The sequence below is a fragment of the Thalassophryne amazonica genome, chromosome 1 (assembly GCF_902500255.1).
Source record: "Thalassophryne amazonica chromosome 1, fThaAma1.1, whole genome shotgun sequence".
Lineage (NCBI taxonomy): Eukaryota > Metazoa > Chordata > Actinopteri > Batrachoidiformes > Batrachoididae > Thalassophryne > Thalassophryne amazonica.
In genome coordinates, this window is record NC_047103.1 from 152,290,515 (window position 1) to 152,362,603 (window position 72,089).

Consider the following 72,089-nt stretch of genomic DNA (forward strand, 5'->3'; position numbering starts at 1 on the left):
TGTATCTCCGACACCACGGGGGTGTCTGACTGCAAGGACTACCCGTCCATGATGGCTCTGCCGGGTAAGAGATGACTGTTGTTGGACGCCTTTGGATATTTTCCAATATGTTTAAACATCTATGAAACCAAAAGTGATGCCTTCTGAGATCTATTTTGTATGAACAACACTAGAAAATCCCCCCAAAATATTCAATTAACACTGAACAAAAATCAGTGTAAAACATGGAATCAGATAATGATTATAATCAGAACAGTTGGTGTTCATTTCAGTCACTTAAATGATTCAAGTTTGGCTCCATATTTAACAGTGATGAAGCTTGAAAACAGCCGTAGATGGTTTATTGTTTTCAATTGAAAATGTCTGTCTGTCTTTTAATGAAATATTTCATGAACCACTGGACTGATTCCAACCAAATTTTAATGTTCCACCCAAGGATGTTCCCATTGTCTTTCAAAGTTTGGGTTCAAAGGGCAAGGTCACAGTGCAAGGTCAAAATTTTGGTCCAACACAAATAACTAGGAGGAAACCTTTCAAAGGCTTGTAACGTCTGAATCACTGCCTATAGATCCATAGTTACTATGCGAAATTAGGAAGTCAGATGTTGGCTTTCAAAATATGCCATCAGTTTTGACCTTGAGTGAACTTGAAGGTCAAAATCAATGCCACTCAAACTTTGCTTGCTCACTGTGACTAAAAATCCCAGATACACAGGAAGTCATATGTTGGCTTTCAGAATATACTACCATGTTTACCTTGCATGACCTTAAGGGTTAAAAAGTATGTGGGTTTATAATCTGCAACTTCTGGTTGGATCTTGAGTGACGGTGAATATGTTCAAGGTCAGACCCAGGTTTCTGTAATAAATCACAGCATACTTTCCACACTGATGCAGTATTCCTGTGGCAGTGAGCTTTGTACTTGTTGCAGCATCACTTTGTAGCTGTTTGAAATGCTGAGTTTAAACACCTTTTTTTTCCTCATTAAATGTCCCAGTGTTCCTGCACGTTTGCAGAGCGTTGGCTGTGTGTGCCGTCATCATGGGCTTTTTTGGTGGTGTCCTCACACTAATAGGGATGAAATGCACAAAAATAGGCGGATCTGAAATCATCAATGCCAGGGTGACATTTGCAGGTGGTATAACCTACCTAACCTCAGGTAAAAACACATTATTCAGCAGTTTTTTTGGTCTTTGTCTTAATGTTCAGGATGCACAGGATGTCATGTTTAGTATCTTTTTGTCTTTTAGGATTCTGTGGTATGATCACCTACTCATGGTGGGCCAACAAAGTCATAACCGAGTTCTTGGATCCAACCTTTAGGCAACAGAAGTGAGATGTTTTGTTGTTGAAGCACTACAGATCATATTACGAAGGCCTTTTTAATTATATTTAAAGTAGTTTGACACAATCCCCAAATACTTTATTTTCAGGTTTGAACAGGGAGCTGCTCTTTTTGTTGGCTGGGGAGGTTCAGTCCTCCTTCTCTGTGGAGGAACCGTACAGACATATTTCTCTGGAAAAGAAGGACTTCCCTCAAGGCAAGTCGCATCAAACCTTCGGTCTTCACTCAAATGTTTGCAATTTTGTGGTCACACAAGGAAGTGGCCATGTGAATCCATCAGAGTGCCTTATATCATCCAGATTTATTCTTTGTGAGTCAGTGAAACCATTATTTGTGGTTCTGTGTGATCTTTGATCAGTTCTGTCAAAAATTGAAATACTTTATTGTGTACACAACGCTTCCAAGTTTAATCCAGAGTGGCTCGACAATGTTTGCGTTAAAATATTATGACCTCGAGTTTGGCTTTTCTGGGTCACACAAGATCAAACATCAAGTGATCATTTAAAAAAGTGTAAAATTACTTCATATTGATGTATCACAGTAAACACAAGTGTATCTTTAAAGCCCCCTTTACACAGGATGGTGTCCTTCAAGTGTCTCTTGTGTGTCCTAAAAATGGCCAGGATGCAGAAGGGGTGAAAAACACATTACTGTGTATACGGTCCAGCGTCCTTTGGGGGTTGTTGCTGCATTCTAAAAGGTCTTTTTTTTTTACTGTTCTATGAGTGACCCACATGTGTACTGAGCTTCCTCTGTGTGACCATCACCAGCTTCCAGCTATCTTGGCGATCCTTCTTCTGCCTCTGTACATCCATCAGCAAACAGCCCTGGTTGACATCCATGTGCCTCTCTTGTGCCTCCTCTGTGCCTTCTTTGAATGTCCTTCACACTTCACATCTGCTGAACATTTGTTTTGAACATGCTCAACAATTCATTGCCTTCACAGCATTCTCTGTGCTTCCACTGAGCTTCCCCTGAACAACCTGGGCAACCCTTGTGCCTCCTTTGAGCTTCCAACAACATCCTCGCACATTTGGTGGATGCACAGTGGAAGCACAATGAACCTCATCAAAGGCTAAAAGTCAAGTGACCAATAGAAGTGCAATACATGATTTCATATTAGAAGTCATACAGTAGGTGTATCTCAAATCACTTCCCCCAAATAAATATTCTTGGTGAGGTTGACCTTTCGAGGTCACCCAAGGGCAAAGTTCATGTGTAAAAAAATGTAATGTTTGACTTCATATTTATTTTAAATAGTAACCATTCGGAAAGGCCGCACAGACCTGCAACATACGCCACCGCCTGGACCAGACGCACCTACATGCTGCCGGCGACATCCTCCAGAGTGACTCTAGTGCCACCTCTGTTTTATGAAGGCAGGAAGAGTTGGACAACCAGAGGAACGTCCAAAACCAGCAGGACCTTCAGCAGGGACGACTTCGTCTAAGCTGAGCGCAAACACCCCAAAACCAAGTTCTGCTCAGCTGAAAGTGCAACGAAAGCGTGGTCGAGTGGAGCAAAATCCTGGAACCCCCCCCCCCCCCCCAAAAAAAACCCCAAAAACAAAACATTGCTGTTATTTGTGTTGGCAGTTGAGACTGAATTGTGTTTGCATGCAAATTTTAACAAGAATTATAATAAAAGTGAATTGCAGTGTTGTTAATTACAACATGCCTCACCGTCTCTTAAAAAATGACATATTCTTAAGAAAAAAGTCAAATAGTTATTTCTATTTCTAATACCTCATGTGACAGGATGGGATGTGGTGTGACAGGACTGACAGTGTTGTAACAGAGCTGACTTATTGGGTTTTTTGTTACAGGAATTACTATTATTATTTTCAAGTGATATTGTCCAAACATGTCTTTAATTTGTGAAACGTGTAATGAAATCATTTTTGGGTGGAAGGCAACCAAAATTTGATTGCAGTCCATAAATTGGTTCTTGAGGTATTTTGTTGACAGGCACACATACAGAAAGACACACAGGTGAAGACAATAAGCCCTAAATGAATGTCAGCAGGTTCAATTAATCCATGGAAAAAATGTTAATCCACAAGTATTTGACCAATTTTAATGGCTATTGTATCAAATAACATCCATACTTTGTGAGGAAATTCAGCTTGAGTGAACATCAAAGACATGAGAAGACCTCCACTGTAAGGCAGTGTGGCCTAGGTAGACTGTAGTGTAGGGAGGCGTGGCCTTCGCAGGTTTGTGAGAGTGTACCTTTGGTTCACTTCCCAGATCGGACAGGAAATCATCACCAAGGTGTCAGCACCCTGACATTGATGTGTGAATGTGAGGCATCAGTGAAAAACGCTTGAGCGTATGTATGAGATGGAAATATTGTTTACTGCAAACATCCTTTATCAGCACCAGCTGGCAAAGTATACAATGTACATCAGCAAGAGCATCTGTTTATGTCCTTGAGACTGGCCACATTGACGGAAAAAGAAGAAAATTAAGTAAGTCCTACACAGGCCCTGAGGCCCGTTGGTGCTGAGCTCGATTCTGTAGGGTCAAGCAGATCAAAGTCTACGAGTCCAGCACACATTTATAGTTGGGTGGCCTGACACAATATAGATTAAATGTCTTGTCAAAGACATTTAATCTATCTCGGGGTCTTGTTCACGAGTGAGGGATGGATGGAGCGTGAGATCAATAGACGGATCGGTGCAGCATCTGCAGTGATGCGGTCGCTGTATCGGACCGTCGTGGTGAAGAGAGAGCTGAGTAGGGGGGCAAAGCTCTCGATTTACCGATCGATCTACGTTCCGATCCTCACCTATGGTCATGAGATTTGGCTCATGACAGAAAGAACGAGATTGCGAGTACAAGCGGCCGAGATGAGTTTCCTCCGCAGGGTGGCTGGGCGCTCCCTTAGAGATAGGGTGAGGAGCTCGGTCAGTCACTCGGGAGAAGCTCGGAGTCGAGCTGCTGCTCCTCCACGTCGAAAGGAGTCAGTTGAGGTGGCTCGGGCATCTTTTCCGGATGCCCCCTGGACGCCTCACTGGAGAGGTGTTCCGGGCACGTCCCATTGGGAGGAGGCCCCGGGAAGACCCAGGACACGCTGGAGGGACTACATCTCTCGGCTGGCTTGGGAACGCCTTGGGGTTCCCCCGGAGGAGCTGGGGGAGGTGTGTGTGCATCGGGAGGTCTGGGCGGCTTTGCTTGAGCTGCTGCCCCCGCGACCCGACTCCGGATAAAGCGGAAGAAAATGGAAAATGGATGGTCTTGTCAAAGGACACTGACAGGCAACATGAGCAGGATTAGAACCCAAGTCTATACATATTGGTAGACCAGTTCCTTATCCACTCAGCTTCACATCAGTGGCAATGCATTTGAAAAAAGAGTGGGTCTTAGACCACACGATCTGTCAGGTGTGGATGGGGACACTCAGAGGTCAGGGTCATAAGTGTATTTTTGACAGAAACCATACTGGTTTTCTCTCTCACACAATGGTTCCAATTGTGCTTGGGTCAGCAGGTTTCAAGGGTTTTTTGTTGAAGTATTTAAAATGCTGAAAGATTACCTCACGGAATTTACTGAACCTGATGTACCCTGTGGTGTCCGCGTCAGGGTAATTGTACATTCCCAAGGTCAAAAAGAAGTCAACAGGTTGCAGAGCTTCAACCAGCTTCCAGCAAATAACACTGTACAATAACACTGTGAAATAACCACATGCAATAATATGTCCACAAATCACGTGCAATATTAATATGTCCACAATCATGTGCAATAACAACTCATTTACAAATCCCTGCACTAATGTCACCTTACCACAGCTAAACTCTATTTCACATATTGGAAAGAAGATGCTCCTATCTCCTATCAATCCTAATCATGTTTATATATATGCATATGTATATCTGTATGTGTATAGGTATGTATGTGCATATACGTATGTGTGTATGGGTGTATATATATATATATATATATATATATATATATATATATATATATATATACACATGGGTGATTCTTTAACTACGGGCACTATTGGCCTTGTAAATGTAATTTCCACCACACCATTGCCTTACAATATAAAGCGCCTTGGGGCAACTGTTTGTTGTGATTTGGCACTATATACATGTGCTCTGATGTCACTGTTTATCTACATAGAAACTATCCAAACAATCTTGCATACAAACTGTTTAGGGACATTACAGTGTTGTGATGGAAATTACAGCAATAGTGTGGGACAACTACATTTTGTTTAAAAAAAATCACAACAGTTGAATGACATTGAATACCCCAATTATGTTTTGATTATTTTACTGATATTTTATTCAGAGATATTTTAAAACATTAGAAAAAACGTTTCTTTACCATTCATTTTTATCATTGAAGATCAAAAGTCTGGGTGTGGGACAAGCACAAAACGGCAATATTTGCATATAATGATGCTGAAAAAAGGTGAAAAAGTCATCATAGACTACTACAACAAATTTCTCAACACACTTTCATTGTAAAGATAACTATAAAAGTGTGAAATTTCCCCTTTTTTCTGTTTTTCATACAATATGATCAAAGGACATAAGTGCCCGTAGTCTAAGAATCACCCACATATATACGCACATGTGTGTGTATATACATACATATATATTCTATTTCTACCTCATTTCTTATGTCTTGTACTGTTACAAGTATTATTATCATTGCTTATCTTGCACACGAAGTTTGATGAACATTTTCCTCTACTTGCACCCACCTTGTGTGTTTTCTTAAGAACTGACGTAACGTGAATTTCTCCTCTGTGAGATCAATAAAGTTTATCTTATCTTATCTTAAATGTAGCTTAAAGTCATTTAGATCTCAGTAAGTTATTAAGGATCAGGTTATTATTCATCAATTATATCTTGATATTCTAGATAATACCAAAGGTAAGAGAGTATCAATAATCTGATGAGGAATGAGCCACTCGTCTCTCAAGATATTCAAATGAAAATTGATGGAATTTTGACAGATGACAAGTCTACTATTGCTACAATTTCTAATTGTTATTTTATTGATCCAGTTAGTGAGCTTGGGAGAAATGTTACTGAAAGGGAATTGGCTTTTGCACCCATTACTTCTCCAGATGAAGCCTTTGTTTTGGCTCACACAGATGTCACAGAAGTGAATAAAATTATTGGCTCCTTAAAGAAGTCAAAATACAGGGATGACTTTTAACTCAATACCATGTTTATTAGAAACACCAAAACATGTTAGCAGCACCAATCACTCAATCAATTTATCAATAAAAAACATTTTTCCTAGTGCCTGGAAGCGAGCCATCGTTAGTCCTATCTTTAAGTCTGATGGCCATCATGAAGCCAGTAATTTTAGATCCATAAGCATTCTTCCTGTGTTTTCAAAAGTTGCAGACAAGGTTGTAATTGAACAACTGACTAGTGACTACATGTCTCGCAGATAGCAAACTGTGTTTACATCCATTGCAGTTTGGCTTTAGGCACAATCACTCCACTGAAACAGCTCTTTTACATCTGATCGAGCAGGTAAAATCTAAACTAGACAAAGGAGGGGTAGCTGGTGCCGTATTTTTAGATTTGAGAAAAGCATTTGACACTGTAAATCATAATGTTCTTTCTCAAAACTTTCAAATTCAGTTTTTCATCAGAAACACTGCAATGGATGTCTTCTTACGTATTTATCTGATAGGATGCAATGTGTTAAAGTTATTGATGTATTTTCTAATAAGTGTACAATGGGTGTGCCACAAGGTTCTGTTTTAGGCCCCCTCCTATTTAGTCTTGATATCAATGATCTGCCACAGGTGTTAAGGCATGGCTCTGCAACTCTGATTCTATTGGAAGCTTCAAGAACAAACTAAAAAAATTACTGAAAGACACTCAACTCTGTAACCATTGATTTTATTAGAACATCATCATCATGTTAAATATGACTGTGTGAATCAATGTGTTTGTGTGTATGTGAGTGTATATGTCTGTGTGGGTGATCTACTGCCTTTTGTGAAGTTTTATTACATATGTTTTAACTGTGACATGCCAAGGGACTACAGATGTAAATTACCTTCAAGCCAACTCCGGTACAATACATCAAATGAAAACATATATTGTTTTTATTGTACATGGTCCCTCTACAAATAAATGAATGAATGAATGCAAACATTTAAATTATACAACAATTAAAGGAGGAATTTCTTTTTTTTTACATACACACTGTAGCTTTTCTTGTGCAAAGTGTAAATTTCATACCTGCACCATCTCAGATTTCCAAATAAACTCTTGGCCTGTGCGAAGCACTTTTCCTATAAAGTGCTGAGTGCAAGCAACAAACGGTATCAGCATTATATCACCCATATATAACAGACATGCAGATGAACTGATAACATTGGGAGAGCCCATGTGGATGTACGTACTGATTATTAATGATGCAAGAAGAGAACATGGGCCATCCTTTAAATCCGAAGATCTCAATGGGATTGTCTGTTGTAGAGCTAAGCTGTTGCACCTGGTTTCTATAATCGAGTTTGACGGAGGAACCAGGCTAAACAGCGGTATGTTTTCTTGGAAAGTGGTGATGTACGTGGAGATTTTCAGCTGCGTGTACTGTGTTTCAGGCTGGTTCCTGGTGTGTTCCACACTTCCCACAGACTACTGGACTTTCGGTGAGATGAGCAGCGTAGTGTTGACAACGCTAGTCTTCTACTCCAACCTGTGGAAGGACTGTGTCATGGACTTCACACGGGTAAGTGACTGTAAGAACTACCCCTCCATGCTTGGACTAACCGGTAGGATATACATATTTTTTTCCGGTGCTGTAACATGACTTATGAAAATAAAAAAAATAAACAAAAAACAATGTCTGATACTTGTTTTTTCTGTATAAATTGTCTTGTTTCTTCCAGGATTTCTGCACGGCTGCAGGGCATTAGCAGTTTGTGCTGTTACCATCGATTTCTTTGCAACTGCTCTCACACTTATTGGGATGAAATGCACAAAAACGGGTGGATCAAAGATTGCCAAAGCGAGGGTCGCCTTTGCCGGTGGTGTAGCTTACATGATTTCAGGTAAAAATCATTTCTGTACTTTTACTAAGATGCACATTTCATGTCCATACATGGCGTGTGTATTTTCCTCTTAGGATTCTGTGGTATGATTACCTACTCATGGTGGGCCAACAAATTAATAACAGATTTTTTTGATCCAACTGTCGTGCAAATTAAGTAAGTAATCCTCCTTTGGACATAAATACTAACACAGCAATCCAGCTTGTAATCCTGTGTGTGTTTGAGTAACTGATGAGACATATTTTGTGTGTTTTTTGGATCAGATTTGAACTGGGAGCTGCAGTTTTTATCGGTTGGGGAGGCTCCATCCTTCTCATTGGTGGAGGGGAGGCACTTACTTCTCTGCAGTTGAAAGTTTTTGCTCACTGTAAATATAAAAACAACTTTCACTCAAATAGGAAAAAAGTCTATTGAAAGAATGTTTCTCAGATTAACTTTTATTCTTAACATAATTCACTGGCCACTTTATCGGGTACACCTTGCTAGTACCAGGTTGGACCCCTTTTGCCTTCAGAACTGCCTTAATTCTTTGTGACATAGATTCAGCAAGGTGTCAGAAACACTGAGATGTTGGTCCATATTGACATGATTGCATCACGTAGTCGCCCATTCTCTTCTGACATCAACAAGCCATTTCTGTCCACACAGGTGCCGCTCACTTGATATCTTTCCTTTTTTAGACCATTTTTTGTAAACCCTAGAGATGGATGTGTGTGAAAATCCCAGCAGATCAGCAGTTTCTGAAATACTCAGACCAGCTCATCTGGTACCAACAACCACGCCATGTTCAAAGTCACTTAAATCCCCTTTCTTCCTCATTCTGGAAGTCGTAAAAACCACATCTAGATGCCGCCTGATTCGCTATTTGTGTTAACAAGCAATTGAACAGGTGTACCTAATAAAGTGGGCAGTGAGTGTATATGTGTGTGTGTGTGTGAATAGACTGAGTTATTTTCTGAGTGCAGTGCACTTTGGGGTGAATGTTATTCTCTGTGTAATTTCATGAGTTTCTATTGTTTCTGTCTCAGTTCCAGGAAAAGGCCACGGCGGCCAGAGGCATACGTCACTGTTTGGGTCAGTTAGACGTACGGACGACAAATTCTGAACACTGGATTGTTATTAACTGAGTTATATATGAAAGACCCTCGCCCGTCCAAAAAAAAAAAACCAAAACAACATAAAAGGAATAAAAGAAGCTCCACCTGCTGCATTAAAATGTTCTGTTCCACAAATGCAGACAAAATTATCATGTCACTTCAGTAAACCACTTGGAGGAAAGTTTTCATTGCAGTCATCTAAGACCTTACTGTCCAAATGTTGTTACTGTAAATACAGCCAGAGGTCGAAAAGTCATGTGTTCACAGATAGGAAACCGCTAATGTGCTCATCTGAAGATGGTTGTGTAGATACACTGCAGTGGTTTATTCTTCCTGTACTGGATATAATATGGAGCATTGTTTTTTATAAAACTGTTTTGTGTGTTTTGTTTTCAATGTACAGTAAAACTTGTATAGAATGAATTCAGGTGGATCAGTGAATTTTGTCTGTTATAATCGAAATGACTGTTATGTAATGGATTAGTTACAGCCAGGAGGTGCCAAACGATCTACGGGGAATCCCCAGCACCAATCAGGCTTACGTATTTCCTTGATTAAATGCCTGATCTTGAATCGGGACCTGTGCCATTTAATGATCGGGTCAAAACTTCATCTGAAAAAAATAAATGCCTGCCTTAAATAAGTGCCGGACATTATGCGCTTTCAAAAGATTACATTTCCTCGAGTCACTCTTTTTTCTAAGTCCACTGCAGAATGGTACCTTAAAATCCTAAAGCCTGATTTATGCTTCTGTAACTCCGTGGCCATGCAATGACAGTGACGTGTGCGTGACCCTTTTAAAGTTCTCCGTTGCACCTTAATGCAATTTGTCACAGGAACAGCATTTTGCTCTGGATTAATCTGTCCCTCAATGAGCTCCACTTCTTCATACAATCATCAACCTCCAAACCAACAATACGGTACGTACAATTCCTCTCCATAAATTGCGGGTCATTTAAGCGTCTTTTTCCGACTCCATGTTGTGAAGTTGGTCATATTTGTGGATCATGGATCAAATACGTTTGGCAGAAAAGTCTGCCAAACGTATTTGATCCATGACTGAATTGTAATTGGCAGGCGCACTGCAAAAACTTTTAAAATACGACAGATGAGGATGGAGTGAAACTAGAAAAGTGAGAGATTACAACCTCTCACTGTCACTATTTAAAAAAAATATATTCAAAGACATTATCTATGAGTAATTATGTATTTTGACTTAATGCTATGAGTCCTGTCACTTCAGCTATGAAGCTCAAAGTAGTGGTCTAAACCCAGGCTTCTATTTTCATGAATTATCAAACTGTACTGTGCACACATCTACAAAATTAAGTACGCCATTAAGACATTGCAGCGGAGCCACAAAGTGACCTTGACCCTGCATTAGAACAGACTCATCACAAATTGTCATGATGTCAACGTGAATCGTCACACATACATTGCGATGATAGTCTGACATGGTGCATAAATACATCAAAAACGTGATGCCGCGTTATGCATTTTTATTTATACAATATATGTCGGAGAGTGAATATGAATGATGGATCCTACTACAGGCTGCAGCTGAAGAATGTCTGCCACCATGTAGTCTGGCGGTTTCTGGTGGGCTTTGTGTTGCGTTGCTGACAGAATCTTGCTGGTTCATGGGGATTTAATGTCCTTATGTATCACCAAGAATACCTGAGACTCACCTAGACATTGTCATGCAACCCAGACATCGACAGGATGCATAATTACATCGTTGTTGCATGACGCATCATTTTGATGGCGTGCATTAAAATGTGTCCGATGTCAATCATGTCAGTAATAAATCAACAGGACTCATCAAGTCTTAGGCTGGCCTACAGCCTTGAACATGTTAAGGGCCCCTTCACATACAGTGCGAAGTTTGGACGAAGTGCACACTTGACGCAGGAATCGTGTGCAAACCGTGTAATGTCGTTCCTGCCTCCAACCCACCTGTTGCTACAACTATTTGCGCACACGAGTACTTGAAAGACAAAATGTGCGCTGTGCGAACCCATCACATCCTCTTGCGGCAGGTGCCGGCCAAATTCCAGGTGATGTGCACGATCATCTAGCACCGCTTGCATGGCACTAAGAAAATGTGAGGCCAGTCGCACTCTTGGCACGACAAGAGACTGCAGACAACCACTGTTGTACTGCTGTGAAATCTAAGTTCCCCACGAGTGTGACTTTGCAAACACACACACTGACAGGTAGGTGTGGGCGCTCCACTCACGGGAGGTGGGCTTCCGCAGAAGCAGCTGTGGTGATCTCTCATTTTGGACATCCCAGCTGGACAACACCTACTGTGTTTGGACAGTCATGGACTAACAACTGTCCACTGTGAGGTGCGTGTGTCTGATTGCTGTATTTACGTGGACATAAATAAAAACATGTATCACCGTGGTGGCGACAAGCTGCAGCAAGCGAGCACGCGCACGGAGCGTACACTGACAGCCCCCCAGGTTGAAATGGACCGTCAGATCAGAACATGCAGCGGGCGATCTGACTGTCATGTCACCCACATGAGCTCTGTTCAACATGACGCAGTGTCTGTGCTGCGGCATGCCGTCCACAAGAAACATGTCGGGCAGAACACGCACGCGGCTGACTGGATGCAGCTGACCAGTAGATGGTCGACATGATCAGAGCACACTGCTTCTCATTCATGTCATTTCAAGACTATGTCTGTGACCATGGGTCATCACCAGAGGAACAGACGGATCATATTTGTGTTGCTCACTTGATAAATGTGGTGTTTTTATATGGTATGGGATTTTACATTTTTTTTTGTAATACTTCTATGTCCTTCTTGATATGAGGCAGATTACCACAGCTTTCAAAGAACAGCTCCATAGCTCAGTGGTAAAGTCTCTGACTGGAGATCAGCTGTTTTGAAAGGTGCATGTTTGTGTCCCAAGTGGTGTGTTTTTTTTCTTTTTGTAATTATTCCACATAAGTGGAGTGATGTGGTCCCACAGGTACCGGCTGGCTTTTATTATTTATTCCACATAAGCGGTGCGATGTGGTTCCACATGTACCAGCTGGTTTTCATTTCTTCCACATAAGCGGCGCCATGTGCTGCACCTGGCACTGTTCCTGCTCGGCGGACACCGATGCGTGCACAAAGTCTCGCACCGGGTTCGTGCACGCCTAACCGTTGGCGCGATGTTTCGTCCACTAATTTCGAACTGTTTTGCGCCATTTCCCCGTTTTCGTCCAAACGCCATCCAAACTTTGTGTGAAGGGGCCATAAACAATATCAAGATGGAAGTCCACCTCAAATGTTCACGTTTGTGGTCCTCTGGGACCTTGTTAAGGGCTTTCCAAATAGTCTAAAGTGTTGTTGGTGGTTGGTACTCATCAAATACTCAGTACTTTCAGGTGCTGCTTCAGTAATGTCATAGGGATGAGAACCAGCACCCGCCCCGGTACCCTGCCAGAAACATGTAGACAGCATTGATTGGATTGTGAGGTTACTGCCTCAAGTCTAAGAGCTGAAGAATCATGATATTTAAATAATAATAATAATAATAATAATGATAATGATGATAACCAAAAAGAGTTCAACAGGTGAACTAGACCAGCATCAGCAGACATGCATCAGACCATCACCGCAAAGACAAATTGAGTTCACAAATGACGCTTTCAATTCTTTCCAACTGCTTTGGAGCAAAAAAGTTCTTTTCAACAGCAAAAGAAAAAAAATAATTTCATCTTTCCCCCATGAACACAAAAGCCATCAATCTCTCAAATGCAAAATGACTCCTGCTTCATAGTTTGAAATCCACAGGTTTTAAAATGTCTCTATGAATAAGTATGGATAATGCAGCCAGTTTATTAAAAATTATTGTGCTTTAGCTGAACAAGGTGGTTTTAGTATGCTGCTATAGTACTAGACTGCTGGGGGTTCCCATAATGCATTGAGTGTTTCTTTCTCTTTTGGCTCTGTATGCACCACTCTGCATTTAATCATTAGTGACTGATCTCTACTCCCCTCCACAGCATGTCTTTTTCCCGGTTCTCTCCCTCAGCCCCAACCAGTCCCAGCAGAAGACTGCCCCTCCCTGAGCCTGGTTCTGCTGGAGGTTTCTTCCTGTTAAAAGGGAGTTTTTTCCTTCCCACTGTTGCCAAGTGCTTGCTCACAGGGGGTCGTTTTGACCGTTGGGGTTTTTCCGTAATTATTGTATGGCTTTGCCTTACAATATAAAGCGCCTTGGGGCAACTGTTTGTTGTGATTTGGCGCTATATAAATAAAATTGATTTGATTTAAAATATGCTTCAAACAGACTGTGCTTCAAGTTAAAAAATGCTGTAACTGCAATATGTAAGACACATATAAGTGTTTAATTGTTTGAATAAATATTTTACGTCTAAAAAAAATTACGTCATTGCTGCATTTATAGCAGCATAAAATCTGATATACAAATTTATACACAACCTACAACTGGTACTTTAGGTAGGTCAAATTTAACTGAATGTATGGGACAAAGAAAAATCCATAAGAGATATTATACATTTTACAAAACAAACAACTAAATGGAAAGAAAAATGTTGGCACAAGGTGGGACTTCATATGAGAAACAAACACAGATCTCAGAATTTAAAAAGTCCTGTCATTTAATGTATCTCTAAATATGTTTTAGATATACAAAAGGTTTTTATTGCAAAAAGAGTGAATCCCTTTGTCAAGTACTGCTCATTTCTACACAGTAAGTTCCACATAATGACTATATAAAATATGGCTATTTGGTGTGCGCCGTGGAGGCGGTGATGTAACTTGAGGTTTTGGTGTGGTGCTACATCACGTGCTCAGCCGCAGGCTGTTTATTGCTAGATACCGTCAGAGTCGCTGAAGTCACTGAACGAGTGCAGGGTGGCCTTCAGTGTGCTTCCTGTTCCCGCATCAGTCAGACCTACAGGAAAAAAAAAAAAGACTGAGAAACAGATCAGCTATATTTACATTTGTAACAGCTACCTCACAGACGTGACAGTTCTAAATACAGCAACATCATAACTATTTTTCAGCAAGATCACATTACGATTCCTGTTAATCTCTCGTCTTGTTCCATATCTCCTCCTTCACTTTTACGCCTACAATAACCATTTTTTTCCTTGTAACCAGACCTGCTGGCTGCTAATGTTAGACCCCACCCCTTTGAAGTGATTTGGGGAGACTTATGTTGTGATTTGGTGCTATATAAATAAATTAAAATCAGAAAAAAGTCCTGATTTATAAAAAAATTACATGGCAAAATGTTAGCAAATGCCAACCTGTGACACATGCATAACAATATTTTGGAGAGGGTTAGATTGTGTGTCTACTGGTGTGATGAGGTCTTGTTCCATGATATCTTGAAATATTAAACGTGACAATATTTATTGTACAAGTAAAAAGCCGTCTTGTGGAGTTGTTGTTCAGAGTGCTTCGGGTCTTTTGTGTATTTTTGGTGGCCATTCCAAACACTTTATTTTGAAAATGCATTGTTTTGCATTTTGTGACTTTCAGTCCAGTATGTTTTTGTTGGACATGACTGGATTCTTCCCATCATTTGGACAAGGTCCAGCCTGTTATACTGGCATGAAACAAATACAAATCATGTCCTTAGTGCAATTTTATATTAAAAATGGGCCCATGTTATTTTCGCTACTCAAATTTTACTAGGACAGATTTTACCTTAATAAAGACAGCAGTGCAATTATGTCACAGCCACACAATGAATTCTGGGACAAGTGTAAAGATAATTTTGTAGTTATTCTGTGATTTGGAGCATTTCATTCTGGTCATTGTAATGATTAATGCAATGAAGTTATGGCCATACGTTATTGTGAGCCAAAATTAAGAAACATGCAAGACCATACAGTGCCCTCCAAAAGTATTGGAACACTTGGTATTTTGCACTTTTTAATTTCTTTATGCCATTTCAAATACAAAACATAAAAATTTCTAAAATGATCTTCCTTAAACTCAAAAAAAAAAAAAAGCAAAGATGATGGGTTGCATAAGTCATGGAACACTTTGTTATAATACCTGTAAATAACCAATTTTATTGCCAGTTTTCTTCAGGCAAGTCAGGGGATGGATACATGAACATTTCCAAGTCACTGTATATGTCCTGGACTTTATTACATCAATTATGAAGAAACACAAACAGTATGGTACGAGCTGCAAAGCTCGCTCTATGGTAGACAATGGCACAAACCAGACATTGTCGTAAAAAGCCACAAACCGATGGTAGGCGAAGAGCTTCGCTCCTTCATGTCCGTGACGCATACGAGGTCTGTTAGAAAAGTATCGGACCTTTTTATTTTTTTCAAAAACCTGATGGATTTGAATCATGTGTGCTTGCATGAGTAAACCTTGAACCTTCGTGCGCATGCGTGGACTTTTTCATGCCTGTCGATTGCATCATTTACTGGTAAGCAGCCTTTGTGTGAGGTGTGTGTCGTGCGCTCAGCGTTTTTTCATTCCAAGGAAAAAGACGGAACGACTGGAGCAGCGCGGCATCAAATTTTGCCAGAAACTGGGCGACAGCCAGGTGGAAACCATTCGGAAGATTCAGACGGCTTTCGGTGACGATCCTGTGGGCATCACACAGATTAAGGAGCGGTACAACCGGTTTAAAGACATCCGCACAACGGTGGAGAGCGAGCCACGCTCCGGTCAGCCATCAACATGATGAAATGACCAGATCATTTCCAAAGTGAACGCTGTGGTGATGCGGGGCCGTCGTGTGACTGTCTGAGAAATTGCGGAAGAGGTGGACATCAGCACTTTTTCGGTACATTCCACTGTGACAGAAGATTTGGCCACGAAAAGAGTGGCGGTGAAAATCATGCCGATGGCTTCGGCACGAAGCTGCCGATGGTGGAGCAAAAGCGCCTTTGTGTTGAAGTCTCACAGGACATGCTGTGACATGCCCACCTCTTCCACAATTTCTCAGATAGTCACACGACTGAAAAGCCGTCTGAATCATCCGAATGGTTTCCACCTGGCTGTCGCCCAGTTTCTGGCAAAATTTGATGCGGCGCTGCTTTTTCCTTGAAATGAAAATCCGCCGAGCGCACAACACACGTCCCATACAAAGGCTGCTTACCAGAAAATGATGCAATCGACAGGCGTGAAAAAGTTCACGCATGAAGGTTCAAGGCTTGCTCATGCAAGCACACGTGATTCAAATCCATCAGGTTTTTGAAAAAAATAAAACGGTTCGATACTTTTCTAACAGACCTCGTACATATTAAATCTGCATGAGGTAGACAGTTTCAAAAACTAACAGTGCAAGAAGGAAAAGGGTGAAGAAAGCCACCAAGACAACCCAGAGGAAGTTATAGGCTTCTCTGACTGTGACTGCAGAAATTGTGCATAGTGCATGTTTTGCATTTTATACAAACATTTTTTATACATGTTATACAGCTTCATGATGAAGAGGTATAGAGGAGGATTTTCTTAAAAAGAAGACCTGAAAGTTCAGCTACAATTTGCTAGAAGGTACATCTTGAGATGCAAGCCTAGATTTGATATTTTGGTGAAAGAATATGGTGGTTTCACCCATTTCTTGGTTTGTTTGTGAACAGCCTGAAACCCACAATTTTTCATATATCGCTATAAATTTTTTACTGAATATTCAAATCCTGATAGGCAAGAACTGATTCAATTTTCAAGGTCACAGGTCAAATGTTAGTCAAGAAAAATCTCATAAAATTGGAAAAATCTTTATCCTTTAACAGTGAACAAATTTTCAAAAATTAGGGTTAGGGTTAGGGTCAGAAAAGATCTCATGTCTTTCATATTTGAGAGTGTTATGTAGGATGCTATCCTTTATTTACTGAAGTTTCATCCAGATCTGACCCAGATTACAGATTTTGTGGCCATTTAAATTTAACACTGAAAACCCCATTTAATGTATATTTTACATAATATCTTAACCAAACATGTCTCAATCACTCTCATATTTGAAGGTGAGGTGTAGACTGACACTCACTATCACCTGAAAAAAATTTGATCCAGATTTGATCTGGACTGTGGATACTGTGGACGTTTGAATTTAATATTGAAAAGCCCATCTGGTGCACATTTTGCACTATATATCAATCAAAAGTGCCTCAGTCACTCTCATTTGTGACAATGAGGTGCAAACTGGCACTTTCAATGAACAGACTAAGTTTGATCTGTATCTAATCCGGACTGCGAATTTAGCAGATATTTGATTTTAACATTGAAAAGCCTTTTTGATCTATATTTTGTATTATATTTTAGCTTATGAAAAGTCACTTCTAACTGGACTTTGACCTTGAAATTTTTTCCACGGTAAAAAATTTTGGAGTTGGAAACTAGTGTTGGCGGAGGTTTGCGCTCTATAAGCGTGGTGCTCTAGTTTTAAACAGGTTTGGGAGGGTTACTTTAAAAATGTATTCCGATACAGTTACTAGTTACCTGTTGAAAAATGTAGTCAGTAAAGTAATCCAAGTACCATAATATTAAAGTAATGTAATTTGATTACTTTCAATTACTTCTGGATTACTCCGTATCAAATATGCTAATACAGACAAAAGAAACTAAATAGAAATAGTTTTGACCATATAGTACAGTTTATTAATCAAAAATAAAACTGTTTCTTTTACATGGCATGTTCTGTTTTACTTCACATTATGAATTAATTGCACCCACAATATTGTTTTAAACACACTGTGTTCACCTGCTAAATTTTCAACAAAAAATGCTAAACAAATAAAGGACAATGAAAACTCAGGCAGTGTGCGGATGAATTTGTTCAGTAAACATAAAATGATCTTACTTTAGTCTTTCACATAGCATTCGCACCATGTTTAACATATCAGTCCACTTATTGAACTTTCAAAATAAGAACAAAAGCAAAAGCATTGATTAATGAAAACCATTAAGTAAATCCTGTCAGTAAGGAGGTGTGATCGCCATTTTAATTCCGGGCAAGTTGCGTGCATAGAAGTTCCAAGAAACAGGTGGAATATGCCGGAAAGCTGCGCATGTTGGCAAAGCCACAAATGGAGGAACAAAGCAGACAATATTTCCTTCCATAAGTAAGTGATATTTGGATGATAAACAGCTGTATGTCTCCTGCCGTACCTGTGTCGCCCGATGACACGGACCATTAACTCTTCACTTATGTGTAGTTGTTATTTTCCACTGCTAGACCAATGTCTAGTTAAAATACTTGTCGTTAGTGATTAAAATTGTTCACAAGACTGGGGATTTTTTTGAATTTGCACCTTAAAGTGGATATGACACTTAAAGACAACATAGTCTTATTACATGTCACAAAGGTTATATAATTCAGTCAACCTAAACGTTTTAGGAAAGTGTACGCGGTTCTCCCGTTATATATAACATTTGAACGTCCCACAAACTGAAAAATGTGCACGCCCCATGACTAGCTTCCCCCTGAGCACCAAGCCTAAAATACGTCACTACATGTAGACCATATTGGCTTGCGCGCCTGGCGGCCGTTTACACTTTGTTTAGCGGCAGAAACTTTGATTAAACACAGCTCTCAGGGACTTGTTTGTTGATATGCCTGACCAGTGTGTCGCAGCATATTGCACAAACACAAGGGCAAAAGGTTTTAGCCTTTTCAAGTCCAGGCAGATTGATCAAAAGCCGCGGTGTTGTGTGATGCACGAAATGTCCGGCGTAGTAAACACGGCGGCAGCACTTAAACACGGCGCCGGCACGTAAACACAGCGCCGGCACGTTCACTGTTGTTTTCGGCGATCTTTTTTGAAACTGTCAGAGTTTATTTCCTATTCTTTCATGAAAATAACGTAACTAAACACGGATGAATGCAATGCCAGGCACTCGAAAACGGCAAAAACCCGAAGGTTATGACGGTAGTCCGCAAGTAATAGCTACACTATCACGGCTCCGGAACAATAACAAAGGCGGTAAACAGATGCTCGAATCAAAAATGCTATACAGTAATTAGAGTGTTATAAACAGCAGCAACAAAAATCAAAGTCTCCCTTACCATTCCATATTCTGCAGCCTTTCAAAATCCATCGGAATTGGCATGTCTCTTGCCTCTGCTTCGGCTCCGACATAAACACTGTCAACATTATTTTCGTTGCCAGAATGCTCCTGGTTTGAATGTTCATCTGAAAAATACGGCTCCAATCTGTAGGGTCTAATCACTGCTGCTGTTGTGAAAGTGTAGTGACACAGACCCACAACAGGGGGCGCAAAGGAACGGACAATAGAAGAAGTCAAATCTGAACACTTTACTGTTGTGAATGCCACAACTACACACAGCAGATTTCAGAATGAATACAAAGTCAATCAATCAAGGTGTCGTGTGGGCAGGCTCAACGATAGGAGACGTCCGTCTGGAGAAGAACCGGAACCACACGATTTCCTCCGCCACCGAACCAGGAGAATACTGGAGCCGCCAAGTCCCGAGTTCCCCCAGGTGGCCACCGTCTCCGCGTGTCGGATCTGGTACTGCTGGCGAAGAGCAAAAACAGTCAGCAAGTCAGGTGGGAAAACACCTCCACCTTAACACCAGAAAGCTGGCACGTGCAGTAGTAAGTGTACTTATCAAAGGTTTGGAGTGAAGATGTCAGTCCAAACCCAGCCTCCAGCTGCAAGCACTCACAAAACCTACTGCAAAAATAACACAAGCAAATACTGTCTGTGCTAGACAAAACAATGGCTGAGAACAAATTACCTCCTTGATAGGACGATATCTCGGCGACGTGGTGGAGGTGTCGTCCTGCTTTTATCAGGGGTGAGGCGTAGATGATTGGTGACAGCTGTCATAGCCGATGAGTAACAGCTGTCACCTCAGCCGCTCTTGTGGGGCGGCACCGCCCTCTCGTGCCTGAAGCCCGCACTTCAGGCAGGGCGCCCTCTGGTGGTGGGCCAGCAGTACCTCCTCTTCTGGCGGCCCACACAACAGCTGCGACAATCTCAGGATCCGAGTCAGAAATAATCCACACTTGAAGAGTCAGAAAAGTTCTTGATCTCGTCACTGTCCATGCTGAGGTCCATCTGTTCCTGTTGTCGATCGAACAGACAAAGGCGGGACTCTCCATTCTGTGATGTCACGGCATCACGTGACCGCTGAAGGAGCGCTGCAAGTGCGCTTTCCAATAAACACACTTTTGAGAAGCTGTACAACTTATTTTTCAGTGATAATGAATAAAAACACTTTCAACTTACTATACTGTATGTATATTTGCTATTTATATCAGTTTTCCCCTCATTTTGAAGTGTCATCTCCACTTTAAATGAGATTATAATGACTGCGCTGTGCCGCTCACAGTCACACCCACACATAGAGATGTGTACACACACCACTGACTTCATGAATGAAACTCGGTGAAAAAAGGATAATTGTGTAAAAATATAATATGTATATAAATGTATTGTAATGGTTTTAGGAGCTGCACTGCGTTGAACACAGCAGCTACAGCAGGACGCCTCAGCTCAGCAGCTTGAACAGCGCAGCACCGTGTAACTTTCAACACTAATATTTGGGAATGTGTGTGTCAGAGTAAGTTTAACACTTTCCTGACATAATTTAATGTCATTTAATTTTACTGGCTCGATATCCAGGTCAAAATGGCATTTTAACACATATTTTGTGAGCATTTTTCTGAGTGTGTTCAGTCGCGGATCTCCATTGAAAATGCATTAACATCTGGGAACTTCATCAATATTTTGCCCGGTTAGGAGACGTCATGTCACTGTCCATGAAGGGACGTTTTCGTTTCTAAGAAAAAATATATTATATACAGATAATATCATAAAATGCATTAAAATGTAATCCTGCAACTAATCCCCGTTTTTACTAAATATACCTGTAATCTGAATACGTCTTTTTTTTCTGTAACTGTAGCGGAATACAGTTACCTTTTTTTTGTATCCTAATATGTAACTCCATTACATGTATTCTGTTACTTCCCCAAGCCTGGTTTTAAATATAATAATAGTATGTTGGCATTTTTCAGAAAACACAAAGAAAGGTTGAACAATTCTCATTAATTGTTATATTCCATTAGTTGTGTGAATGGGGTGAAGTCTGCTATCTCTGATGGCCTTGTTACTTTTGGTTTAATACCACTGCACAGGAGCTGTTTCACGGGTGAGATTTCCAGCGACTACACTCACATACTGAGCAGGGTGTGATGACATTGTGCAATTCTCCCCTCAGTGGAGGACTATGTCTGATGCTGACCTGATTTGGGACTCTTTCCTGTGGAGGTTCCCCAGGCGCTTGTACTGGGTGAGTCCAGGCTCTTCCTCAGTGGCCCTGAGCTGTAGGTTGGTTTTGAGACTTCTTGTCCGGTGCCGTCCTCTAAGGAGGAGACCACCCAGTCGCTGCTCTCCTCCAGGTCTGTGTACTGTCACCGTGCACAAAAGGTCAGACATTTTGCTTTGATCAGGCCCTAAAAACATTGAAGCTGTGCGCTGTGAATCTCACCGTGATTTCTTGGACCTCATCTTTCATTTGTGGTAAGATGCTCACGGCCCCTGCTGGTTTCTTACCACTCTGTCTGAAAACTGCTTCTCAATTTTCCTGCCCAGGTCTTTGATTTTGCTCTCTGAATGGAACATACGCTTGATAAATTCATCCAAGCGACTAAGGATACTTTGATGCGAGTTGAGAACAAACTGTGAGCCCAACCCACCTTGACCAAATGTCTTCTTTTCCACGTTGCCATTCTGGTCTTTAAAACTCTGGAGTTGTCCTGGGCTGATCTCCTGCAGTTCGCTGACATCAGACCACTCGTCATCACTTTCTATTTTTGTGACTGTTGTCTTGGTCACACCCATCACTGACCCCCCCGAGTGCTGAGAGTTAGATGGGGGTGGCTGCTTGGTTGAACCTTGCCTCGACTGTACCAGACTGGGTTTGTTTGTTCTGACCTGGACTGGGGTGGCCTGGTACGGTCTGGATTGGGGTGATTTGCCCCTTTGTTCCGGATGCTGCTTTTGGGGCTCTTCATCCTCATCCTCTGTGTCTGTGTCTTTTTCTTGAGACTCCTCATCAGAGCTGAAGGGGGGAGTCCTGAACATCACAGTTCCTCATCAGTCAACACTTTCAGCTTTGATACAGTTAACACATAAAATATAGCTGTCAAAATTCATTACAGTACTTACGAGGTCTGTCAATAAAGTAACGGTCCATTTTATTTTTTAAAAAAATTATATGGATTTGAATCACGTGCGATTGCATCACACAAGGTTGAACCCTCATGCGCATGCGTGAGTTTTTCCATGCCTGTCGGTGACGTCATTCGCCTGTGAGCACGGCTTGTGGGAGGAGCGCTCCACCCCCCTCATCGGATTTTTTCCTGAGAGAAAATGGCCGAACGCTTGGAGCAGCGCTACTGCATTAAGTTCTGCCAGAAACTTGGCGACAGCCAGGCAGAAACTATTCGGAAAATCCACACGGCTTTTGGAGATGAAGCCATGAGCATCACACGGATTAAGGAGTGGTACAACCGGTTTAAAGACGGGCGCGTAACGGTGGAGGACGAGCCGCGCTCCGGTCGGCCATCAACGAGCCGAAATGACGAGATCGTTTCTAAAGTGCACGCTGTGGTTATGCGGGATCGTCGTGTGACCGTCCGAGAAATTGCACAGGAAGTGGACATTAACAGGACTTCGGCACATTCCATCGTGACGGAAGATCTGGGCATGAAACGAGTGGCGGCGAAGTTCGTGCCAAAGTTGCTGACGGCGGAGCAAAAGCAACATCGTGTTGAAGTCTCACAGGACATGCTGGACTCCATTCACACTGATCCCAGCTTTATGGACACTATAATCACCGGAGATGAGTCCTGGGTGTATGGGTACGATCCGGAAACGAAATTCCAGTCGTCACAGTGGAAGCATTCCACGTCGCCAAGACCGAAGAAGGCGCGCCAAGTGCGCAGCAAGACAAAGGTAATGCTGACTGTTTTTTTTTACTCCCGTGGTGTGGTACACACGAGTACGCTCCACAGGGTCAACAATAACAAAAGAGTATTATAGGGATGTCCTCCGTCGTCTACGTGATGGTGTGCGGCGCAAGAGACCGGAGTTGTGGGTCAGAGGAAATTGGCGCCTCCACCACGACAATGCGCCAGCTCATTCCTCTCATTTAATTCAGACTTATTTGACCAAAAACCAGACTCCGGTGGTTCAACAGGCACCTTACTCACCTGACATGGCCCCTTGCGACTTCTGGCTCTTCCCAAAACTTAAAATACCATTAAAAGGAACCCGATTTGAGACAAGAGAGGACATCATGGCTGCGACGACGGCGGAGCTGCGCGCCATCCCGAAAAAGGCGTTTTTGGAAAGCTTCCAACAGTGGCGACACCGCTGGGAGAAGTGTGTGGAGTCCCAAGGAGAGTACTTCGAGGGTGATTAGGTTTCCAACCCTCCAGGTAAGCCAGTTTTTTTTTCCCAGCCAATGGTCCGTTACTTTATTGACAGACCTCGTATAACGCATTACTGATCCTTTCTGTGTTGATGTCACAGACGTGGTCTGTAAATAAGGAGTGTTTCTGAGAGCAACAACTGGTTTGGATGTGCGTGTCTTTGAACATTTTTTTTTTTACAGTTCAAACAACAGCACCAGACCAGAAATACAAAAAAATACAAAATTACACCAAGGACAAAGTAATGCGATCAGCATATCTACAGAACACAAATTATTTTATGTAGTTCTCTGATGTCAGGAATAAAAGACCCTCATTAAGGGCCCCTTCACACATAGTACAAATTTGGTCGAATTGCGCATGAAGCAGGAATCGTATGCAAAACGCGTAAAATCGTAGCTGCCTCCAACGCCTCGTACACCTGTTGCTACAACTATTTGTGCACACCAGCGGCTGAAAGACAGAGTGTGCACTGTGTGAGCCCATCGAAACCTCTCGCAGCAGGTGTTGGCCAAATTCCAGCTGGCACACACAAACATCTAACACCGCTTACATGGCACTTAGAAAATGTGTGGCCATTCATACTATTAACACGACATCAGTCAGCAGACAATCACTGTTGAGCTGGATGTGAAATTTGTTTAAGTGCCCCGAGTGTGGCTTTGCAAACAGACACAGTGACACGTTGGTGTGTGCGCTGAACTGACGGGGTGTGTTCTGCCCACAGGAGCGGCTGTGGAGATCTGTGGATCTGGACGTCACGGCTTGGGAACATGCACTGTGTTTGGATGGACATGAGTGTTTGGACACTAACAATTGCCCACTGTGACGCATGTGTATCTGTTCGCTGTCATCACGTGGACATACAAAAAAAAAACATGTATCGCTGTTGCAATGGGCTGCAGCGAGCGCGCGCATATTGACAGGCTACCCCAGGTGAAACGGACTGTCAAATTATAACACGCAGCGGCAATCTGTCACGTGACCCATGTAAGTTCTGTTCCACATGACACAGTGTCAGTCCTGTGGCACGCCATCCACAAGACATGCGTGTCAGGTAGGACACGCTCGCAGGGCCGCCTGGACACACTGCCAGTAGATGTGGACATGATAAGAGCGCCCTGCTTCTCATTCATGTCACTTCATGACTGTACATCTGTGACCATGGGTCATCTACAGAGGAACCGACGGTTCATACTTGTATTGTCCACTTGATAAGAGGGATTCAATAAAATGCGGTATTTTTATATGGTGTGTGGTTTTATGTTTTTTTAATACGTCAATGTCCTTCTTGATATCAGGTATTTTCCTGCACTTTTTCCAGGACAGTGATGGTAGCTCAGTGGTAAAGTTTCTGGCTGGAAACCAGAGCTTTTGGAAAGCGCATGTTCGAATCCCATGGGTAACATGTATTTTATAATTTTTTTATTTTCACAGCAGCTGTGCGATGTAGTTACACATGCTACAGCTGCTTGCAGTGTGTTCCCATGTGCATGAACCGTTGCAGTAGCATCGTGCACGCCTGCCCATTGGCTCGATGTTTTCGTGGTTCACTGATACGAGCTGTTTCGCTGTGAGTTGCCCATACTATGTGTGAAGGGGTCCTAATGTTTGCACCTGCACAGCAACACACAGGTGAAATGCTGTTTAATACTTTTCAGACCCAAGTAAATTGCTTTAATAACTGTCATTGTGATATCTGATATGTGGCCGTTTTGTGTGTGAACTGATGTTGGTTCGTCTTAAACAATCATTAATTAACAGGTACACAGAGCCCCGATAGCTTGAAATCATGTTAAAAATCTTTGATTGATGTTGTTTGTTATCCAGATTTGAATGTTCAATGGGCAGATTTAAAAATGAAAATGGGCTTGGATCCAAGAAGACAGTTATTAAGGGGTCCTATTGTGCAAAATCACTTTTACTTTATCTTTTATTTTTTTATGTGTTTGATATTTAATGTTCAACATCTTCAAAATTCCCACAATTCTATGAGTGTTTTCACAGATATTCTCCTGATTTTCTCCACATGTAATGAAGATGTTCAGGAAAGCATAAAGCGAAAGAAGACAAAGAATTGGGATAATCAGAGAGATGAAGAAATTAGACAGAAATACAAGGAGACGCAGCGTAAGGTGAAAAAAGAAGTGGCAAAAACTAAGGAAAAGGCATATCGAGTTGTACAAGCTCGATATGCCTTTCCTCCCTGGATTAACACGTTTCATGTTATAGCCCTGAAGAATTTTTCCTAAATGGAAATCTGTTTCACAACTCAAAACTTTCACCAAAGTTCAACGGCAGGACACCCAACACCATTCTAATACTGTTTAATTTATTGGGACGCAACATAATAACAACCAGAGACCGAATCAGAACAAGAAGACCCAAAAGTGTTTTTCTTACTTGGTTATTAAGGACCTCATTGTGGTCACTGTGTTGGGCGTGGATGTCTTAAGCTGCACTGTAGTCTTGGTTCTTGGAACTGGCTGGGGGGTCTTAGACTGTTTTGCTGGAGGTCTGGACACTACGTGGGTCACCCTGGAAGGTAAACTACTGGATCGAAGCCGGATCCCTGCTACATACAGATACAAACAAACAACAACAACAAACAGACAACAGAAATCTAATTAGAAGATCAGCCACTGACAGTGTGTAAGAGTTAGTGGAGGAACACAAGAATGTCAAGAAATATCACAACAGGGACATCTCAAACATTACTGTGGTCAAAGAACATGCAGTTGTGGGAAAGGTGTGTTTTGCAGAAGAAATTAAACATGTGATATAGGGTTGTGATGGTTGCATTAATGCAGAAATATACACTGATATTTTAGACAAACACATGCTGCCATTAAGATGACATCTCTCCCAAGGAATGTTTATGCATTTTTCCAGTAAAACAATTCAAACCACATTTTGCACATATCACCAAAGCATGGCTGCGTTACATGCGGATACCGGTACTGGACTGTTTGCCTGCAGTCCTGACCAGTCCCAAAAGTGAATGTGTGGAGAATTTTGAAATTAAAAAATTAAACACTGGTGACCTCGTACTGCTGTACATCTTAAGACATGTTTGTAGGAAGACGGGACAAAATAACACCTGAAACACTTCATCTTGGTTATCCTCAATGTCAAAGTGTCTTTTAAGCATTGTCAAAAGGAATGGCAACACGAAACTGGTAAATGCTTTGAGTCCTAGTGGTATTTGAAATGTGTTGCAGGCCTTAAATGCAGGAATAGATGAATGAAGCTAACCAGAAATATTAAATATTTTGGGCTCATACTGTCTGCAATGAAACAGAAGTCAAGTAATGTAAGGATCACTGTATTCTTTGATTTTTTTTTGCCTTTTTAATTTGCATTTCTACATTTTCCCCTCTTTTTCTGATTTGGGGTTGTAAATCTGGCTCCAAATCTTCTTGCCTGGTAATGAACATGACTCATGCAGCACATGCTACTGTGCTTACAGCTAAATCTTCATCCAGATTAGACCAAATGTACTGGATGAGCCGAGCCATAATCAATTAGTACAGATTAAAAGATCTCAAACGATTCTTTCAGGAATCTGCACACCATTCATTCATTTTCTATACCTGCTTATTCCTTTTAAGGGTCATGGAGGACCCATTCAAACATGGGGAGAACATGTAAACTCCACAAAGAAAGGCCCCAGGTGGGTAGCAATCCCATGACCTTCTGCCCAACATAAAACCAAAATATCCACCAATAACATCTGATGGGATTCTTCATGGATTAGAATTGCATTATCACTCTCCAAATCTCTTCTGTGGAGTGACAGGCTTTTGCTGTGGGGAGTGACACCAAACATTATCTGTTGCACTTACAACCAAACCACAGATGTCCATAAATGATGTGTAATAATGTGGAAAAAGTATTGAACACACTTACTGAAATTTATTTAACACTTTGTACAAACGTCTTTGTTGGTAACGACAGCTTCAAGACAGCTCCTCTATGGGGAAACTAGTCTCATGCACTGCTCAGGTGTGATTTTAGTCCATTTTTTCCACACAAACAGTCTTCAAATCTTGAAGGAACAGTGAACATCTTCTATGAACGCTGATCTCTCATTCTTTCCATCACTTTTGTAATGGAGTCGACAGATGATTGGCTGGGCCATTCTAGCATCTTAATTTTCATTCTCTGAAACCAGTTGAGAGTTTCCTTGGCTGTGTGTTTGGGATTACGGTGCTGCTGAATGTCCACTCTTGTTTCATCTTCATCTCCTGTTGATGGCAGCAAATTTTATCAAGAATGTCTCAATACATTTTTGCATTCATCCTTCCTTCAATATGAAGTTTGCCAGTGCTGGATGCTGAAAAACAGCCCTACACCATGATGTTCCCACCACCAAACTTCACTGTTGGGATGATGTGCTGTCCCATTTGACCTCCAAACATGGCGTGTATTATGACATCCAAAGAGTTTAGTTTTCGTCTCATCTGACCAGATATATTCTCCCAGTATTTCACAGGCTTGTCTAAACGTTGTGCACAAAACTATAAACAAGCTTCAACATGCTTTTTCTTCAGTATAGGGGTCGTGTAGCGAGCGTGCATACAGGCCATGGTGGTTGAGTGCATTACTTATTGTTTTCTTTGAAAAATTGTCTTTCTCAAGCTCTCCACAAGTGATCATTGGCTCTTGCACAGCTCAGCACCTGGTCGTGGCCATCTTATGGTGAAATTATGTTGTTTCGTCTTTGGGATTATTCCTCCAACAGTGCTCATTGGAACATTCAGAAGTTTAGGAATCCTTCTGTAACCAGTGCCATCAGTATGTTTTGCAATAATAAGGTTGCAAAGATCTTGAGAGCTCTTTACTTTTACACATCATGAGATGTTTCTTGTGTGACACCTTGGTAATGAGACACCTTTTAAAAGGCCATCAGTTGGGACTTAACTACCTGATGTTAATTTGCACTAACAAGGGGCAGGATTGCTTCCTAATTACTGATAGATTTCAGCTGGTGTATTGGCTTTCAATGCCTTTTTGCACCTCCCTTTCTTCAGGTGTTTAATCCCCCCGTGTCATTTCACATTGTAACACATAATTTATGGAAATTTGTGGTTTGGTTTCTTTGCATGTGTGGATTACTTGGGTTATTACTGACATCTGGAAATTTCGTGTCAATAGCACCTTTAGAAATATATTTACTGAGAAAAAATGGTGGTGTGTTCAATACTTATTTTACTTGCTGTATATACACTCAACAAAAATATAAACACAACACTTTTGGTTTTGCTCCCATTTTGTATGAGATGAACTCAAAGATCTAAAACTTTTTCCACATACACAATATCACTATTTCCCTCAAATATTGTTCACAAACCAGTCTAAATCTGTGACAGTGAGCACTTCTCCTTTGCTGAGATAATCCATCCCACCTCACAGGTGTGCCATATCAAGATGCTGATTAGACACCATGATTAGTGCACAGGTGTGCCTTAGACTGCCCACAATAAAAGGCCACTCTGAAAGGTGCAGTTTTATCACACAGCACAATGCCACAGATATCGCAAGATTTGAGGGAGCGTGCAATTGGCATGCTGACAGCAGGAATGTCATCCAGAGCTGTTGCTCGCGTACTGAATGTTCATTTCTCTACCATAAGCCGTCTCCAAAGGCGTTTCAGAGAATTTGGCAGTACATCCAACCAGCCTCACAACTGCAGACCATGTGTAACCACACCAGCCCAGGACCTCCACATCCAGCATGTTCACCTCCAAGATCGTCTGAGACCAGCCACTCGGGCAGCTGCTGGAACAATCGGTTTGCATAACCAAAGAATTTCTGCACAAACTGTCAGAAACCATCTCAGGGAAGCTCATCTGCATGCTCGTCGTCCTCATCGGGGTCTCGATCTGACTCCAGTTCATCGTCGTAACCGACTTGAGTGGGCAAATGCTCACATTCGCTGGTGTTTGGCACGTTGGACAGGTGTTCTCGTCACGGATGATGCGAAGGAGATGTGTTGCACTGCATGAGGCAAATGGTGGTCACACCAGATACTGACTGGTATCCCCCCCCCAATAAAACAAAACTGCACTTTTCAGAGTGGCCTTTTATTGTGGGCAGTCTAAGGCACACCTGTGCACTAATCATGGTGTCTAATCAGCATCTTGATATGGCACACCTGTGAGGTGGGATGGATTATCTCAGCAAAGGAGAAGTGCTCACTATCACAGATTTAGACTGGTTTGTGAACAATATTTGAGGGAAATGGTGATATTGTGTATGTGGAAAAAGTTTTAGATCTTTGAGTTCATCTCATACAAAATGGGAGCAAAACCAAAAGTGTTGCGTTTATATTTTTGTTGAGTATAATAAAAGACCCTACAAGTTTGTTGACTGGAACATGGCTAGTTACACTGGCTCTGTCAAATGAGACAACACCAGCTCTATACTGGAGCAGTCACAGCTTTACACTTTTTCTGATTGCTCAGTCATGCTGCATATTATCAAAAAAACAAACAAACAACAAACAAACAAAAAAAAACCCTCTCAGCTATTAAAAAAGAAAAAAAAAAGAAAAGAAAAAATCACTGCAGCTGAAACTATTAACTGTTAAATTTAAAACAACTGGCAATAATAATGCAGAGTAATTTTTGTGATATTCAACATGAGGTTGCTGAATTTCACCTCAAGTAACAAAAAGTACATCAAGGTTACAAGTGGTTTTGGGTACAGTAAGAATTTCAAAACTTTTACTCATGAGCTAAGAAGTTTTTTTTTTAAGGTTTGAGTCTTAAAAAGCACCTTGACCAGAGGATCTGGTTTGCAGCCCTGTAGCAGGACTACTGCTTCTCCTCTGATGTGTCAGCCTCTTGCTCGACAATTTTGCGAGTTCTTCCCATTGGTTCCAGTAGTCCGGCATCGCCCTTGCAATACTGTCACGCTTAGAACGCATCTTAGCCAAGACAGAACTGAGGTCTTTGTTTGTTAGTCCTCTTTGATCCTGACAAGATAAAAGGAAAGTAAAATCAGTCTAAGTGTGAAGGTTTAGCATTAAGGTTGAAATTGGCTAAGAAAAAAAATGTATAAAATGTTTAAGAAAAATAAACACGAGTCATCAGGAGATGACATATCCCCAAAGTCCCCAGAAATCAGTAATACAAAGTGTCGGGGGATCACTCAAGTACACCCATATGCTAAATATGAATGCAATTGGTAAACTGGTTCTTGCAATACACTAAGAAGGGTGGCAATGACAATATCTTGAATATCTCGCTGTGACCTTAAAATTGACTTCAAGGTCACTACAATCTACTGGTATCATGGGATCACCCAAGTACTACACCCTTATGTTAAATATAAACAAAATTGGTCAACTGGTTCTTGAGCTATCAATCTAACAAGTGTAAATGGACGGACATGCAGACGGATGGATGGATAGGTGGACATGCTGATCATGATATACCCCCGTATTTCGTATCAGGGGGATAAAAAGGATCAAACAGGCTGGTGAGACAAACCCTTGAAAACTGTGTCCTTCTTACACTCTTTATTAACAACCACCCACAGCAGCTAATAACCCGCAAAAGTCATGCTTTGATGTACAACATAATCAGCTTGTATCTTCATTGCAAAAATCACACCATGTCAGTTTACTCTGCTGCAGACGTCATTTATGTTAACAACAAATTTTTAGGGACCAAGCACCCACCAATAGGGTTCGGAGGACGTTATCAAATTTGTTTACATATTTCTGCTTGTGCCTGGCCATAAAAATAGTTGAAGATTTTCCAAAACTTTAATAATCTTATTTTCAAATAAACACGTTTTTTATAACCACATTTAGTCTTCAGAGTGTTTTTACAAATACACGTCTTGAGAAGGGGGTGGGGCTGTCTTGTAATTAAGAGTAATCTTATATTTGGGTCAAGGTGTTACAATCATTTAGATTTAATGCACCCAATTTGTACACCTAAAAATGGAATTAAGGAGGATTTTACTGCATGTGTGTCACGTACAGGTTTCACCCCCAGCTTCACCAGTTTCTCTGTAATTTGTTGCTCCAGCGTCGAGCGCAAGTCTTTCTTGAGATAAAGGTTTTTTCTTATCCCACTGGCGCTCGCCTTCTCTTTCTTCTCAACTGAAGGTTCAGACTTCTTCTCCACTGGCCTCTTCTCAGAGATGCTACTAGAATCTGCGAAAAATAAATACATAATAGTAATAATCACATTAAAAATCAAATTTAATTAATTGGGAGTTATTTTAAGATTTCAGTCACATGTAATGGTGCTGGAAAAATAAAAGGAGAAAATGGAAATTAACATGCATATGCTCTTAAAAAAACTGAACAAACAAGCAAAAAAAAACAAAAAAAAAACACCATGGCGTAGCTTGAGTCAGCCTGATGGAGGTTAGACAGAAGTGACTGGTATAACAGGAGACATTTGTACAAATAGATTTGCCAAAAAGAAGGTAACACCAAAATTTAAGTGGAAGCAATGGCGCAACAGGCATCACAGACCATGAGCTGGCTTTCCAAAAAGATTCTTCATGCTAAGCTCATCTTCATGAGCTTCATTTAGCATCAGCGAGGGTTAAGGTGATCTCAGGCCAACATGCTTCAGGAAAAGGCTGCCAAGAACAGACGGATGCATCCATTCAGGCAGCATGCAGTTGATCGTTCGCTTGATTTTACAATCCATTTTACCTTTGTCCTCTTCTGACAGCTCCTGTATAGGATCCAGCTTTAGAGGAGTGTTGGGTTCCTCTAATTGGAAGTCAATGAGTCAAGGGGGGAAAAAAATTCAGTAAATAAATAAATAAAAATTAATGAAAAAAAAAAAATCAGTGTGAAAAGACGTGTGGACAAAAAAGAAAAAACTTTGGTAGTTTGCTACATATCTGTCAAACCCATCAACAACTTTTGGCATTTGGAGCTGAAATTACAGTCATTTTAAATGTGCCCAAAACAAACAACAAAAACCAAACAACCAAAACCCATTTGATTTGATTGTCAGCCTTTTATGAACTTTGGGTCTGTTTAGGGAAATTCCATGTAAATTATATCATTTAATTTGTCCTTATCTGCCCCTTGTCTGTTTGTGATGTTGATGGACAGGATTTCAAGGCCCAGTCAGGGCCCAGAAAGTGTCCAGTTTAGTGACATTGGTGTTCCATGTTAGATGATGTGGTTATTTTGGCTTCATTGGGTGGTGATCTCTGATGTGCACTGAGCAGGTTTTGATGCAGAATGTGAAGTGGCTGGGATGAGAATCGGCACCTCCAAATCTGAGACCATGGTCCTCTGATGGAAAATAGTGGATTGTCCCCTCTGGGTCAGGGGAGAGTTATTGCCCAAGTGGAGGAGTTTAAGTATCTTGGGGTCTGGTTTACGAGTGGGGTAAGCTTGAGCGTGAGATCGAGAGACAGATTGGGGTGGGTGTCTGATGTTTTACGTAACGCTGTACTGGACCATCGTGGTGAAGAAGAAGCTGAGCCTGAAGGAGAGGCTCTGAACTTACCAGTTGATTTATGCTCCTATCCTCACCTATGGTCATGAACTTTGGCTAATGACTGAAAGAATAAGAACTCAGATACAGCAGTGGAAATGAGAATCCTTTGACAGTTATCTGTGCTTACAATCCTGGACAAAGTGAAAACCTTGACTATCTAGGAGGGACTCAGAGTAGAGCTGCTGCTTCTTTGCATCAAAAGCAACCAGCTGAAGTCTTTCGGGCATTTGTTGAGGATGCCTCCATGGTCGTCTCTCTAGGGAGGTCTTCCAGGCACGTCTAACTGGGAGGAGGTGCAGGGGAAGACCCAGGACACACTGGGGGATGATAGTTTACAGGTGGCTTGCGAATGCCTTGGGATCCCATGGGAAGAGTTACACGACTTTTCTGAGGATAATGAAGACTGGGAGGAGCTGTTTAGTGTGCTGCCACCTCGAACAGGACCCGGATAAGCGGCAGAAAATGAACGAATGAATGATACGCCCAAAAGGCATCATTAATCTTGAACATGTGATAAAAGTCATTTACTTGAAAGCTGGGCAGCCTTTCAAATTTTTAAGATTTAAGCCATAAAAACAATTTTCTTCAGCACCATTATAATTTTATTAGCCTTTAAATAGGGATTCATAACACCTGTTGTCATGGCTAAAGCAAAGCTGACAGGCCATCACCCATCAATCAAAACCTCTGTCTACTGCCGAATTACAGTGAAGGACTTTCAAATTAAATCCTCTTACAGATGACATCATCAAGAAGTGACAAGATGCACTTTAACCTGGAGGCCATCTTGTGATTTTGTTGGTGTGATCTCGGGACTGCAGGATCATAAAATGCACAGGCTTATTACACTCGCAGACCTGTGCACAGTGGTAGCATACATATGGGTAGTGTTTTTGGGCCTGTGTGTCTGCTCGTCCATTGATCCAGGTGTGAACAAAATAATTTGAAGAGTTGTAATCCAATTTGGACTTGACTTGGAGGAATGTTTGATGGTCAGCCAAGGATTTGATTTTTTAGCAAAAACAGAAGTCAAAGTCACAGGCTGAGGCTAAATTCTGGGCTCAATGTGTATATAAATGAGCTATTTAGAGCAACTGTTTCAAAGAACTGGCTACAGATACACTTGTGAACGCTAATCTGAAGTAAAACTGAATCACAAATTATTAATTTTCATGAATCAGTGATGGCATTTAAAGGTGTGGTTGTTAGATTCTCCTAGTGTCCATTCTCATTTTGTTCCTGAGAAGGTACGATTACTGCAAATGTATAATTGCCATTTTGCTAACTTACCAAGTACAACTCTCTTTGGTTTTGGCTCTGGTTTAGGCTCCAGTGCTGGTGAACTGACAATCACTGAAAAAGGTTGACAAGGTGTAGATCATATATGCGAGAAAAATATATCAATACATACATGAGAGATACTCCCTACCTTGTCTTTCAATTACTCTGGTGGGTGGATTTGAAGAAATATTCCTGATCTGAGAATGGACAGAAAAACATTTAATGCAGTTACTGTACATCAATCTTTAAACCAAGATTGCCCATCTCACTAAGACTTTAAAGAGGACAGTCATTATATGAACTCCACTTAAGTTATAAAGTAACTTTTTAGTGTATTCTAACTTAATCTATCTATCTATACATACATATAGAGCTCATACAAAGAGACTGAAAATACTAAAACTCATAGATTCAAATAATGGGCCAAGTCAGACATCCAGGTCAGCTATGTGACTGAGCAACACGGTCACAACATATTTGTTTCAGGCCAAAATTCCAGACCTTTCAATGCTGATGATTCTCAAATTTGAAATTTGTAGCAAAATTTTAATTTGGGGTCTACCTATTGTACTCCATCCATCCATCCATCCATTTTCTTCCACTTTATCCGGAGTTGGGTCGTGGGGGCAGCAGCTCAAGCAAATGTTTGACATGATTTCAACATGTTTCTTTTCAACCCTACCCCCACCACACACACACACGTGCGCGCGCACACACACGCACACACAAATGCTGAATCAGGCTAAGTGCAATGTCCATACTACACACAAAGTCACTGCCAGAAGAAAACATCTTTTGTGTGTGTGTGTGTATATATATATATATATATATATATATATATATATATATATATAAATAAAACTTATTTGAAAATTTTATTTACAGACGTGTAACAGAAGCATCAAATTAACATTTGATACCAAAGGTTTCCCACTGTCTCTTGTTTTCCGCACAGTTCAATAATTGATGAAATGTTTAATCCACGCTCTTCTTTGGATTACAGCTGCAACATGCACATTGAAGTTTGTGATGACATTGCCACACATCTGAAGAGGGATTCTCTGAATTTCCTGATGGATGTTGGTCTTCAGGGCCTCAATGGTCTGTGGGCTGTTGTAGTACATTCTCTAATTGCACGAATTAAAAAAGTGGTAACATTTTATTGGCCCACCCTGTATTTAAAAACATGCATGTTAGGTGAATTGGAAAGTTTAGAATTATCCAAGTCTCCCTTGCAAAGGAGATTTAAATCTCAATGGGACTAACCTGGTTAAATAAAGGTTAAATTAAAATATACTTATATTCCTATCTAATCACTTTCCCAACTAAGTGAGATGCCTTGAGTTTGAGAAGTGTTTTACACCTGAGGCTGTTCGGTGGTGTGTGTGTGTACAATATGCAGCCACAACAAAACACCCAGTGTTGCAGACCGAACCATCCATTTGATTGCTTTGGGTGAAGAGACTGTCTCAGAGCTCCAAAATGATGCATGCGCAGTGGAGGCAGGGCGGACCGTTCGGTCTGCGACACCGAGTGTCTATGCTGTGAAGCAATGTGGTACTTTTATTTTTGACAGCCCCCACTTGCTCAGGATTGCCACACTGGCTCTGGTGCAGTTCCACATTGTGATTTGCCACAAGTTTTATGCCAGATGTCCTCCCTGACGTAATGCCAGTTTTACATGGACAAACAGCTCTTGGCGTTCCCAAATGGGCTCCCAGCCAAAAGCCAATCAGGACCAACAGCACTTTGCTTCATGTGTGAGATGTGATGGGATCAAGTGTCCACAGAGCAGCACAGCTGTGCCTTAAAGTAGAGATGTGGGTTCAAGATTTAAGAAAAGAAAAAAAAAGGGGGGGGGGGGTTGAGCATCACTGTATATTTGTCACTGTAATCTCATCAATTTTATGAAGCTTTTGTTGCAAAGTCACAACTTTAAAATTTTGTAGAATTTTACATTTTTTTCATCATGATGAGTTTTTGTCTTAAATATTACTCCACCACCATGGCTGAATTTATTTATTTTACCTACTAATAACGCCTTAGTATGCTGTTGTTCAAACACATAGTGTTTGGATCTATGTGGGGAAGCAATACCACCAAACACGTGTAGGTCCAGGTTCTCCTCTTGGTTTGCAGTACAACCAGAACACATGGATGTTTGGGTGTGTGTATTTTCTCTCAGCAGGCAGAGACTATTCCACTCACACAATGACAATTAGCACAATCCACTGTTACCACCTCAAACAAATATGTGTTGACTGTGTTGCACAGTCACATAACTGTTACCTGGATGTCTGATTTGGCCGATCATTTGAACCAATGAGAGTTAGCATTTTCAGATTTCCTCAGATTTTACACACATTTGCGTGATTATAACACTGCACACTGGTGAAGCAGCGATAGCAGTCTTGTTTTTGTGAGCGTGTGTCTGTGGACAAGAAAACTCAAAAAGTCTGGAAGGATTTACTTCCAGCTTGGTGAGAATATTACTTGGATAGATATCTAGAGGTGATTAGATTTTGGAGTAGTTCGGTCAAAGTTGAAAAGGTCAAACAAAACATGGTCCAAAAAATGTTTTTTTTTTTTTGTATATCTCAACAACCAAAAAGCCTAGATGAATCTAAAGGATACATTGGTCAGAAAAATATTTGTGATTGTATGCGTGACGTGATAATGAAATCACACAGAAGTCACATGATGAAGTCATACATAGTCAAAAACAGGACAGACATACGTATTTATAGTTACTTGTACATTTAAAATGTGGTGCTTAGAGCTCACAGCCATCTAATGTCTTTGAATAATCACATTGTTTCTTTTCATTTTCTGGTCCTTGTTTCCAGGCTGATTAAGATTCCAATTCAGTTTTTAAAACTTGAAGGGCCCTGAAAATACAATCAGACACCAGAATATTCCACACTTGTATGAGTTGTGTATAGTGTGTGCATGTACAGTATCATCATATCTAAATCCAACACAATTTGTGCTCATGTAGCAAATACAGGATATCCTGAACAAGGACTGACCCTCTGCCTTGTTTCCGCTCTGGTTGAAATCGCACCAAAAACTGCTGTGAGTGTTTGTGAGTCACTGTTAACCTGCTCCCTCTGAGCCTTGATGGTTTTCTCCTTCTCCTGCAGCCTCCTTTCCATCTCCTCCTGCAGCTTCTGGCTGTGCTCCTGGTGCTCAGACATAGATGCCTGTATTCTGCTCACCTCATTCAGCAGCTGGAGGATGACAGAAAGAGGGTGCACTGTCCAGCTGCCTTAAAAACAATGTTTTAAGCACAAACATTTCGCTAATAAATACCTGATTCTTTTCGGACTCGTGTTGAGCCTTCACATCTTGCAGTCTGAGTTCCCACTTTATGTCCTACAAGAAGATATTGCTAACATGTCAGCTTCCATTTAAACGCTGTGTATTTGTAGGTTTTCAGGCTGCGGTCTTGCTGCACTGACTTGTTTTTTCAGCTGGTGTTCGAGCTTTTGGAGCATTTGTGTCTGCATCTCTTTGTAATTGTCCATGTCTCGTTCTGGTTCAGATCTTTCAGGCTTAGCTTTTTGAGACAGATTCACTTCCTGTGAACCAATAAAACACGTGCGAAATAGCAAAAAAAAAAAAAGTCATGAAAAATAAAAGATGCACATAGAAAAGACAAAAAGTGTAATTTTCCTACATTTAGAGTCTGAATATTTCGGCTGTAAAGAAATTCCATCTCGCGACGGATGCCGACTCGGCTGTCCTCGATCTTCCGGTCCATGCGAGCCATTTCTTCAGCCTTAAAACGATCGATTTCTCTCAGTAGCTCTTTGTGCATGGACTGCTGCTCTTTTTCCTGGAATGACAAGCTCTTCATCAAGGGATCAAACATCAAGAAATGATCCTATTAATAGTGTATGACAGAGTACTTCCAACTTTCATATTTTAAGTCATTAGCTTGATGAAACAACAAATTGTGATGGCATGTACAAACTGAGCTCAAAGTAGAACCGTCTGGTTTTCCTACCTGAGCTGTTTTGGCTTCTAAAGCCTGTTGCTGTTGAACAATCCGTTCCTTCAGAGTACTGATCTCTACTTTGAGGCTTTCAATCTGAGATTTCTTCTCATTGTCTGATTGCAAATCTGGAATATATTTTAGAAAACAAAACAAGACATTGGCAAGAAAAAACACATATACACTTCTCAATCAGCCCTCAGCAACTGCTTGACTTACAGGTTTCATACTCATCAGGGTGGCGCCGCTGCATGTGACTCTGGAGGAAGGAGGAACTGATGAAGGACTTATCACAATGCAGACACTAAAATTATTAACAACATTTACATTAATAACAAGAACAACAAAGAGGAGCTGTTATATATGACGTTATGGAGCTTCGTTCAAAACACAAACACAGATATTTATGTTAAGACAGAAAATGTACCTTTTAAATAAATCTAAATAAATTAACTCAGACTAACTGAGATACTGTTTGTTTAAATGAGCAATAATCCATGCAATATGGAGTAGGACCACAATGATGGATTTTTTTTTTTTTTTTTATAAGGTTGTACCCCACCCATTATTTTTAAAATTATTTGAGTAATCACATCTATTAGTTTTACTGGGGGGAATTTAAGACAGAAATAACACTTAGCGTTCAAGATATGGAGGTAAATTGCTATTTTTCTCTTGCTGCCTCTCTCTGGTACTGTTCACATTTATGGCTGAAGAGTCAATCACATTATTTTTTGTCTGTGTGGCAAATATATCACTTCATCTCTCTTTTTAAAGAAATCATTACCTTCTTTTAATCTGGCCTTTGTTTAAATACTGTACTAGTTCTGTCCTCCTGGCATCCATCCATCTGCGAGCATCCATCTTGTTTTTTTTTGTTGTTGCTTTTTGTTTGTTTGGTTTTCATACACTTTTTCACTTCAGTTTCTATTTATTTCATTTATGTAGTGCCAAATCACAACAAAGCTGCCTCACGGCACTTCACAGAAGTTGGTCTAACCTTACCAACCCCTACAGCAAGCACACAGGCAACAGTGGTAAGGAAAAACTCCCTGTGATGATTTGAGGAAGGAAAGCAGACCAGATTCAAAGGGGTGACCCTCTGTTTGGGCCATGCTACCGACACAGTTGACAACACAAATATACAGAAAATTTGTATCTTTTGTTTCTATCTGCACATGCGCGAATGACATCACTCCAATGTGTGAGTGACAATCTCTGTTGCATTTGATGCACGTGTACTGTGATGCCTGCTGAGGCTGTTGCTCCTTCCTCCTAGCTCGATGCTCAGCAAGACTTTGGTTCCTCTCCTGCTCAGCCCTCTGTGCACCTGTTCTGACAGTAAGACGCCAGGCTGCACGGTCCTCTGCACACTGCTCCCACGTGTTGATATTGATGCTGCACATTTTCATGTCCTTCTTGCAGACATTCTTGAAACACAGGCGTGGTTGACCGGCCAAACGAGTACCCTCTGTCAGGTCACCGTACAGTAGAGCTTTAGGAATGTGCCCCAGATCCATTCTCCTGATCTGGCCAAGCCAACGAAGGCACCTTTCACCAAGAATGGTGAACATGCTGCTCATGTTGTCCAAGACCTCTGTGTTGGGCACCTTGTCCTGCCATCCGATGTGCAAAATTCATCTAAGGCACCTCAGATGGTAGCTGTTAAGCTTTTCTCAAGTCTGGCGTAGGCAGTCCATGCCTCACTACCATAGAGGAGTGTGCTGAGCACGCAGGTCTGGTAGACGCGCAGTTTTGTCTTCTGTGAAGATGGAGGTGTTCCAGACTCTGTGGCTTAGTCTTGCCATAACTGCTGCTGCAAAGGCAGCAGCAGTTATGGGGAGCAACTGTGTGAAGATTCTGAAAAGTCTCGGGGCAAGGACACAGGCCTGTTTCACCCCACTGCGGACTGGGAAGGCCTCTGATGTTGCACCGTTGAAGCAAACTGTACTGTGCATGTTCTCATGGAACGAAGAGACCACTGCGAGGAGTTTTGGGGGACAGCTGATCTTCTGCAGGAGCCTAAAGAGTCTACTTTGACTGAAGGTGAAGTAGAGTGGCATTTGCTGCTCTTGACACTTCTTCTGCAGCTGGCCTGTTGAAAAGATCATGTCAACGGTAGACCTCCCAGCTCAAAAGCTGCACTGGGACTCTGGGTAAACACGCAAGGCCAAGGTCTGTAGATGTGTTAAAGCAAAACGGGCGAAGGCCTTACCAACAGTGCTGAGAAGGGAGATGCCTCGATAGCTATTGCAGTCGCTTCTGTTTCCTTTGTTCTTATACAAGCTTACGATGCTCACATCTCGCATGTCCTGGGGAATGTGTCCCTGTTCCCAGCAGAGGCAGAAAATATTGTGCAGGTGTTTTAGCAGCACAGGTTTCCCACTCTTTAAGACTTCTGATGAGATGCCGTCACTCCCTGGGGCCTTCCCACTAGCAAGGCAATCAATGGCTTTTCCAGTCTCTTCCATGGTTGGTGGTGTGTCTCTTCCATGACTAGCAGATCTGAGATGTCCTTAAGAGCTACGACTATGACAATGTTTTGGGTTGCGTACAACTCGAAATAGTACTCAGCTCAGCTCTGCAGCTGCTTCCCCTGGTCTGTGATGACGCTGCCTTTCTTTGACTTGAGTGGGTGCAGACTTGGAGGTGGATGGGCCTGTTGCCTTCTTGATGCCCTCATATGTGCCTCTTGCATCCCCAGCGTCGGCAGCTGTCTGTATACTGCTGCAGAGGTTCAGCCAGTATGAGTTGGACAGTACTAGCAAAGACAGTACTAGTAAACACAGTAATAGTTCTGTGGTGAGTAGTTTATTTATAGTATAGTTGCAATGATCAATCACATAGTAAATTAATTACTATTTTGAAAATCCATTAAATAATTTTGAGTCCAAATTTTTTGTTTTTTAGCTTCTTAAATGTGAACATTTTCTGCTTTCCTTACTCCACTCTGACAGCACACTGAATATTTTTGGATTATGAACAAAACAAGATATTTCAGAATGTCATCTTAGGCTTTGGGAAACACTGACTGACATTTTCTGTTATTTTCAGAACAAAACAAATAATTGATTGATCCAGCAAATAATCAGTGAAGTAATTGATAATGAAAACAATCATTATTTTGCAGCCCTATAGATCATAATTTTATGTTCTGTGTAGATTTGTGTCTCTGGAAGTGGCAAAGCTCTGTGCAAGATTTTCTGCCCTAATTCACCCCCATAGATGCTTTTTAAAATTGCTGGCACCTTGTATAATTTATATTTTAGAATTTTTTGTTTTTAATTTTAAAATAAACACTTACGACAAAATAATACAAGGTTATTGGTAGACTATATGGTTATGGTTTATTGGTAAGTTACCCAAAAGATTAATCAACGAATCAAAAAACAATAAATAAATTCAATGGAAAAATATAATCATTAGGTTAAATGACTAATTGAAAAAAAAAAAAAAAATCACATTGATTACAAAAATAACTGTTAGTTCCAGCCCTAATTTATAGATTAAAATATACTTCCCCTGCATTGATTCCACATTAATTTGGAGCTTCAAAGTGTGGATGCATTTGTACTCACAAATGTTAGGTGCAACATATCACAATTAAGAACAGAGAAATGTGCACATTATCAGATGATTTTTTTAAACAGTCCATACATATATAGAAAATAAATCATGCACTGAGTTCTGGCATTTGTTTGCAGTCAGACAGATAGCGTGAATGATGCCGATTTGCTCCCTGCTGCGGGCGACACACACTCCAGCTCACGGACACTTAAGATGTAGAAATATATGTTCACTCTGCTCTAGTCATGCACACACTCACACACGCACGCACGCGCACACACACGCTACACGCTGCATTTAACAATGCTGTTCATTGTGGCTTTGACTTCATTCAATTTTAAAGTCCCTGCTTCTGATATCTCACCAGACCATATGGCAGAGGAGATTAAACGGCAGAGACGGAGAGCAATCTGTCTGCAAAGTGATGCAAATGCATTACGGTAAAAGTCTGGAATTATTTTGGAACCAAAACTAAAGTTGTCATACATCAGACAGGCCCCAGTGTGTGTCACACTGGATGCATTTAATTTGAAGAAATACAAAATGAGCATGCTAACATTACTACAACAAACAGTAAAATGTCAGAAGTCCTTAAAGGACACATAGACGGTCTCTCTATCAATTATTGAACCACCTATATCAGCTGAGCCGCTACCGCACACCTAGCAACCACATGCTGTCATGACACATTATGTCTGTTGCCTTGGCAACTACTTGTCCAGGTCAATGGCAGCTGCACACTTGAAAAACAGATGGAGATTTCTGTATTTGATTTGTACTCAAAATATCTGCTACCTGCAGCCCGCAGACACCAAATTTAAACCCAACTGGATCCAACCATAGCCTGAAATATGACCATTTAGAAAACACCCACAGAACAAATCCTCTGTTAAAGAATGGGGGAAACTGAGGGTGGGAGTGTTTTTCTTTCTTGCTGCCCTTTTCAACCTTTTGTAAGCAGATAAAAAAAAATACCAACACCCTCTTCTATGTGGTTCCAAATCTATAGTCTTCCAGTCTGAAAACAAAGGTTATTACATCAACACCAAAACTACCTATGCAATGAAGGTTTAACAACACAAAATTATACTGTTTTAGTTTGTGATTAAATGTTCTATTTGTACGTTTTGTCCCAAAACCTGGTGCCAAAGGCACAAAGCAGCAGGAGCAGCTGTGAGTGTTGCAGGAGAACAATGAGAGCGTGTGCCCCAAGGAGGAGGAGTGATAATGGGTGTGGGTGATGTGTGTCATGCAAATGTTAAATGATACCCCTTAGTACCTTCTGGCCACTGACGATTCGTGGCATGAACAAGGACTGCTGGTTACGAATCATCTTCTTCCTCTGCTTTAGCTCGTTGGTCATCTCCTTCTCCTTTTCCTCCTGCTTCTTCAGCTGAGCCAGAACCTGATCACGCTCCCTGCCGACAGCCACCAGCCTCTCCTCGAGCGCGTGCAGGTTAGCGGTGAGAAATTCCTGACAGTGCAGGAGCCACTCTACTGTAAGCTGGGCCAGCCGCAAAAGCTTAACCAGCGCTGGGTCCACTGGGCTGTGACAACGCTGGCATCGCTCCCCGTCCAAGCTGCAAAAGGTCACCGTATTGATGTACTCCTGAAGAGCATCCACATCCAGCTGGCTCACCACCAGGTCCACATCCACGGCATTGATCCGCCGCCAGTCCACGCTCTCCCTCCGCGGGCGGAACTTGAAGGGGAGGACATTAGAGGTGGTGCTGGACGGAGTCATACCCGATGGCGGTACGGTGTGGCCGTTTATGGATTGCTGGCTGGGCGGGGAGTTCACCAGGGATGGGATCCCTGCTGATGAGTGTGTCCCTGGAGTGTCACTGGTGTAAGGATAATAGACACCAGCATGGAATGGCTGGAACAGAAATCAAGAATAGCTCTGAAAGCATCACCTTGCAAGTCTGAACAACTGAGATTAGCATCAAACATCACAATCACAGGAAGAGGGAGAGCGAGAGAAAGAAAGCAAGCAGCATCTGTCTACCTAACGCTGCCACTGCTCCTCTTACCATCTTCGACTGATTTTGTCTGTATGGAGAAACAAGCCAGAAGACTGACAATCGGCACCGGTTCCGCCCCCTTGAATCTCAACGCTGATGTTACCATGGAGACAGAAACCAGCATCTCTGGGGACAAAATGTTGTCAAACTACTGCAGGCAATCAGTAAATGTTTCCCTACAGTGTGTCTGGAAATATTTAAGCGTATAAAGTGCTGAATAAAAGCTGACTTAATGACGGGAACCAAGAGGTGATAATGCTAGCGGTTACCTTGCTAACACTAAACACGGCAACCCGAAACAATCACTTCAAGTTGGGACATGCTTTTTTTCTTGTTTTTTTTTTTAATCCCCCGACCTCAACACGAGCAGGCATGCTTGAAAACCTTCGTGTAAACAGTTACACGCCACCATAACCAGCTAACTAAAAACTTAACAGACCTGACTAACTACACTCTTTTTGAGCTATAGCTAACGGACGTTTTTGCTCAACGTGTGGTTCAAAAATATTTGAATAGTTGCATTAAATACAGTATAAATTCGTTTAGCACAGTTCTCCTGTGCATTATACTATTTTAAAATACCTTACCTGAGGGTTAAAGTTAGTACAGAAAAGGTTTACGGGGCAAAAAAAAAAAAAAAAAAAAGTTCTCTGAAGACGACACCCCAGGCGATTTGCGGGTGACGTAGCAGCTGGGCTCCACATTCCTAAATCTCTGCTCGCAAAAAAACGAGACGGCTGTCAAGCTAGCGACAATTACAACAAGAGTGCTTTTACTTTGAAGGGAAGCGCATTCAAAATAAGAGCCTTATTTAGTTTTTAAAACGTGTAAAAAAATACGCATTTACAGCCACACCGTAACGATGATAATAATAATAATAATAATAATAATAATAATAATAATAATAATAAACTAGTTTTCAAGCTCTTGACTAAAACTACTAAAACTAATGAACAACTGATAAAAGCTTAATTTATATATTATAAATATAACTAATGCACTTCTGTTAACATTAAAAGGTGTGCATCTTAGAGCATGTAGAAAACCATTTTCATAATTAGATCAAACTGCCGTTTTTGTATGAAGAAGCATGTTTTTTTTTTATTTGAAATAATTAATAAACCAATACTAATAATATGCAAAAGACAAGCTTGTTATTATGACCTTGTATGCACATATACAGTGCTGTGGAAAAAACCCCTATGTCTGACTTTATGAAAAAAAATTTACAACAAAGATGCTGCAAAAATAAAAGCTTTATTTTTTTGATAAAATATCAGATTGATATACATTCAACCACAAAGTAAAATAAACATCTCTTGTGACTGTCTTTTATGTTTAAACTCGAAATTTTATGGGTAAACTATCAAAATATACCATGGTTTTAAAAGAACATCTTATTTATGTGGCTATTTGTTGTGTTTGAGTTGTAAATCAGCAATGTCATCAGGTTTTCTTTATTTAAAAATGCGTCAATTCGTATACCACTCTGTAGTTAATTGAGATTTTTTTCATTTTTTTATTTTTTATTTTTTATTAACGTGTGGAAATTTCAAGTTAGTCTGTTTTATGTTGAAAAATAGCTTTTTATATCCGGTAATTTCCCGTCTACTTGACGCAGTCCGCGGAAAGAAGGGGGAAGGGAGAAGCATCCTTTGAGATGGGGAATTTAAAAAGAGGGATCATGGAGGCAGGGGTGACCGCCCCCCTTCCCACGTGCAGATACAAAGCAAAATGTGAAAAGAAGTAGATTATTTATAACTACTTAACTAAATTCTTTTGGGTTTTCCCAGTTTTACTGTGTGGTGCTACAGCGAATCCAGTATAGCTCTGCATGCTCATATGCAGGGTTGGGTAGGATTACTTTGAAATGTAATCCAAAAGTAATCAGATTACAAGTAATCCAAAAGTATGTACATACATACATGTAATCCACATGTATTCTTTCAAAGTAATCCTACCCACCCTTGCTCATATGACATAAGTTTTATTTGGGGTACAATTCCTGATGCAACTCCAGATAATGAACCATAGCTGGTCTCAACTAGGGACCTTCTTGATGAGAGAAACGTGAACTCGCCACTTGCACCACTGTGTTTTATTTCTATCTAAGTGCATACAGTATCTGTGGATGTCTGGGTTTGTTGTCTCATCTCACTCTGCAGATGCAGCGGTGGCTTGTGGTCAGCATTATTAACTCACGTACAAAGAAAAAAGAGAGTTAATAAACTCACACCTTCAAGCATTGATCCATAAGGACCGCTCACTCATCGTGCTGCCTGTTTCTTCTTAATTTTGACATCGCAATCACTTATGGACATACTGTAATTACTGTAAGGTGCTTTAACAAGCTCACCACAAGAACCGGTATGAAACTAAAAACAACAACCCCCCCAAAACAAACAAACAAACAAAAACAAAAAACAAATAGATCAAATCTAAGATAAATTCTCTCCTAATAAAATGTGAGCAGCAAAAATAATGTTCAATGTTCAAGCCAGTAGCAGCAGGCAGACCTCCAAATGATGGCGATAATCGAGACCACCACTAATATATTTCAGTAGCTGAGGTGCACTGATGAATTATTAAAATGTGTTTGATGTAAGATCTCAGTTGGCTTATATATTTAATTAAACAGTCACTCTGGAATAATTATGGTAAGGCTCACTATGGCATCAAACAATGTTATTGTGACGTGTGTTATGAAATGGAATTAAATGTACGAGTTATGATGATTCACACACACAGCATTATTATATGCGTAACGCTGCCACTCACATTTTAACCCTCTGCAAAATGTTCGCATGCAAGCGTCACAGCTTGTGCATATATACACACATTATGTCATATAGTTTGTTTTTATAAATCACAATGTATAAGATAAAATTGTCACGGGCATCTTTTAAGTCCCGTTTTGTGCATGTGCAAAACTTATAAATGAGGCCCCAGGTCCTCTCTGAGTGGAGTCTGATTGTTTCAAGATTCAAGATTCACACAACTTTATTCATCCCTAAAAGGGCAATTCATATCACACCCAATTACCTCAGACAAAAAATACAGCAATTGATCCACAATTATTACTAGTTGAACGTAATAATTGCATACAATAGAATTAAAACAACCGCACACATACATTTGATTGTTTATGTACACTAAACTTTGAAACAGTCCGTCATCCGAATTGAGGCAATGGGAGTAAGGACTGCAGCAGCTACCTACGCAGCCAGCCAAGCTGGGGGTGGAGGGTGGAATGGGGCGCTGCAGCTACGTGCTGTGAGTGGCAGAGCGGAGGGTGGGTTAGGGACAGAAACACAAGGGGGGGTGGTAGGGGTGGAAGGGGGAAGGCGTGCGCCATGTGTGCAAATGAGTTCATATCAGTCTCTGTCCATAAAGTCTGGAGTAGCCTTGACAAGAGCAGGCTGTAGGGGAGGGCACAAGGGCAGATAAGAGGGGAGCCAAATGCTTCACCAGGGCTGTTGAATTCTTCTGGAAGAAAAACAAGCGGTGCGTTTAGACCTTCGGTAGCTGATAAGGCTGCCATGTTTTAGGTTCGGCAGAGAGACACAGAAATTCCATTTGCAGTTCCTCTGACTGTCGAAATCCAATTTATGAATATTCCCTGGTTTCCAGCATCTTCCTTTGTAAGGCAGATATTTGTTACGAGATGTTTTCCAACTTGCGTTTAGTTTAAAAGTTAATGCAGTCTGAGACTGTACTGCCCTGCTCACCTCATTAATCAGAATAAATACAATAATGAAGAATAAATGTTCAACGTCTTCCACAGAGAGTGGTGCCAAGCATGCAACGCGCCATTTCTCCCAGGCTTCAAGAACATAGCCTGCAGGATAGGTTCCATCTGGGTACGCAGGGTCCCCTAGCCCTGATTTCCTTGTTGAAAAAATGGTGTCAATAGCGTTGAGAGACCAGCTGATCAATTTCATGGTTATTTTAAATATAGCTTGAAGAATTCACAGTCTGGTGAAGTTGGGACTTTTGAAGGTTGGAGCAGAGAGAGAAAAACACAGAGGAGAGGAGAGAAGAAGAGATGTGACCACCCTTGTCGAAGTCCCAGCTTGATTGCTCTCTGTGTTTTTGTCTGGGTTCCCGACAGGTGCTCTGGCTTCCTCTCATTTCCAAAGACATGCAGGTTAGATGAAGTGGTGACTCTAAATTGATTGTAGGTGCAGTCACTTTCTTCATTTCTTAAATGTAGCTCTGGTGGCCTCCACTGCTTGTTTTATTGGACAATGTGGGATGAGTAAAATATTTAAGATTTGTGCTGTATGACGTCACAAAGATGCCAACCTCTGTCACATGTAGATGTCGGAGGCATTTTGTGGTCTTTATTACTCTGATGGAGGTAGTTTATAAATAAATTTGTTCAGTTTAGTTCATCTTCATGTTTTTATCCCCTCATTTATGTTGTCAGTGATGGATCCACCTCCAGGAGGCAGCATCCCCACACCAGACTTCTGCAGACATAAGATCATGAGTGCTCCCTTCTGTTGGACAGTATGTCCCTTGACCCTGTCCTCGCCAGGCGCCATGATGCTTATTGTTCTTTGCTTATCACGCCACACAGACAGAACACAGTTTTGATATGACACATAGTGTTTCAGATGAACAATGTGAGCAGGTCACCTGCATATAAATGTCAAATGCAACACTTTCCAACCAATCACATAGCTCTACTGATCCACACACAGGGCAAAGGCCCACCCATCTGGGTGCAGGCAAGAACAGGCTTAAAACGGAGGTGGGGCACTAGGTTCGGACTCTTGGTTTGATTTGATTTAGAAATTCCATACAGATCATAAACAAAAACATGATAAAACATATAATTAATACAAATTCATTGGAATTTCAAGAATAACACAAAAATGTCACATGACTTATTTCCATTGTGGTCCTTCTCTAAAACAAACAATAAGCAACAAAATAAAATGTAAATAAATAAATAAAAAATATTAAACACACCACACACACACACACACACACACACACACACACACACACACACACACACACACACACACACACACACACACACACACACAAAACTTTTAGCAATAAATCAAATACATAGTGTTATGTTCTTTTATCACTGTGGGCTATCTTCAAAGAATTGGAAATTCTGGAAATTTAGATGTATTTGTAAAGAGTTGTTACACTGATACAGAGAATCATCTCAGCACTGGGATCTTGACCAGGTCGCATGCAAACACCTGGAACAAAGAACCTGTACTTCCTTTTATTCCTGTACCTAAGCCACCCCCATGTGGGTGGTCTTTAGCCTGTCTTGAATCAGTGTCTATGTGGGTTGGCTGCAAAGTGAGGTGAAGTAGGCGGGCATCTGTTCGCGTTGCATTCAAGATTGTTATGTAAAAATCTTATAGTGTGTGTATGTCTGTAACAGAGTGTAGTGTCACGCAATAAAAACAGTGTTCACTCATGCTGATTCTTTTTCCAAATAGACATGAATACTTTGGTTTTATCAGTTAAACATATATAAAAAGATCAGATAGTTTTATCAATTAGACAGCTGTAAAATGATCTGATAGTTTTACCACATACAAGGACATTTGTGCGTCAGCCATTTTGAAAAAAAAAATAGATTAAGATCAGATAGTTACAAGGACATTTTGGATGTGCGTCAGCCATTTTTGTGCTATGCATCATGGAACACTCAATAGTTACACAAATTCACTGGCCTGACTTTCAAGAATGCTGTTGAGCAGAAAAGACTTAACCATCCTCTTAAAATGGTTCAGATTATCACAGCTTTGCACGTCTGACAGCAACTGATTCCAACTAATAGCATCAATATATTTAAAATATTTTTTTTACCAACATTTGTGGTGTATTTTGGAAGGAATGATGATGAATGACTAGCTCTAGTTCTGGCGCTGTGTGCCTCAGAAACATAACAAAAGTAGTTCTGAAAATATTTAGGACCGTTTCCATGAACAATGTGATGTGCATTCCGTACGTTAAACTGAGTTACACGTCTTTCTACCGGTAACCAATTAAGTTGCGCAAAGTGTGAGTAGTCTAAATGAGTTCTGGCTGGAAGATGAAGCACCATTCTAATAAGTTTGTTTTGACATATCTCAAGTTTGTCCTTCATCGCTTGCGACAAACTGGTATACCATGAAGTACAGGCATAGTCTACATGACTTTGGATCAACGCTGCTGCAAGCAGTTTCATTGTATCCATGTCCAAATATTTGGATTTCCTAGCCAAAAATGTAATTCCTGCACTGACCTTTTTTTTATTACCTTCAAGGCCATAACTTCTCCAGACACAGTTTGTTCAATTTCCACACCTAGATATTTTACAGATTTTTTTGGCTTGTATACTAGTACCATTACATTCAACCTTAAGCTCACTGACTTTGTTAATTTTACTTTTCGACCCAAACAGTATAGCTTCAGTTTTCCCGAGATTAAGTGACAATTTGTTATCCATCAACCAGCTATTTACATTTTGGAGATTCTTACTCAACTGCAACTTGATATGAAAAATATCTTTCCCAGACACCAGTAAAGCTGAATCATCAGCATATAACAACAGTTTACACTTAACAGCTATTTCCAGAAATAATGGAGGTCCCAAGATACTTCCTTGGGGAACTCCACACAATACCCTTGCAGGTTCAGACATGACACCACTCACATCAACCTTTTGTTTTCTACCTGACAAATAAGATTTAAACCATTTAACCGCAACATGCATGCTCTTGCATGCAGCTCCATCGCTTTCGTAATGACTCTGTTCATTCCATGAAGGCATCTCTTTCATACAACATCTGATTTTGAAGTCCGTTTCCTGTTAGTCTTTCAGTCTTCAAGTTCGCTCACCACATTCAAGTGCTTGGAGGGGATCTGCAGGCAGAAAATCCCCTACACTTCCCTGAAGTCACTTCAGCTATTTCAAAGCTGATTGAGTCTGTCATTTTACCCATTTTAGTACATTTTGTGATGACCCACAAGCATATTAATCTATTCTGCCACTGGAGACTGGATTACATAAGACGATGTGACAAAACTGTTATCTGTTGTCTGTCTCACACATCATTTTCTTTTTCTTTTATTGCACATTTTATTTTCTTGCACATTTCATTTGCACATTTTATTGCTGTGAATTATTCAGTGTTTAGTGTATATTTATATTATACATTATTATTATACATGTTTACTTGAAAATAAAATCCACACTTTTTGATTTTTTTTTTTGAAAACCAGTGCCAGACACACGGGCCGAGCAGTGCGGCGCTGCATTAGTCATGCAGTAAAGGAAGCGCGGCTGTGTGGAGGAAGAGGAGCGGACCTCTTGAGATGAGCAAGTGCAGCCCTACACTCAATTTACTGTTTGATTTATGAGTTCATTTCCTGCGCGAAGTTCTCAGCGGGGGTGAAGTGGTATATTTTTCCCACTATAGGAAACTTGTGACTCTGCTTCCCAATTCTCCAAGAGAACCACTTTCACCACTTCAAGCGATAAATTATAGGTGCTGCAACAAATATACATTAAACAGAAAAGAGGATGACAAATATCTTTATTTATGAAGGTGCTGTTTTTGCTCCCCCTCCCCCAACTCAAAAGACAAGTTTCTGATCATGCACTTCAAAATTATTTGAGGAAATGTTAATTAATGCAATGCCATCCGTGTTTTATCCCTGGTTAGGTCATAGTGGCAGCAAGCAAGTAAGGAAGCAAAGGCATCCTACCTCCAAGACACACCCTCCAGTTCCTCTTCAGGGATACCAAAGTGTTCCCAATCCAAATGGGATTTATACTCAGTGGGCACTACAATATATCTTGCTGGTACCAGGTGGGACCTTCTCTCTCTCTTTTTTTTTTTGCCTTTTTCACCATAATTCTTCATGGCATAAATTCAATAATGTGCTGCAAACATCCCTGAGAGATTTTGGGTCCAAGTGACTGCAGGTGTGCTTACTTCCAAAAGGGCAGGTTCCTGGGTCAATCCGTGTCCATTTGGCATGTAAAGTGAAGCTTTTATCCCTCGGTGGTCATAGTGGCAGCAAGCAAGTAAGACAGGCAAGGAAGGCATCCTATTCCAAGACACAATGTCTAGCTACTCCACAGGTATCCCAAAGCATTCCCAATCCAAATGGGATTTATACTCCACTCGCAGTGTACCTATAGGAAATGCCTGTGTGTGAGGTTTCATAGACATTTGTGATCACTTCGCCTTTAGCAGTCCAGTTTTATAGATGATAGGTCACTGGATTGCCAGACAGATGGACAGACACCAAGTCTTTAATCCTGCTCACTGAGCAAATAATAATATAATTGTTTGGTCATGGCATCCAAGGAGCACATAACATACGACATCGTTGTTCCTCCTCAAGGAACCCAAAGTGTTCCCAATCCAAATGGGACTTATATTTATCACCCACTTCATTATCCCTTGCTAGTGCTGGGTTGGATCACCTTTTTGCCTTCACAGCTGCCATAATTCTTCATGGCATTTATTCAGCGATGTGCTGGAAACATTCCTGAGAGATTTTGGTTCATATTAACATGACATCTGGCACACACCAACTCACCACTACCAGCCTCATTTGCAGATACAAGTCAGGATAGATCCATGCATTCCAGTTGTTTGCACGCGTACCATCTGAATGTCAAACTCATCCGTTGATGTAACATTTGTCCAAATATCCATTGTTCTGCACACTGTGGTTCTAACACGTGTAGTTATTTGAGTTTCTGTTACCTTTCTATCAGCTAAAACCAGTCTGGCCTCAGCTATCAACAAGGTAGAGAACCTTTGCTGATTAGATGTTTTCTTCTTTTTGGACCATACTTTGTAGACTCCAGAGATGTTGTATGTAGATATCTCAGCGGTTCAGAAGTACTCAAACCAGCCCTTCTGGCACACTGCCACATTCAAAGTCATTTAAATCACCTTTCATCCTTTTTCTGAAACTAATTTCAACACATCTTCTTCACTATGTCTACATGGCTAAATGTGTTGCATTTCTGGCACATGATTGGTTGATTCCACATTTGCATTAATAAGCAGTTGGACATGTGGAAAGCGAGTGTACAGTCCTTGCAGTGTGTTCTTGGTCTATATCGGGAATTATCCTCAGTTGGCACTTTTCTACTACACAGTAAAGGGCACGTGCCTGATGCACAGCAGCTGGCTCCTTGCACTGTGATCCCAAACTAGCTTGTTATTGTGATACTGCTCCCCTCTTTACCAATCACAGTGGTAAATCCCAAAGAATTACACTGGAACAAAAGTGGCACCTGTTTAGGTGAATACCTGAATTCCGCTAAACCAAAGGTCAATCATTTGGGTGAAGCTCAAGGTCACTGGGGTTAAATGTCAAACTGCAGTGGCCCTTACTGTGTTTATGCCCACGGTAGTGCAGTGGATAACTGAAAAAAATGCTTCAAATGGTGATGCAAGCACCAAATTTGGCACACATACTCCTTAGTCATTACTCTTTTAAAAACTGCCGAGTGGCCACATGAACTTTCAATAGGCGGCCAAGACCCAGGTAACACACAACGTAATTGCAACGTTGCTGTAAGGTTGCTGACAACGTTGTAGCAACATGAATTTATAGACTCCCCACAACGTTGCTAACAATGTTGTCAGCAATGTTGTCAGCAACGTTGTGGGGAGACTAAAAATTCACGTTGCTTCAACGTTGCAACACAACTTTGCTGACAACATTGCAGCAATGTTGTGGGGAGTCTACAAATTCATGTTGCTACAACGTCATTGCAAGTTCTGTGCAACGTTCTGGCAACGTCAAATTGTTAGCTGGGGAAGGGGGGTCAATTGAAGAATTACACAGGGGTCAAAATTTAAAAATGCTCCAATCATATTGAAAGGTATTCCATATTATTTGTCTGATCATAAAGATTCCAAAAAGGTATAGTTTGGACTATCTGTGAATGAATGTTATGGAGTTATGGGGTAAAAACAGCAAAAACACTGAGAAAGGTCAATTTCAGTTTATATAGGGGTCAAAAGTTAAAGTTGCTCCAATTTTGGTAAAAAGTGGTGCAAATTACTGGTTGAGCTAATAGGATTAATAAATGGAATAGTTTTGACTGTGTTGCGTGCTTGGTTTGCAAAGTAAAGGTTAAACAATGTCGGCATCCATTGGATTCTATGAAATGTGACATATGCTACCCTGTAACATGATAACTAAGCATGATACATGATGCAAACTATTCCTTTTTAAAACCACATTCACTCAACTAATAATTTGCATCACTTTTTACCAGACTCCCCTCTAGCTGTTCCTTATCGTGGTGGGGGAGTTTGCGTACTCGGATCATCCTAAGAGCTATGTTGTCGGGGGCTTTGTGCTCCCTGTAGGGTCTCCCAAGGCAAACAGGTCCTAGGTGACGGGTCAGACTAAGGGCAGCTCAGAACCTCCATGACCAGTGAAAGATCAAGGACCGAGACGTCGCCCGGTATGGCGGAGCCGGGGTCCCACCCTGGAGCCAGGTCTGGGGTTGGGACTCGCGCGCGAGCGCCTGGTGGTCGGGCATTAGCCCATGGGGCCCGGCCAGGCTGAGCCCGAAGGAGCAACGTGGGCCCGCCTTCCTGTGGGTTCACCACCTGCAGAGGGGGCCATGGGGGTCGGGTGCAGAGAGGATTGGGTGGTGGTCGAGGGTGGGTGGCCCGGCGGCCCGGTCCATGCTCACAGCCCCTGGCTGTTGGGACGTGGAATGTCACCTCGCTGGGGGGCAAGGAGCCTGAGCTTGTGCGGGAGGTTGAGAGATACCAACTAGAGATAGTCGGGCTCACCTCCACGCACAGCATGGGCTCTGGTACCCATCTCCTGGAGAGGGGCTGGATGCTTCATTTTTCTGGCGTTGCCCACGGGGAGAGGTGGAGAGCTGGGGTTGCATTGCTTATTGCTCCCCAGCTCAGTCGCCATGTGTTGAAGTTCACTCCAGTGAACGAGAGGGTCGCGTCCCTACGCCTTCGGGTCGGGGACAGTTCTCTCACCGTTGTCTCGGCCTATGGGCCGAGCGGCAGTGCAGAGTACCCGACCTTCCTGGAGTCCCTGGGAGGGGTACTAGATAGCGCTCCGACTGGGGACTCCATTGTTCTCCTAGGGGATTTCAACGCTCACGTGGACGGCGACAGTGAGACCTGGAGGGGAGTGATCGGGAAGCACGGCCTCCCCGATCTGAACCCGAGTGGTGTTCAGTTGTTGGACTTCTGTGCTAGTCACAGTTTGTCCATCACGAACACCATGTTCGAGCACAAGGGCGTCCATAAGTGCACGTGGCACCAGAACACCCTGAGCCATAGGTCGATGATCGACTTTGTAGTCGTATCATCTGACCTTCGGCCACGTGTCTCGGACACTCGAGTAAAGAGAGGGGCAGAGCTGTCAACCGATCACCACCTGGTGGTGAGTTGGATATGCTGGGAGGGGAGGAAGCCGGTCAGACCTGGCAGGCCCAAACGTATTGTGAGGGTCTGCTGGGAACGACTGGCGGAACCCTCTGTCAGGGAGGTCTTCAACTCCCACCTCCGGGAGAGCTTCTCCCAGATCCTGGGGGAGGTAGGAGACATGGAGTCCGAGTGGACCATGTTCTCCACCTCCATTGTTGATGCAGCCGCTCGTAGCTGTGGTCGCAAGGTCTCTGGTGCCTGTCACGGCGGCAATCCCCGAACCCGGTGGTGGACACCGGAAGTAAGGGATGCCGTCAAGCTGAAGAAGGAGTCCTACTTATCTTTGTTGGTAGGTGGGACCCCAGAGGCAGCTGACAGGTACCAGCAGGCCAAGCGTGCCGCAGCATGTGCGGTCGCAGAGGCAAAAACTTGGGTCTGGGAGGAGTTCGGGGAGGCTATGGAGGAGGACTATCGGTCAGCCTCAAAGAGATTCTGGCAAACCGTCCGACGCCTCAGGAGGTGGAAGCAGCTCTCCACCGGCACTGTTTATGGTGCGGGTGGGGAGCTGTTGACCCTGACTGGAGATGTTGTTGGGCGGTGGAAGGAGTACTTCGAGGATCTCCTCAATCCCATCGTCACATCTTCTGAAGAGGAAGCAGAGACTGGGGACCCAGAGGCGGACTCATCCATTACCCAGGCAGAAGTCACCAAGGTGGTTAGAAAGCTCCTTGGTGGCAAGGCTCCTGGGGTGGATGAAATCCGTCCTGAGTACTTTAAGTCTCTGAATGTTGTGGGACTGTCTTGGCTGACACGCCTCTGCAACATCGCGTGGCGATCGGGGACAGTGCCTCTGGATTGGCAGACCGGGGTGGTGGTCCCTCTGTTTAAGAAGGGGGACCGGAGGGTGTGTTCCAAATATAGGGGGATCACACTCCTCAGCCTCCCTGGTAAGGTCTATTCCAGAGTACTGGAGAGGAGAATTTGACCGATGGTTGAACCTCGGATTCAGGAGGAGCAGTGTGGTTTTCGTCCTGGTTGCAGCACACTGGACCAGCTCTACACGCTCCATCAGGTGCTCGAGGGTTCATGGGAGTTCGCCCAACCAGTCCACATGTGTTTTGTAGATCTGGAGAAGGCGTTCGACCGTGTCCCTCGTGGCACCCTGTGGGGAGTGCTCCGGGAGTACGGGGTCCGGGGTCCTTTGCTAAGGGCTATCCGGTCCCTGTACGACCGCAGCAGGAGCTTGGTTTGCATTGCCGGTAGTAAGTCAAACCTGTTTCCAGTGCACGTTGGCCTCCGCCAGGGCTGCCCTTTGTCACCGGTTCTGTTCATTATTTTTATGGACAGAATTTCTAGGTGCAGCCAGGGTGTAGAGGGGGTCTGGTTTGGGAACCACAGAATCTTGTCTCTGCTGTTTGTGGACGATGTGGTTCTGTTGGCTTCGTCAAATCAGGACCTTCAGCGTGCACTGGGGCAGTTTGCAGCTGAGTGTGAGGCGTCCGGGATGAAAATCAGCACCTCCAATTCCGAGGCCATGGTTCTCGACCGGAAAAAGGTGCTTTGCCCTCTTCAGGTCGGTGGAGTGTCCTTGCCTCAAGTGGAGGAGTTTAAGTATCTTGGGGTCTTGTTCACGACTGAGGGACTGATGGAGCGTGAGATCGATAGACGGATCTGTGCAGCGTCTGCAGTGATGCGGTCGCTGTATTGGACCATCGTGGTGAAGAGAGAGCTGAGTAGCGGGGCAAAGCTCTCGATTTACCGATCGATCTACGTTCTGATCCTCATCTATGGTCATGAGATTTGGCTCATGACCGAAAGAACGAGATCGCGGATACAAGCGGCCGAGATTAGTTTCCTCCGCAGGGTGGCTGGGCACTCCCTTAGAGATAGGGTGAGGAGCTCGTTCATTCGGGAGGAGCTCGGAGTCGAGCCGCTGCTCCTTCACGTCGAAAGGAGTCAGTTGAGGTGGCTCGGGCATCTTTTCCGGATGCCCCCTGGATGCCTTACTGGAGAGGTGTTCCGGGCACGTCCCATTGGGAGGAGGCCCCGGGGAACACCCAGGACACGCTGGAAGGATTACATCTCTTGGCTGGCTTGGGAACGCCTTGAGGTTCCCCCGGAGTAGCTGGGGGAGGTGTGTGTGGATCGGGAGGTCTGGGTGGCTTTGCTTGAGCTGCTGCCCCCGCGACCCGACTCCGGATAAAGCGGAAGAAAATGGATGGAAAATTGATGGACTTTTTACCAGAGCAAATCAAATCAAATCAAATCAATTTTATTTATATAGCGCCAAATCACAACAAACAGTTGCCCCAAGGTGCTTTATATTGTAAGGCAAGGCCATACAATAATTATGGAAAAACCCCAACGGTCAAAACGACCCCCTGTGAGCAAGCACTTGGCAACAGAGGGAAGGAAAAACTCCCTTTTAACAGGAAGAAACCTCCAGCAGAACCAGGCTCAGGGAGGGGCAGTCTTCTGCTGGGACTGGTTGGGGCTGAGGGAGAGAACCAGGAAAAAGACATGCTGTGGAGGGGAGCAGAGATCAATCACTAATGATTAAATGCAGAGTGGTGCATACAGAGCAAAAAGAGAAAGAAACACTCAGTGCATCATGGGAACCCCCCAGCAGTCTAAGTCTATAGCAGCATAACCTGATCCAGCCCTAACTATAAGCTTTAGCAAAAAGGAAAGTTTTAAGCCTAATCTTAAAAGTAGAGAGGGTGTCTGTCTCCCTGATCTGAATTGGGAGCTGGTTCCACAGGAGAGGAGCCTGAAAGCTGAAGGCTCTGCCTCCCATTCTACTCTTACAAACCCTAGGAACTACAAGTAAGCCTGCAGTCTGAGAGCGAAGCTCTCTATTGGGTTGATATGGTACTATGAGGTCCCTAAGATAAGATGGGACCTGATTATTCAAAACCTTATAAGTAAGAAGAAGAATTTTAAATTCTATTCTAGAATTAACAGGAAGCCAATGAAGAGAGGCCAATATGGGTGAGATATGCTCTGTCCTTCCAGCCCCTGCTAGCACTCTAGCTGCAGCATTTTGAATTAACTGAAGGCTTTTCAGGGAACTTTTAGGACAACCTGATAATAATGAATTACAATAGTCCAGCCTAGAGGAAATAAATGCATGAATTAGTTTTTCAGCATCACTCTGAGACAAGACCTTTCTAATTTTAGAGATATTGCGCAAATGTAAAAAAGCAGTCCTACATATTTGTTTAATATGCGCATTGAATGACATATCCTGATCAAAAATGACTCCAAGATTTCTCACAGTATTACTAGAGGTCAGGGTAATGCCATCCAGAGTAAGGATCTGGTTAGACACCATGTTTCTAAGATTTGTGGGGCCAAGTACAATAACTTCAGGTTTTTCTGAGTTTAAAAGCAGGAAATTAGAGGTCATCCATGTCTTTATGTCTGTAAGACAATCCTGCAGTTTAGCTAATTGGTGTATGTCCTCTGGCTTCATGGATAGATAAAGCTGGGTATCATCTGCGTAACAATAAAAATTTAAGCAATGCCGTCTAATAATACTGCCTAAGGGAAACATGTATAAAGTGAATAAAATTGGTCCTAGCACAGAACCTTGTGGAACTCCATAATTAACCTTAGTCTGTGAAGAAGATTTCCCATTTACATGAACAAATTGTAATCTATTAGATAAATATGATTCAAACCACCGCAGCACAGTGCCTTTAATACCTATGGCATGCTCTAATCTCTGTAATAAAATTTTATGGTCAACAGTATCAAAAGCAGCACTGAGGTCTAACAGAACAAGCACAGAGATGAGTCCACTGTCTGAGGCCATAAGAAGATCATTTGTAACCTTCACTAATGCTGTTTCTGTACTATGATGAATTCTAAAACCTGACTGAAACTCTTCAAATAGACCATTCCTCTGCAGATGATCAGTTAGCTGTTTTACAACTACCCTTTCTGGACTTCTAGGGTAATGAAACGTATTCCCCACTGCTGGGTAGTCCATCAGAGTAAATGTAAATGTTATTAAGAAATGATCAGACAGAAGGGAGTTTTCAGGGAATACTGTTAAGTCTTCAATTTCCATACCATAAGTCAGAACAAGATCTAAGATATGATTAAAGTGGTGGGTGGACTCATTTACATTTTGAGCAAAGCCAATTGAGTCTTATAATAGATTAAATGCAGTGTTGAGGCTGTCATTCTCAGCATCTGTGTGGATGTTAAAATCGTCCACTATAATTATCTTATCTGAGCTAAGCACTAAGTCAGACAAAAGGTCTGAAAATTCACAGAGAAACTCACAGTAACGACCAGGTGGAGGATAGATAATAACAAATAAAACTGGTTTTTGGGACTTCCAATTTGGATGGACAAGACTAAGAGTCAAGCTTTCAAATGAATTAAAGCTCTGTCTGGATTTTTGATTAATTAATAAGCTGGAATGGAAGATTGCTGCTAATCCTCTGCCTCGGCCTGTGCTACGAGCATTCTGGCAGTTAGTGTGACTCGGGGGTGTTGACTCATTTAAACTAACATATTCATCCTGCTGTAACCAGGTTTCTGTAAGGCAGAATAAATCAATATGTTGATCAATTATTATATCATTTACTAACAGAGACTTAGAAGAGAGAGACCTAATGTTTAATAGACCACATTTAACTGTTTTAGTCTGTGGTGCAGTTGAAGGTGCTATATTATTTTTTCTTTTTGAATTTTTATGCTTAAATATATTTTGCTTCCTGGTCCCAACCCTGGATAGTTACGGTTTCGAGGATTTAAGAAAATTGGCCAGATTTCTAGAAATGAGAGCTGCTCCATCCAAAGTGGGATGGATGCCGTCTCTCCTAACAAGACCAGGTTTTCCCCAGAAGCTTTGCCAATTATCTATGAAGCCCACCTCATTTTTTGGACACCACTCAGACAGCCAGCAATTCAAGGAGAACATGTGGCTAAACATGTCACTCCCGGTCCGATTGGGGAGGGGCCCAGAGAAAACTACAGAGTCCGACATTATTTTTGCAAAGTTATACACCGATTCAATGTTAATTTTAGTGACCTCCGATTGGCGTAACTGGGTGTCATTACTGCCGACGTGAATTACAATCTTACCAAATTTACGCTTAGCCTTAGCCAGCAGTTTCAAATTTCCTTCAATGTCGCCTGCTCTGGCCCCCGGAAGACAATTGACTATGGTTGCTGGTGTCGCTAACTTCACATTTCTCAAAACAGAGTCGCCAATAACCAGAGTTTGTTCCTCGGTGGGTGTGTCGCCGAGTGGGGAAAAACGGTTAGAAATGTGAACGGGTTGGCGGTGTACATGGGGCTTCTGTTTAGGGCTATGCTTCCTCCTCACAGTCACCCAGTCGGCCTGCTTTCCCGGCTGCTCGGGATCTGCTGGAAGGGAACTAACGGCGGCTAAGCTACCTTGGTCCGCACCGACTACAGGGGCCTGGCTAGCTGTAGAATTTTCGACGGTGCGGAGCCGAGTCTCCAATTCGCCCAGCCTGGCCTCCAAAGCTACGAATAAGCTACACTTATTACAAGTACCATTACTGCTAAAGGAGGCCGAGGAATAACTAAACATTTCACACCCAGAGCAGAAAAGTGCAGGAGAGACAGGAGAAGCCGCCATGCTAAATCGGCTAAGAGCTAGTAGCTGCGCTAAGCTAGTGGATTCCTAAAAACACACAAAGTGAATAATGTGTAAATAATTTAGAGGTGATTCAGCAGAGGGAGTGCTTTAGTTAAGGCACGTGAAGATTACACTGTGAAACAAATCGTTATCTAGTTAACTAGATCAATCTAACTGCGCAGATTAAACAGCTAACAGATACAGCAAAACACTGCTGTGCTCCGGAACAGGAAGTGATACAATACCGCAGTGAGAGCCAACCACCAGTAGAGGCAAGCAAGAGGCAAAAAACGATGATGAAAACGAGCAGCTTTAACTATTGACCCCTGTACAAATTGAAAGTGACCTTTGTCACCATTCTTGCTGTTTTTAGCCCATAACTCCAGAACATTCATTCACAGATAGTCCAAACTATACCTTTTTGGAATCTTTATGATCAGATAAATAATATGGAATACCTTTCAATATGATTGGAGCATTTTTAAACATGATAACTAGGCATGATACATGATGCAAACTATTCCTTTTTAAAACCACATTCACTCAACTAATAATTTGCATCACTTTTTACCAAAATTGGAGCAACTTTAACTATTGACCCCTGTACAAATTGAAAGTGACCTTTGTCACCATTCTTGCTGTTTTTACCCCATAACTCCAGGACATTCTTTCACAGATAGTCCAAACTATACCTTTTAGGAATCTTTATGATCAGATAAATAATATGGAATACCTTTCAATATGATTGGAGCATTTTTAAAGTTTGACCCCGTGTAATTCTTCAATTGACCCCCTCTTGGCCGCCTATTGAAAGTTCATGTGGCCACTCGGCATTTTTAAAAGAGTAATGTCTAAGAAGTATGTGTGCCAAATTTGGTGCTTGCATCACCATTTGTAGGATCCCTTAGTAAATATTCACTTATCTGCTGCACTATGGGTACTATTAACAAGTACATTAAACTTAAGCTTGTGAGTGCATCTGATAGAAATTTGCCAAAGCAAACATACAGTATGACTTGTTTTCCTTGGATTTTCTGTGTTTTATTTGTTCATTTATTTATTTTGCACTGTTTATTTTGTCAATTTCGGCAAATTCAGTAAAGCTGGATGATAGAAAAGTAGAAAGAGGCTGAATCCATGTGAGTGTGAGCATGCAATTTATAAATCAGAGGAAGATGCGTCGGAATCTGTTGACTTTCATCTTTCCAAACAATTTAAGGCGATGCATGTTAAAAGGAGTGAAAGTTTGCCACAGCTATTCACATCACTGGAACAGCAGTGACTTTTTCAAAGTGTTTTCTGTGGATTAAAAAAAAAGAGGCTCTGTCAGGCTCGTGTTTATTAATGCTCACAGATGTGGGAGCGTGGCAATGCCACCCCGCCCGCTTTCACACGACTAGAATACAGACAAATGGAAGTGTCAGCTCAGCAAGAGAGCACTCGACCAACTTGAAGCCGCAACAGTAACTGCCCACTGCTTTTCATCTCACTTTGTTGTCTATTTTCAACGAGGCAGTTACAAGGGTCGCGAGCGGTGAATCAGCCTTGTGGGAAGGAGAGATGAAAGAGTGCGGCAAGGTGGGGAGGGAGGAGGGAGGGGAGCATCCCACCGTTTCCTTTCATTGTCCCCTATGAATGTTACTCAGGTCAGATAAGGTACCAGCAGTAAGGAATTACATATATAGCAGACAAATGATGAGGTTTGTACAGATTTCTTTGAAATCCTCCCACTAAGTGAGGAGGCCTTGGATCTATAGGACCAATCAGCCACAGCAAGAGACAGGTAATGTACATTGAAGGTATTGAAAGAGAAAGTACCATATAGTTGTACTTAGCCATAAATCAATGTGCTAGAAAGTACACCGGTTTGAATTTGAGCCCCAGTGTGGATTTTGAGTATACAGCACTAATTGGTAACGTGTATTTTGTCATCGTCAACCTGCAGCAGTGAAAACATGAGGGCAGCACTCAGGGCTTTCTTGGACTCACCCACAGTCTGAGACCTCCACCAAGGCAGCAAAATTCACTCTTCTTGATGTAAATCCACCTCCAGATTTGGATGGTAAATGGACTGCATTTATATAGTGCTTTCCCATCTGCATCAGAAGCTCAAAGCACTTTACAGTTATGCCTCACATTCACCTATTCACACTCACACACCGATGTCAGGGTGCTGCCATACAAGGCGCTCACTACACACCGGGAGCAACTAAGACAAGGACTTTGCCCAAGGGCTCTTAACGATATTCCGGTTGGGGTGGGTTTTGAACGGAGAATTCTCTGGTCCGAAGCCCAATGTTTAACCACTAGACTATCACCTCCCCATACTAAAGCTTAAAGGATTCCGTTCAATCTACAATGATTCATTGCAATTAGCTGGAAATGTTTTGAGTAATCCAACCAACCAACCAACCAACCAACCAACCAACCAACCAACCAACCAACCAACCAACCAACCAACCAACCAACCAACCAACCAACCAACCAACCAACCAACCAACCAACCAACCAATTCAATTTCAATTCAATTCATTTAGTTTATATAGCGCCAAGTCACAACAAAGCTGCCTCAAGGCGCTTAAAGTTTAACCTTACCAACCCCTAGAGGAAGCACACAGGCGACAGTGGGAAGGAAAAACTCCCTCTGATGATTTGAGGAAGAAACCTCAAGCAGACCAGACTCAAAGGGCCCTCTGCTTGGGCCATGCTACCGACACAGTTGACACTACAAATATACAGGAAATTTTGGGAGTCCATGCTGGTGTCCAGGACTGGAGGCTGGCTGGGGAGGGGAGGGGGGGCGGTGTTTGGGTCCACAGATCCTATTTCATGACCATTACAGAAGAAGACACCCACTCCCACTTCTGGATGGAGTCACACCTCAGACAGAGAGAGAGAGAGAGAGAGAGAAAAAAAAAACAGAATCAAGCAGCAGAAAGACTACAAATAAGGTATAACTTGTCAGCATTAAGCAATAAGAAAAACAGAAGAAATACTAAGGTGATCGCTGGCCACTAGCCCTAAGCTTCACTAAAAGACCAACCAACCAACCAATCAACCCAACAACAGGCATTTTTAGCAGAGGAATAAAAGCAGGGCTGACTTCCCATTCACTAATATCTACCACCTTGCATGAAATGATTCAGACTGAATGATCCATCTGGAGCTGGTTGGCAGATATTGCTTCCTTATTATTTAAATATTAATTAGACCTGGAGCACTGGCGGAACCTGTGACTTTTATAATAGCATTTGTCAGGGATATGTTGTGGCTCCTACACTGTACAATGCTTGCATGGATGTTGGGTTGGGATGTGGAAGCCAGCAGCTTTGGCGTCTTTTTTGGCGAGGAACATTTTACTGACACTGACTTAACAGACAAAGCTGTGGTCTTTGTTGAATCAATGGGTACCCCAAGTGCAGCATTTGAGAAGCTGAGTGAGGAAGTTGAGTGTGTGAGTTTGCACTCGACCTGGATCAAGACTAAGATCCTGGCTTTCAAGAACTTCCTGGACTTGTCTGTATGTGCTGAAAGTGATGAACATGCAGAAAGATTGATTTATCTCAGCAGTGACATTCATGTCTCTGTGTCCTCTGCCTTTAAGATTTAAATGACTGGGAAGAGCTCATGGGCTCATGAGGTTGCTGGACAGAGGTGTTTGGCAGTGCTGATGCCTTTTGTAGGAGAATGAAGATCTAAGTCTTCAGGCTTCTGGTGCTTCCTGTCTGTTTGTATGGTTGTGAGATTTGGATGCTAATCTCTGATTTAAGGCAGTGATTGAATGTCTTTGCGGTACTTGGCCTCTTCAGAGGATTTTTGGGAACCACTGCTTGTTTGAGTTTGTGTCAAGTAGTTGATCAGTTACTTAGGGAGACTAAGATGAGGAGGGTCACTTGCATTGCAAGGAAGTGTCAGCTATTACACTTTGACCATGTGGCACTTATCTCCCAACTCCTGGCAAGATCCAGTCTGCAGGTGCCAGATTCTTGAGGACTCCAGTGGCTGGAGAAGATCAAGTAGGTGAACATGTTTCACCTGGCTGTAGCAGATAGATGGGTACTCTTGCAATGTAAGGATTGGCTGGCTGGCTGGCTGAGTGGTTGCCATCCAGGAGGACCCAAGAAGGTTCCATGATATGGTGAATTCAGCATGAGTATATACTCCCAGACCTGACCTGATTGCTCACACAAGGTCTCTCTGAAGAAGTGAAGAGCACATCAGCAGCAGAGGGTGTCTGACACCTGTGATTGCTCCTGTTTGATGTGAAATTTTCAGCTCCCATTTCCCTCCTTTTGTTTTATATATAAAAAAGGGTTATGATGAAAATAGCACAGTCGAAGCTACTGTTTTCACATCATCACTGCTCAGGCGCAGCTTGTTGACACTTAGAATAACACATTGTCATGGCATATGAATTTTAAGGAACAATGTTCCTCCTGATTTTTACCTGGAGAAGGTTTATTCTCTCTGTGTGTTAAGTTCCATGAGGGCACATTTCTATTGCTGCTGTTGCTTTTAGATGTACTTTAAACACCAACCTTCCAAGCAGCCATGAAGAGTGGTACTTGTGATTTTTTTTTTGTTGCCCTATTAAGGACTAAACGCTACTTTTGTCAGTTAGAAAAAATGAGGGCAAGAGCAGGAGAGTGTGGTGAGGATAAGTTGGTCTCCCTAAGCTATGGCAGCCATCCAGTAAGAACCCTCTTTATATTCAGGGAGCACCTCGGTTTTGTGTCAGCTCAGAACAAGGGAAGCACTTAACGTGACATTTAGAGATGCTCCGAGATTCTCTCGGGAGGCCAGAATGAGGGAGAAAAGAACCAGTGATGTTATCACGGACATGTGTTTTAAATGCCACGAGCAGCACTTTGCCAAAGAGCTTTGGCCACAAAGATAAGAACATAACCCGGCTTCTGGTCTTGCACCCCTCACACTATGCCTGGCTAAGCTTTGTCTGAAATGGTTTCATCTATTTTCTCTCAGATATGATCTTTTAAAGCTTACAGAGCAATCGTCTTAGACTGTACATTACAGCTGCTGTTATCCTTCGAAGAAATCCACGCATGCACTGTGAATTTTAAATACTCGGCTATATAAAAGGACACTCTGAGCATTACGAGTGGGCGATGCATCCTTTCTAGGAATCTGAAGCTCAACCAGATGGTCATAACTTAAATCCTAACTCTGATTCATTGCCATTTTTCTTGACAGAATATTGGACCTTTTACTAATGTACAAAATGTACATCTAGACTAAAGTGAGCTTAGCTTCAAAAGGACTGATGCAAAACTGAAGCAAAGTTAGACAACGGGAACATTTAAGAGGAACAAAAGGTTAACCTTCTGGTGTGAAAGTAGTAGTAGAAGGTTTTGTGTGAAGTCACTTGAAGTCACTCATAGGTTTGCTGAAGTGTGATTTTGAAGCTCAGATTTCAAAATGTCACCATGTTGGTCATGACCAGGAGGCTGAGTACAGGAGTGTGGTGGACAAGTTTGTGGAGTGGTTTGAACTCAACCACCTGCAGCTGAACGTAGCTAAGGTGAAGGAGCTGGTGGTGGACTTCAGAAGATGGAAGACCCGTCCAAACCCAGTTACCATCAGTTGAACTGAGGTGGACATTGTGGACTACTACAAGTACCTGAGTGTCCACATAGACAACAAGCTGGACTGTAAACACAAATGCTGTGTATAAGAAAGGTCAGAGCTGTCTGTACTTCCTCAGGAGGCTCAGATCTTTCAATGTCTGCAGAAATATGTTGCAGATGTTTTATTACTCAGTGGTCTCCAGTGTCATCTTCTATGCTGTAGTGTGCTGGGGCAGCAGGCTGAAGGCAGCTGACACAAACCGACTCAACAAGCTCATCAGGAGAGCTGGCTCTGTCCTGGGGGTTGAGCTGGAGTCTGTGGTGGAGGTGTCAGAGAGGAGGATGTTGAGAAAACTGCTCAGTATCCTGGACAACCCCTCCCACCCCCTGCATGCCACACTGATGTCCTGTCAGAGCACCTTCAGCCATAAACTGAGTCCACCAAGGTGCACCACAGAACACCATAGGAGGTCTTTCCTGCCTGTGGCAATCAGACTGTATAATTCTTCCCCCGTCTGCAGGATGAATACATAATGAACAGAGTTATTCAGAGTTATTTAGTTACTCAGTTATGTGCAATATTATCGAACATCTTGTGCAAATGTCTTTCAGTCATTTCATATAAATTTGTTGTATTTATTGCTTAAAAACCAAACAAAACATTGTTCATTGTTTACTATTTTGGTACTCCGGCAAAATAATTTCCTTCGGGATAAATAGAGTTGATCTTATGTTATCTTAGGTCTGACTCTGCCTAAGTCTTAATAATGAAGCCCGATAGACCCCATCTCACAGTTAAGAAATAAGCAAAGCTAAGGGTAAAAGGCTGACTTTGGTTCACAATTAATGCATATTTGATGGCCTGTCCAATGGTTTTCATAATAGGTCTGGTGGGTTGGGTATTAAAATATATCACCAACATACTACTTTAGTACCATTGTACCAACAGTGGACTGAATATCACCAAGGTACCTGCTAATTAGTGCCACCCTAAAGCTAAAGGTTCTAACATATAAATAAAGTAATATTACAATTTCACTCACTGGAAATACTGAAGTACATTTGGTGGTCTGTTGGTACAATTAACCACACAGCAAGACATATTATCGCAGATATTTGTAATGAAATGCTCACAAAACAACAAAGAGTCAACTCAACCGGACTGAAACCACAGCAGCTAAAAGCCTCTGCTTAGCGGGGTTCTGCCTCCGGTACACAGCTGTCACTCAAAGTGACCACACCCCTAATTATTCATAACATTATGGCTTAAAATAGCTTAAAATGATGACTTATTAAAAAAGAAAATCCTCCCCTGTACAGTTTTCCTGAATGGAGAAACCATCTATACAGACCAAAACCATTTTTTGTACAAGACTTTAAACGTGTTTTTTTTAATGCTGTAAAGGCAGAGGCATAGGCATAGGCCCCCTTTATCTATGGAGGCCTACGGGGAGTGACGAGCCTTTGGAACCAGACTCAAGTGGCCATTCAAGGTATTGCAAGAATGGGCTCTTCTGTGTTGGCTTCATTTTTTAGCACTGGAGGCCTGGGCTTGCTCAAAAACTGCTCACTTGAGTTTGCTGTACAACCCCTGGCAAAAATTATGGAATCACCGGCCTTGGAGGATGTTCATTCAGTTGTTTAATTTTGTAGAAAAAAAAGCAGATCACAGACATGACACAAAACTAAAGTCATTTCAAATGGCAACTTTCTGGCTTTAAGAAACACTATAAGAAATCAAGAAAAAAATATTATGGCAGTCAGTAACGGTTACTTTTTTAGACCAAGCAGAGGAAAAAAATATGGAATCACTCAATTCTGAGGAAAAAATTATGGAATCACCCTGTAAATTTTCATCCTCAAAACTAACACCTGCATCAAATCAGATCTGCTCGTTGACATTGACCCTATGCCATGACATTGACCCTACGTGTCTTCTTGCAAAGAATGTTTTCGCAGTTTTTGCTCTATGGCAAGATGCATTATCATCTTGAAAAAAGATTTCATCATCCCCAAACATCCTTTCAATTGTCCAAAATATCAGTGTAAACTTGTGCATTTATTGATGATGTAATGACAGCCATCTCCCCAGTGCCTTTACATGACATGCAGCCCCATATCATCAATGACTGTGGAAATTTACATGTTCTCTTCAGGCAGGCAGTCATCTTTATAAATCTCATTGGAACGGCACCAAACAAAAGTTCCAGCATCATCACCTTGCCCAATGCAGATTCGAGATTCATCACTGAATATGACTTTCATCCAGTCATCCACAGTCCACGATTGCTTTTCCTTAGCCCATTGTAACCTTGTTGTTATGTGCCGACGCGGGTTGAGGAGCGGACCTGCGTCTGACTGAACCCAGCGCTAAATAACCAGAAAGCGGTTCCAAAAAACAAAACAATTTTATTACCCCCTTCTTGTGCAATACTCGGTGTACAACATAAAAGTGCATTTGTCTGGCGGAGAGAAGGACGGCGCACTCTCCAGCGCCCAAAGGGATCGAAGCCCGGCGCTTCTGGACTCACATTCACCGCCAAACACCCCCTAGGTGGACACGACAAACTGACTCTGTGAAGGATAGAAGAGGTGAGGTAAGTCAACAGCTACAACTAATATCCTTCAAAGGCACACACTATCAGCAACACATTCAGGTCTGAATTTAAGCTTTATATAAATGAGCAGCTTCTCACAACAGGTGGAGGATCATCAGTCCGCACGCCACGGCCGTGAGAAGCGAGCTGCACAATTCTTATCAATGTTCAAACATACTGCGTAACAAAATACCAAATTACTATTAACACTTATTCAGACAATCAATCACCTCTGATGTGTGCTGACAGCATGTGTCCCTCACCCGTCCTCCTTCACAGACACAATGTGTCAAACCCAGGCGCGGTCCTCAACGTCTCACAAACGAACGTCACAAGGTCGAGTTCCCGGCAATTCTGCTTGAATCACTCATGGCTTAAATGCAGAACGCCATCTCATTATCTGCTTCAGCTGAAAGTCTTTAAGTTTGCACGTGAGCATCATCCACAGGTGCTGCAAATCATGCTGATGAGGGTGAAGGACTCTTCTGCCAGCACCTTCTCCACAGACAAAAAAACAGTTTGCATACCACCTGGAGAGCAAAGAAAAGAAAACAACACCAAAATGTCCAGCCAAACCCCCAACACACAACACTTGTTTTTTTTCTGTTTAGGTGTTAATGATGGCTTTCGTTTAGCTTTTCTGTATGTAAATCCCATTTCCATTAGGCGGTTTCTTACAGTTCGGTCACAGACGTTGACTCCAGTTTCCTCCCATTCGTTCCTCATTTGTTTTGTTGTGCATTTTTCGATTTTTGAGACATATTGCTTTAAGTTTTCTGTCTTGACGCTTTGATGTCTTCCTTGGTCTACCAATATGTTTGCCTTTAACCACCTTCTCATTTTGTTTGTATTTGGTCCAGAGTTAAGACACAGCTGACTTTGAACAACCAGCATCTTTTGCAGCATTGCATGATGATTTACTCTCTTTTAACAGTTTGATAATCCTCTCCTTTGTTTCAATTGACATATCTTGTGTTGGAGCCATGATTCATGTCAGTCCACTTGGTGCAACAGCTCTCCAAGGTGTGTTCACTCCTTTTTAGATGCAGACTAACGAGCAGATCTGATATGATGCAGGTGTTAGTTTTGGGGATGAAAATTTACAGGGTGATTCCATAATTTTTTCCTCAGAATTGAGTGATTCCATATTTTTTTCCTCTGCTTGGTCTAAAAAAAGTAACCATTACTGACTGCCACAAACTTTTTTCTTGATTTCTTATAGTGTTTCTTAAAGCCAGAAAGTTGCCATTTGAAATAACTTTAGTTTTGTGTCATGTCTGTGATCTGCTTTTTTTCTACAAAATTAAACAACTGAATGAACATCCTCCGAGGCCGGTGATTCCATAATTTTTGCCAGGGGTTGTAGAAATACAGATATGTGTACCCATTACTTTGAAATATAATCAGTTGCTGAATACAAAATACAACACAATAGGAATACTTTTGCATTACTTCAAAAATCAATTACTGAAAATGATGCACTTCATACAAAAAATGGACACAACCACAAATACAACCCCAATTCCAATGAAGTTGGCACATTGTGTAAAATGTAAATAAAAACAGAATACAATGATTTGCAAATCGAATACACAACAAAGACAAGATATTTAATGTTCAAACTGATAAACTTTATTGTTTTTGTGCAAATATTTGCTCATTTTGAAATGGATGCCTTCAACACAAAGTTGAAGAATGCTCAAAGAACACCTGTTTGGAAACAGATGAGTGTCATGATCGGGTATAAAAGTAGCATCCCCAAAAGGCTCAGCAGTTCACAAACAAAGATGGGGCGAGGATCACCATTTTGTGAACAACTGCGTGAAAAAATATTCCAACAGTTCAAGAGCAATGTTTCTCAATGTTCAATTGCAAGGAATTTAGGGATTCCATCATCTACAGTCCATAATATAATCAGAAGATTCAGAGAATCTGGAGAACTTTCTACACGTAAGTAGCAAGGCTGAAAACCAACTTTGAATGCCCGTGACCTTTGATCCCTCAGGTGGCACTGCATTAAAAAACAATATCATTGTGTAAAGAATCTTAGCACGTGTGCTCAGGAACACTTCAGAAAACCATTGTCAGTTAACACAGTTCGTCGCTACATCTACAAGTGCAAGTTAAAACTCTACCATGCAAAGCGAAAGCCATACATCAACAACATCCAGAAACACCACCGCCTTCTCTGAGCCCAAGCTTATTTCAAATGGACAGACGCAAAGTGGAAAAGTGTGCTGTGGTCTGATGAGTCCACATTTCAAATTGCTTTTGGAAATCATTGACGTCATGTCCTCCAGACGAAAGAGGAAAAAGACCATCCAGATTGTTACCAGTGCAAAGTTCAAAAGCCAGCATCTGTGATGGTATGGGGGTGTGTTAGTGCCCATGGCATGGGCAACTTACACATCTGTGATGGCACCATCAATGCTGAAAGGTACATCCAGGTTTTGGAGCAACACATGCTGCCATCCAAGCAACGTCTTTTTCAGGGACGTCCCTGCTTATTTTAGCAAGACAATGCCAAGCCACATTCTGCACGTGTTACAACAGCGTGGCTTCGTAGTAAAAGAGTGCAGGTACTAGACTGGCCTGCCTGCAGTCCAGACCTGTCGCCCATTGAAAATGTGTGGC

General features: G+C 41.9%; 2 protein-coding genes across 2 annotated transcripts in view; one reads left to right on the forward strand and one right to left on the reverse strand.

Annotated features, from left to right (window-relative positions):
* The window catches only part of si:ch211-181l5.2 (claudin-10), a 3,227-nt gene extending 312 nt beyond the window's left edge, over positions 1–2,915 (forward strand). Inside the window, exons 1-5 of the mRNA XM_034176401.1 lie at positions 1–64; positions 997–1,158; positions 1,250–1,331; positions 1,433–1,540; positions 2,605–2,915. The exon at positions 1–64 is cut by the window's left edge and continues 312 nt beyond it. Coding sequence (XP_034032292.1) covers positions 1–64; positions 997–1,158; positions 1,250–1,331; positions 1,433–1,540; positions 2,605–2,794 — 606 coding nt within the window. The 3' untranslated portion in view covers positions 2,795–2,915. The remainder of the gene's footprint in view (positions 65–996; positions 1,159–1,249; positions 1,332–1,432; positions 1,541–2,604) is intronic.
* Positions 2,916–14,241: 11,326 nt separating this feature from the next.
* On the reverse strand, positions 14,242–45,040 carry LOC117515726 (zinc finger protein Dzip1-like). The gene is given in 20 exon segments (XM_034176433.1): positions 14,242–14,398; positions 21,695–21,860; positions 21,941–22,005; positions 22,008–22,061; positions 22,149–22,528; positions 26,292–26,463; positions 30,669–30,867; positions 31,883–32,058; positions 32,572–32,631; positions 34,667–34,729; positions 34,806–34,854; positions 37,759–37,887; positions 37,970–38,032; positions 38,119–38,238; positions 38,337–38,495; positions 38,667–38,782; positions 38,874–38,958; positions 43,501–44,100; positions 44,255–44,371; positions 44,833–45,040. Coding segments are annotated over 19 exon segments (2,742 nt in total). The 5' UTR covers positions 44,258–44,371; positions 44,833–45,040; the 3' UTR covers positions 14,242–14,315.
* Positions 45,041–72,089: the final 27,049 nt, after the last annotated feature.